Raw genomic sequence first — 72,089 nt, 5'->3', positions numbered from 1 at the left:
ACACGAGGACAGCTGTTCACTACAATATACACCGGGACAGCTGTTCACGACAATATACACAGGATAGCTGTTCACTACAGCATACACCGGGACAGCTGTTCACTACAATATACACCTGGACAGCTGTTCACGACAATATACACCGGGACAGCTGTTCACTACAATATACACCAGGACAGCTGTTCACTACAATATACACCGGGTCAGCTGTTCACTACAATATACACCGGGACAGCTGTTCACTACAATATACACCAGGACAGCTGTTCTCTACAATATACACCGGGATAGCTGTTCACTACAATATACACCGGGACAGCTGTTCACTACAATGTACACCAGGACAGCTGTTCTCTACAATATACACCAGGATAGCTGTTCTCTACAATATACACCAGGACAGCTGTTCTCTACAATATACACCAGGATAGCTGTTCACTTCAATATACACCGGGACAGCTGTTCACTACAATATACACCGGGACAGCTGTTCTCTACAATATACACCAGGATAGCTGTTCACAACAATATACACCGGGACAGCTGTTCTCTACAATATACACCAGGACAGCTGTTCACTACAATATCCACCAGGACAGCTGTTCACTACAATATACACCGGGACAGGTGTTCTCCACAATATACATTGGGACAGCTGTTCACTACAGTATACACTGGGACAGCTGTTCTCTGCAATATACACCAGGACAGCTGTTCGCTACAATATACACTGGGACAGCAGTTCCTTACAATATACACCAGGACAGCTGTTCGCTACAATATACACCGGGACAGCTGTTCACTACAATATACACCAGGACAGCTGTTCTCTAAAATATACGCCAGGACAGCTGTTCACTACAATATACACCGGGACAGCTGTTCACTACAACATACACCGGGACAGCTGTTCTCTACAATATACACCAGGACAGCTGTTCACTACCATATACACCGGGACAGCTGTTCACTACAATATACACCAGGACAGCTGTTCACTACAATATACACCAGGACAGCTGTTCTCTAAAATATCCGCCAGGACAGCTGTTCACTACGATATACACCGGGACAGCTGTTCACTACAACATACACCGGGACAGCTGTTCTCTACAATGTACACCAGGACAGCTGTTCTCTACAATGTACACCAGGATAGCTGTTCACTACAATATACACCGGGACAGCTGTTCTCTACAATATACACCGGGACAGCTGTTCACTACAATATACACTGGGACAGCTGTTCACTACAATATACACTGGGACAGCTGTTCTCTACAATATAGACCAGGACAGCTGTTCTTTAAAATATACACCAGGACAACTGTTCACTACAACATACACCGGGACAGCTGTTCACTACAATATACACCGGGACAGCTGTTCACTACAATATACACGAGGACAGCTGTTCTCTACAATATACACGAGGACATCTGTTCTCTACAATATACACCAGGACAGCTGTTCACTATGATATACACCGGGACAGCTGTTCTCTACAATATATACCAGGACAGCTGTTCTCTAAAGTATACACCAGGACAGCTGTTCGCTACAATACACACCAGGACAGCTGTTCACTGCGATATACACCAGGACAGCTGTTCTTTACAATATACACCAGGACAGCTGTTCGCTACAATATACACCAGGACACCTGTTCACTACCATATACACCGGGACAGCTGTTCACTACAATATACACCAGGACAGCTGATCTCTAAAATATACATCAGGACAGCTGTTCACTATGATATACACCGGGACAGCTGTTCTCTACAATATATACCAGGACAGCTGTTCTCTAAAGTATACACCAGGACAGCTGTTCGCTAACAATATACACCAGGACAGCTGTTCACTGCGATATACACCAGGACAGCTGTTCTTTACAATATACACCAGGACAGCTGTTCTCTACAATATACACCAGGACAGCTGTTCACTACCATATACACCGGGACAGCTGTTCACTACAATATACACCAGGACAGCTGTTCTCTAAAATATCCGCCAGGACAGCTGTTCACTACGATATACACCGGGACAGCTGTTCACTACAACATACACCGGGACAGCTGTTCTCTACAATATACACCAGGGCAGCTGTTCTCTACAATATACACCAGGACAGCTGTTCACTACAATATACACGAGGACAGCTGTTCACTACAATATACACCGGGACAGCTGTTCACGACAATATACACAGGATAGCTGTTCACTACAGCATACACCGGGACAGCTGTTCACTACAATATACACCTGGACAGCTGTTCACGACAATATACACCGGGACAGCTGTTCACTACAATATACACCAGGACAGCTGTTCACTACAATATACACCGGGTCAGCTGTTCACTACAATATACACCGGGACAGCTGTTCACTACAATATACACCAGGACAGCTGTTCTCTACAATATACACCGGGATAGCTGTTCACTACAATATACACCGGGACAGCTGTTCACTACAATGTACACCAGGACAGCTGTTCTCTACAATATACACCAGGATAGCTGTTCTCTACAATATACACCAGGACAGCTGTTCTCTACAATATACACCAGGATAGCTGTTCACTTCAATATACACCGGGACAGCTGTTCACTACAATATACACCGGGACAGCTGTTCTCTACAATATACACCAGGATAGCTGTTCACAACAATATACACCGGGACAGCTGTTCTCTACAATATACACCAGGACAGCTGTTCACTACAATATCCACCAGGACAGCTGTTCACTACAATATACACCGGGACAGGTGTTCTCCACAATATACATTGGGACAGCTGTTCACTACAGTATACACTGGGACAGCTGTTCTCTGCAATATACACCAGGACAGCTGTTCGCTACAATATACACTGGGACAGCAGTTCCTTACAATATACACCAGGACAGCTGTTCGCTACAATATACACCGGGACAGCTGTTCACTACAATATACACCAGGACAGCTGTTCTCTAAAATATACGCCAGGACAGCTGTTCACTACAATATACACCGGGACAGCTGTTCACTACAACATACACCGGGACAGCTGTTCTCTACAATATACACCAGGACAGCTGTTCACTACCATATACACCGGGACAGCTGTTCACTACAAAATACACCAGGACAGCTGTTCACTACAATATACACCAGGACAGCTGTTCTCTAAAATATCCGCCAGGACAGCTGTTCACTACGATATACACCGGGACAGCTGTTCACTACAACATACACCGGGACAGCTGTTCTCTACAATGTACACCAGGACAGCTGTTCTCTACAATGTACACCAGGATAGCTGTTCACTACAATATACACCGGGACAGCTGTTCTCTACAATATACACCAGGACAGCTGTTCACTACAATATACACCAGGACAGCTGTTCTCTAAAATATCCGCCAGGACAGCTGTTCACTACGATATACACCGGGACAGCTGTTCACTACAACATACACCGGGACAGCTGTTCTCTACAATGTACACCAGGACAGCTGTTCTCTACAATGTACACCAGGATAGCTGTTCACTACAATATACACCGGGACAGCTGTTCACTACAATATACACCAGGACAGCTGTTCACTACAATATACACCAGGACAGCTGTTCTCTAAAATATCCGCCAGGACAGCTGTTCACTACGATATACACCGGGACAGCTGTTCACTACAACATACACCCGGACAGCTGTTCTCTACAATGTACACCAGGACAGCTGTTCTCTACAATATACACCAGGATAGCTGTTCACTACAATATACACCGGGACAGCTGTTCTCTACAATATACACCAGGATAGCTGTTCACTACAATATACACCAGGATAGCTGTTCACTACAATATACACCGGGACAGCTGTTCACTACAATATACACCGGGACAGCTGTTCACTACAATATACACCAGGACAGCTGTTCACTACAATATACACCGGGACTGGTGTTCTCCACAATATACATTGGGACAGCTGTTCTCTACAATATACACCGGGACAGCTGTTCTCTACAATATACACCAGGACAGCTGTTCACTACAATATACACCGGGACAGCTGTTCACTACGATATACACCAGGACAGCTGTTCACTACAATATACACCAGGACAGCTGTTCACTACAATATACACCGGGACTGGTGTTCTCCACAATATACATTGGGACAGCTGTTCTCTACAATATACACCGGGACAGCTGTTCTCTACAATATACACCAGGACAGCTGTTCACTACAATATACACCAGGACAGCTGTTCTCTAAAATATCCGCCAGGACAGCTGTTCACTACGATATACACCGGGACAGCTGTTCACTACAACATACACCCGGACAGCTGTTCTCTACAATGTACACCAGGACAGCTGTTCTCTACAATATACACCAGGATAGCTGTTCACTACAATATACACCGGGACAGCTGTTCTCTACAATATACACCAGGATAGATGTTCACTACAATATACACCAGGATAGCTGTTCACTACAATATACACCGGGACAGCTGTTCACTACAATATACACCAGGATAGCTGTTCACTTCAATATACACCGGGACAGCTGTTCACTACAATATACACCGGGACAGCTGTTCTCTACAATATACACCAGGATAGCTGTTCACTACAATATACACCGGGACAGCTGTTCTCTACAATATACACCAGGACAGCTGTTCACTACAATATACACCGGGACAGCTGTTCACTACGATATACACCAGGACAGCTGTTCACTACAATATACACCAGGACAGCTGTTCACTACAATATACACCGGGACTGGTGTTCTCCACAATATACATTGGGACAGCTGTTCTCTACAATATATATTGGGACAGCTGTTCTCTACAATATACACCGGGACAGCTGTTCACTACAATATACACCAGGACAGCTGTTCACTACAATATACACTGGGACAGCTGTTCTCTACAATATACACCAGGACAGCTGTTCACTACAATATACACCGGGACAGCTGTTCACTACAATATACACCTGGACAGCTGTTCACTACAATATACACCTGGACAGCTGTTCTCCAAAATATGCACCAGGACAGCTGTTCACTACAATATACACCAGGATAGCTGTTCATTACAATATACACCAGGACAGCTGTTCGCTACAATAGACACTGGGACAGCTGTTCTCGATAATATACACCAGGACAGCTGTTCACTACAATATACACCTGGACAGCTGTTCACTACAATATACACCGGGACAGCTGTTCACTACGATATACACCAGGACAGCTGTTCACTACAATATACACCAGGACAGCTGTTCACTACAATATACACCGGGACTGGTGTTCTCCACAATATACATTGGGACAGCTGTTCTCTACAATATACATTGGAACAGCTGTTCACTACAATATACACCGGGACAGCTGTTCACTACAATATACACCAGGACAGCTGTTCACTACAATATACACCAGGACAGCTGTTCACTACAATATACACGAGGACAGCTGTTCACTACAATATACATTGGGACAGCTGTTCTCTACAATATACACCGGGACAGCTGTTCACTACAATATACACCAGGACAGCTGTTCACTACAATATACACTGGGACAGCTGTTCTCTACAATATACACCAGGACAGCTGTTCACTACAATATACACCGGGACAGCTGTTCACTACAATATACACCTGGACAGCTGTTCACTACAATATACACTGGGACAGCTGTTCTCCAAAATATGCACCAGGACAGCTGTTCACTACAATATACACCAGGATAGCTGTTCATTACAATATACACCAGGACAGCTGTTCGCTACAATAGACACTGGGACAGCTGTTCTCGATAATATACACCAGGACAGCTGTTCACTACAATATACACCTGGACAGCTGTTCACTACAATATACACCGGGACAGCTGTTCACTACGATATACACCAGGACAGCTGTTCACTACAATATACACCAGGACAGCTGTTCACTACAATATACACCGGGACTGGTGTTCTCCACAATATACATTGGGACAGCTGTTCTCTACAATATACATTGGAACAGCTGTTCTCTACAATATACACCGGGACAGCTGCTCTCTAAAATATACACCAGGATTGATTGCGTTGATTCGGCTGTCCAGACTTCTTTCTCAACTGCAGCTTCCACTGGCCCTTTGATCCGAGTGTAGTGAGTCCAGCCTATCCCTACCATCCTTATTCCCTATCGGTCGTCAAAAGAGCCTGGTAAGGCCCTTCCCAGTCCGGCTGCAATTTAGTCTCTGTCCATGATTTCACTAAGACCCAATCTCCCGGCCGGATGGGATGAACGGTGAATTCAAGGGGTGGAGTCTGTGCCAATAAACCCTGTTCCCTGAGGAAAGACAAAGAGGAGGACAAGCCTAGTATATACTTCTTTAAGAACAAGTCTTTAGTTTCAGGAATTGGCAATTCCCCATTCGTTCCCAGATAAGGTAATCCAAATAAGATTTCATAGGGGGATAGTCCCAAATCTTTCCTCCGCCAAGGGACAAGCCCAAAAGGCATCCTTTAAATCTATCACACTAAACCATTTGTGGTCATGGGGGAACTTACTTAATCTCTAATCAGTCCCTCAATTACTGGCTGCAGTCCTTGTGTACCTTCTATTGTCGCTCACAGACAATGTCCTCTTTCCTTTTTAAATTTACTTTAAGGGGAGGGATCTGTAGTCCTCCACGATTCCCTTCTCTAGCCCATACAATAGGGTCTATCTCTCTCTCCATATCCTCTGTCAACATTTGTACAACTAATTCTTTTCCCTGAATGCCAATCTCCAGTCCTAAGAGGATAATTAAGTCTCTCCCTAGTAAGTTACTTCCTATATCAGGGAGAAACAGCAGTTGCCCTGTGACCCTATCCTCAGGACCTTCTATCATCATAGGTTCAAATACTGGAACAGTAAATCCTTCCCCTTTTATCCCAGAAACAGTAATTGACCGTGTTGACATTTCTACTTTCTTTGGTTTAAAATTCAGCGATGACCGTGCTGCCCCCATATCTACGAGGAAGACTACCTCTTCCCTACAGGGTTCCACCTTCAAGTTTATCAAGGGTTCCTGGTGGGCCCCCGGGGGCAGGAACCCCTGACACCCCTATTCTTCATCAAAATTCATAATCTGAATTGCCCTCTCTTCCCTTTTCAGAGCCGGACACTCCCACTTAAAGTACCCTATCTTTCCGCAATAATAGCATCCTTTCTGTGGAGACCTCCATCTCTGCCCCTGTCACTCGAACCCTCTATCAAATGCTCCCCCTTGTCCTCTCCCTCTCCCTCTCTGTCCGACATGCTGCCACCCACCGCTCCGATTGCTCAATATTGGTTCCATTCTTTTCTTAACTACCTCGTCGACCGTAGCTACCATCATTTTCACCTTCTGTTTCTGTCTCTCATCCTCTCTCTTTACAAACACTTTCTATGCCTCTCTAAACAATTCATCTCATGGTTTTTCACTCCACCCTTCTATCTTCTGTATCTTTCTCTGTATGTCTGGCCATGCTTTTGACACAAAATGTACTTTCAAAAGACCCTGTGCCACTGGGTCCTCAGGGTTCATTCCAGAATATTTCCACATTGAGTCTCTTAATCTCTGCAAAAAAAAGCTGAAGGAGTCTCATCTTTCTCCTGTCTAACTTCAAAGACTTTAGTCAAATTCTGTGACTTCAGAACTGCCTCTCTTATACCTTTTAGAACCAGGTCTTTCAATTCCCTCATTTCTTCTCTATGCTCCGGATTTTGGTTTTCCCTCTGGCGGTCTCTGAGGGGAAACTTCACCTCTCCCTGTCCAGCATCCCCATCTCCAATCGGGTGTTCCCTGTCCCATATTTTATTGGCTGCTCCCCACATAAGTCCCCTTTCTTCCCCAGTAAATAGTATATTCTAAATAGACATTAACTCAGCCCAGGTACACAGACTGGGCCCCAAAAATTGATCAGTTTGTTCAGACAACCCTACCGGATCCTCAACCAGGACCTTCATTTCCTTTTTTTAAAATGTTCTGACCTCCCCACTGCTGAGGGGGACACTTACAAACCCAATCTTTTTGTCCCCTATTGGTACCTCCCGAAGGGGATAAGTCATTACGTTCTTCCCCTTTTTCTTTTTTTAAAGAAATATTGCAATATTTCTAGCTCCCCATAACTTCAAACACCAATTCATCAATTCATGCTTGACTAACTTTAAAGCCTGTTCCAAACTTGTAAATATATTTATATATTTACATTCATTTATTCAGTATTTAATATTCAAAATGTATACAGTTCTCAATTTTGAAATCCACTGTAATCACCCAGTTTTAGTCCCTTAATTTAAATCCAAAATTAGTTTTCTTAAGTAGTGCTGACCAATCATTGCTCAATTACAATACTATAGGTCTTGAAATAATCAGAGCTGCCTTAAAATTATTTGTCTATTCAAGTTTAAAAAAAAACTTCTAATGCATGAACAATGGCCGAATCCAAGGTCACAGATATTAACCATAGGATCTTGTTTTTACTACAATCTAATGTTGAACTGAAACTTCAACTGTCCTCCATAAATCGCTTTTATGTAAAGATAAAAGAGAGTAGTTAGAAACTGATAGTAAGGCAGTCATGACCTATAAGAAGAACAGGAGTTATCATTCTTTTTTCATAATCTCTATAGAATCCTTAACCTTAAAAGAAATCATGTTAAGTTTCCATAATAAAAATCAGATTCAAAACAGTCCCGGAACTCAAGATCCAGGGAATAAAACACAAACATTCAATCACCAACAAACAAATGTGTATTCAAACCAAATCACAAAGGGTGAAACTTTCTACCAGCTGTACAGCTCTTTTCATTCTCTCTCTCTCTCTCTCTCTCTCTCTCTCTCTCACTCATTGACAAATAAATTCAGATATTTACAAACCCAGTCTTTGTCCGACCTGAATTTTGGCCAAAGAGGCGGGACGAAGAATGGATTCCTTAGTCCATATGAAGCAACAATATTTAATCATCTTTTTCCCCTGTACAAGTATTATTTTGCCAATTCCACAACATCCTCCCCAAAGGACTTTCTGGAGGTATGTTGTAAGGGACCCCGCCTCCAATTCCATTGCTTTTTCCTTCTTTTGTTTTCCCGGAGGCTTTTTCCTTACCCACGGCACAACCCATATTGAGTTCCTTCGTTAGTCCCTTATTAACTACTAAAACTCAATCCCGGCCACCAAGGTAATACTTAAAAGTCAGGTTTCTTTCCTTGGTCTGTGCACAGAGTTGCCTGGCCCCTTTTCGCCGTATTTTCTATCGAGCTCCTATCACCGTCTGATTCAGATGTCTCTCTTGTGGGATTCGTACCAGTCGCCCAAGGGAGCGGACCAAACCAGGACACGAGACCACTCCTCAATGGGGAACGGGACGCGTCTTCCCAGTGTCCAAGGCCAGCCACTCACCCCGGTGATGGAAGAAAATCCCGGACAGCCCCCAATTCTGAGAAACAAAGCTCACACACTTCAATAATTTCAGTCCGAGACAAGATCTGAATCAGTAGTGCCATTTATTTTACACTTGCAAGTGGGTGTGATGTCCAGTGCCTATAAGGCAGAGGACATACACACACCAAGTTCAATTCATACATAACATTTATATGATTTGATGTCTATTGTTTTACACTGCTCCCACCCGTTTACATCCTCCACTTCCCTAAGACCGGCCCCCATTACCCCTGTTTATCTCTTGCCTTATCCAGCCTTGTCTGTGATAAAATGCTTATTCCTGGCCTCACAAGGCTGTTTGACCTCATCCTGCTGTAGGTCATTGTTAGGCATATTCTTTCTTCATCATTATCTACCCCCTTCATCTGTGCCTTTCCCGAGGCCGTTCTGATCCCTATGACCCTTTTAATTGGGGTTTATTCCTGTGTTTTTGTAAAAGTGGGAAGCAGATGTTTATACCTACTGTTTGTACAGGCGTATCTAGCTTAACTTCATCCCCTCACAACATCTTATCTACTTGCCCATAATGTCTACCTTCTGACATACAGTTTTAGCTAATACAAAAACAATTATGTATTTCCTCCACATTGTTTCCATTCTTGTTGACTCAGCTCGTGGCTAAAACAATTACACACTGGCGTGAGTTCATTTATTTGGTAAAATGGAATTGCAGAATTGCAGAAGTAACATTAATTTACCTATATCCCACGCTTGCATGGGATTTTGTACACTACATTAGTTTTGCTCATGTTGGGTATCAGGTCCTTCGTCCTGGTGAGTTGTTGTCTGAGCGTGGCTGTTGGTTTGTGTGCTGTTATGAGTCCTAGTGGTCGCAGTAGTCTGGCTGTCAGTTCAGAAATGCTCCTGATGTATGGTAGTGTGGCTAGTCCTTTGGGTTGCAGCATGTCCTCATTCCGTTGTCTAGTCTAGAGGTTTACTAGTCTATAGTTCTGATGATCTTTGTGCCCAGAAATTAGTCATGTTCTTTTTATATTCCGCCAAGAAATTAGAGAAAACATTGATGCCATTTGCCTATTCTCCCATATCCCCAGGTTTGGAGGGAGGCTGTTGAATGGGGGAGGTCTCTGGGTCAATAAACCCCGCCCCTCCCCCAGACTATTTATAGGAGCGCGCCCCCAAATCCAGCCGCACCACGTCACCGCGGCTCGGGGGGAATCCCACGCGCGCATATTCGAACTCCCCGCCGTTGGCCACCAACCGCCGCCCGTCGCGTGTGAGCCCGTCAGAACTACAATTCCCATTAGCCCCCGTGGGCCAATCCTCCACGACACCAAGCTCACCAGCCCTTACTACGCAGGCGCTCTCTCCCAGGGCAGCATGGGTAATGTAGTCCACCAATGTGTGCTGCGGGAACTGAGTTGCTGAGGGACGTTGGGTGGAGAGATAAACAGGTAATGTCGAGAGTCTGATCTAACTCTTGTTCAGAACTGGAAGGAACTGCTGGAAAATGCTGGGGTTTGGATTGCAGAACGAGGGGAACAGATGGTGAGAGTGCCCAGAGCTAAAGATTTGGAGATGCTGGTGTGGACTGGGATGTACAAAGTTAAAGATCACACAACACCAGGTTATCGTCCAACAGATTTAATTGGAAGCACATTAGGTTTCGGAGTGTGCTTCCAATTAAACATGTTGGACTATAACCTGGTGTTGTGTGATTTTTAACAGAGCTAAAGAATGTGCCTTTTTGTTGAATATTTGAGCCCGTTCCTTGCCATGTTTGTACCTGATCAGTTGCAGCCAGACATTTCACTGTTTCCCTGTTTATCTCGGGCAGTGCTCACTCTCAGATTCAACTCATGGCACTCTGCTTCTGGTCCCCAGTTATTGTTTGTCCTTTATGGGGATCACTTTAAAACTTCATCATCGCTCTGAATTCCATTTTATTCCTCCCTGCTGTATTCCCATTCTGCAAAATGAGTACTCCAGAATATTTATGTCCCACCTTTTGTTCACATTAATCAAATCTCACTGGTGATCAGATCAAAGTCATTCACTCATGTCCAGCTGTCTTATTGCAGATACTTTGCACATTCAAGTAGAAAAAGTATAATTTTCACTCTTCTCAAAAGTTAAACTTGTCCTTCCTGTTCCTTTCTGCTTAGCTTCAGCCACATGATCATGTTATTCCTATGTTTCAACCTTTCTCTTTGTTTTCGGAAATATCCACTGACCTGACACCCTGCTCCTGTGTCACCTCTGTCAGTGTACACCGCTATCCATAATCGTATTCATATGATTGACCAGGGCACTGATCCCAGCACTGTTCTCGTGGAATCCATCACAATGGGATATCTCGCTTTTCCTGAATACTGATGCCAGTCCCCCCAATGAATCAAAACCACTTCATCTGACAGTGTTGTTGCTTCCGAAATTTCCTTGAAGCTTTTGGGATCACTCAGTAACTCTGCATGTGGTATTCATCACTGTGTGGGTGTAACTGCTGCGTATTGCAGGTGCTGGAGATAAGAGTCAAGATTAGCGTGGTGCTGGAAAAGTACAGGTCAGGCAGCATCCGAGGAGCAGAAAAATCGACATTTCGGGCACTTGCTCCTGCTCCTCGGATGCTGCCTGACCTGCTGTGCTTTTCCAGCACCACTCTAATTGTAGCTGCTGCCTCAGTCTGCCACTTTCTGTTGCAGCTGCTCTGAGATCCTGGGCCCACAGAATTTTCCACTCTCGAGAGAAGAGCAGAAAGATGATGCAGCACAGGCCAGGAATGGGGATAGGGATTTTCCAGATCTCCAAGAGACTCAGTACCATTCCATCAGTGTAATCCTCACAATGTTAGTTTAATTTCTGAATCTATTTCTGCATCTACTCAGAATTTCTGACTTAGCAGAATTTCCAACTCCTGTCTCATCCAACACCACATTAAAGGTAATCAACCTGCCAGAAAGATGGAGAGTGAGATCTGCAGCCTTTAATAAATCCTACAGGTAACTTCACTTGTGTTGGATAGAGTGGAGATGAATTAGAGGGCTCAAAGCTGTAGGCCCACAAATGTGACACTGCTAGAGGGCTAAAGTGAGAGCACAAAGGCTCCACTGTCATCCTGTCAAGAGCGGCCTGCTTTCACCACTGCTTTACTGAGTTGACCTAAGAAAGCACATGGCACAATTGATGACTGGGATGTTCACAGGCTGTTTTAATGAAGCTCCGTTCAACAGGTGAAAGCAGGCCTCTAACGAGAGGCTGGTAATAAAGTTTGATATCTTTTTATTCTACTCCGTTCTCTGTCTTCGACACAGTATTTATGTCACGTCTTATAATCCTGTGTGTTTCATCTTTCAGACTTTTATAACAGCCCCAATCTCTGTCACCTCCTCCAGTCCCAACTACTCTCCCTATCTCTGTACCTTGCACCAGTCTCTAAAACATGCCCTATCTCAGCAATCCCATCCTCCAGTCACTGCAATCGTAACTATCTTTCCCATCTCCTTCAGTCTCTGCAACTTCCTACCAACCTCCTCATCTGTGCACCCTCCTCCAGTCTCTGCAACACTCCTTCCTCCCATCTTACAGCAACTCACTACTTCTGTAATCTCCTACCATTAATACAAATCTCCTGAACTGCTTAAAGTTCTTCAAACAATATCCTTCCCTCCATGTGTAACTTGCTCCAATCTCTACTAAACTCACTATTCATGTGATCTCCTGAAGCCACTTTGACCCTCCCCATGCCTGTCACCTCATTCAGTCACTACAATCTTCTCTATCTCTAACTTCTGACCGCTGCTCTCGTGTTCCCTATCTCTAGTTCCTCCAGTCATGACTAGCCTTCCTCACACTGTAATCTCCTGCAGCCTCAAAAACTATCCATGTTCCTGTAACTTGCTGTAATCACCTGGAGTCCCTACAGTTGTCTTTTGTCACCTCCTTCAGTCCTCCATTGTCTACAGACCTCCATGTCACGAACCTCATCCAGTCTTGACAACCATCTCTATCTCTGTAATCACCTGCAACCTTCCTATTGTTGTAACCTTCTTCCATCCTTCCAATAAACACTAATTTATTAACCTCTTTCTATGCTACATACTATGTCTACTTCTTCCTCCTGTTCCTGCAACCTTTGTGAACTCTGTAACCTTATCCAATTTGTACCTTTGTGTCTTATTGTCAAACTGCATAGAACTTCAACCCATGATGTATCTGCAGACAATCAGCAGCAAACTACACTAACCTCATTTCCCTGCACTTGGTCCATAAACTGCTTAATTCTGGCATTTTAATTACACATCCAGATGCTTTTTTAATGCTGTGAGATTGTTTCATCTATTTACCATCCTCTGAGAAGAAAAAAAGTACTTCTCAAAACTCCTCCAACTCACCTGCTCCTCACTTTAATCTTATGCCTTGTGTTATGCCTTGTGTATGACAGTATGCAATGGCGAAGAGATTCTCGTGATCTACTCATAGGTTTGGAAACATCAATCAAATTCCTCGCTCAGCCTCCTCTGCTTCAGCGAAAAAATCTCAGCCTATCAGTCACGCCTCATAACTGAAACCTTTCATCCAAGGCAACATCCTGATGAATCTCTTTTTCACTCTCACCAATGCAATCATGATTTTCTGACTGTGAGGCAAACAGATCTGGGCACAGTACTCCAGATGTTGTCTCACCAATGTTTGTAGAAAGCTTCGTTACTCATTCATTCCTGATGAAGAGCTCATGCTCGAAACGTCGACTCTCCTGCTCCTCGGATGCTGTCTGACCTGCTGTGCTTTTCCAGCACCACACACTCGACACTTGATAATGAAGACAAGTATCCCAGATGCCAGATTTGTCAAACTGACTACCTGCACTGACCCCTTCATGGATCTATAGACTTGGACGCCACTGAGTATGTCCTTAATTTCCATTTGCCAGTGCCCTGCCCAATTTACCAGCTGATCAGTATCCTCCTCACTATCAACAGCACCACCGATTTTTGTGTCTTCTGCAAACTTGTCAATTCCACCATCTGCATTCACACAGAGTCAGAGAGTAATACAGCATGGAAACATGCCCCTCAGTCTAAACTAGGCCATGCTGACTATGATGCCCACAAAGCTTATTCCAAGTGCCCACAATTCTTCTATATCCCTCTCATGTCTTCCCATTCCATGCACCTATAAAAGTGTGTTTTTTTATTATTGCTATGGTACCCACCTCAACCATTTCCTCTGGCAGCCCAGCCCATGTACACACCACTCTCTGCGTGACAAAGTTACCCCTCAGGTTCGTCTAAAACCTTTCCCCTCCCACCTTAAGCCAATGCCCTCTAGTTTTTCAGTTCTCCATCCCTGGGAAAATAACTATATGCATTCATCCTATCTGTGCCCCTCGTGATTTTATACACCTCAGTAGGGCCACCTCTCATTCTCTGACATTCCAAGGAATAAAATCCTATACTGGCCAATCTCTCCCTATACCTCAGGCCTACTTGTCCTGGCAACATCCTCAGACCTTCTTTGCACTCTTAGCAGTCTTCCATGTCATTAATTTAAATAACAAGCAGCAAGCATCCCAGCGCTGAACAATGTGGCACACTGCTGGTCAGAGACTGCATTACTAAGACAACATCCTTTGTCTCATATTTGTAAGCCAAGTTTGAATCCAGTTTGCCAACTTGTTTTGGATCCTTGTGCCCTTTCGTTTTGTGCCAGCTTTTCTAGTGGGACCTTGTCAAATGTCTTACTTAAGTTCATGTCAACCACATCAACTGCATTATCCTAATCAATATATTGAGTTTTCAAAAAACTCAAACTTAAATTAATCTTCCTCCAGTCCTATCATCCCTCTTTTTCACTTTGCCTCATTCGTACTACCCTCCCTGCCTCAGTAAATTGTATTATTCATAAAATACTTCTCGTCGCTATGAACTTCTGTTCTTGCAATGCTCCATATGACTGTAAACTCTTACCATCCCGAGAAACCTTTATGACTTTGTCATTCAATACAGTATTCCCCATTCCCTGTTAACTGCACCAGCCTCTAAAACTGTCCTGTCTCTCTAAGCGCATATAGCTTGTACAAATCTCCCTTTGGCTGCAACCTTCCCCTCAGTCCCTACAAAATTCTCTATCTGAATAATGTTGTCATGTCTCGACAACCCTCTTGATCACTGTAAACTCTTCCCATCTCTCCAAACTTTGCTCTATCTGTAACCTCCTCTAGTCCATACACACATCCTATCCCTGGAAGCTTCTTCAGTCTCTCAAATATTCTGTTTCAGAATAACTTTATCGAGTCAATACAATCATTCCTACCTCTGTAAACACCTCTGCCAAGACTAACTTCCCTATCCGTGTATTCACCTTCAGTCCCTACAAACTTCCCAGGAAGTTCTTGCCACAAGAATCTGTATTGGGACCACAGCTGTTTGCCTGCATCCAAGTCATTTATAAAATTGACAAAGGTGGATGGGTTAGTAAGTTTGCAGATGACACTAAAGTCGGTGGAATGGTGGACAGTGTGGAAGAATATTGCAGGTTCCAGGGGGACTTGGATAAACTGCAGACATAGGCTTAGGAGTTGGAAATGCAGTTCAATGCAGATAATTCCGAGATAGTTCAATGTCGGGGTGGTGAGGGAGGAGAGAGCGAGGGGGAAAGGTGGGAGAGAGTTAGACAGACAGCGAGCAAGAGAGAGAAACAGCGAAAGAGAGCAGACAGCGATAGAGAGAGACAGTGTGTGTGAGACAGAGAGAGGAACAGCAATAGAGGGAGAGAGAAATGAAAGAAAGAGAAAGACTCAGACAGAGAAAGATAGAAAGAGTGAGAATCAATGAGTGAGAGAGAGAGAAAGTGTGACAGAGAAAGACAGAAACAGAAAGAATGGCAATAGCAGAGACACGGAGAGAGACAGTGGTAGAGGGAGATACAATGGGAGAGGGAGGGACAATGAAAGAGAAAGGTGGGGAGTTGAGAGAGTGAAAGAAATACAGATAGTGAGATATAGATGGAAAGAGGTAGTCAGAGAGAATGAGAGTGAAAGAAAGAAAGAAAGGGAGATACATAGAGAGTGTGATAGTGAAAGAGAGAGAGAGACACTGAGACAGAGTCAGAGCAGGTTTATAAAAAAGCAGAAGGAGGGAGTGATGAAGTAAGAGAGAGAGACTGGCAGAGTCAGTTAGAGAGAGAGAGAAAGACAGTTTGAGAGAGACAGAACTAGGAGAGAAAGACAGTGAAAGACAACAAGATAGAGAAAGATACAGTGAGTGAGAGAGTGTGAAAGTGAGAGAGAAAAATCACAGAGAACAAGGCAGACAGAGAGACAGACAGAGCGATAATGACAGACAGTGAGTGATATAAAGAGTGAAAGAACAAGAGAGTCAGAGAGTGAGAGCGAGATAGTGAGAGTGGTAGAGCAACACAGAAAGAGAGAGAAGGGGTGAGAGAGATTGTATCAAATGTAGACAGGCAGAGAGAGAGAGAGAGAGAGAGACAGAAAAGTTTCACCAACCTGAACCACCACTTCTCTGAATTAATTAACGACTCTGCCCTTGAGCCCTCAATTGATGTCACTGTCCCTGTTGGCCCATTCATTCATTTGATTTGGCCAGATACTTCCATATTGCAAAACAACCATCTTGGCCAGATGAACCGTGAACATCCAGCCATCTCTTGCGTCAATAGGGATCGACGCCAAGTGCAAAAGATAATTTAGATTGCAGTTGTATATTCCTTTCCTTCTGACCCATTTGATTCCTATAACCTGATACCTGGTTCCAGACTGTCCTAAAGCAATATATTTGTTCATTGTTCAAACATTCAATGGAAATAAGATGCCTCTGTATAAGAACTTGTCAGAAGGTAATACTTCATCTGAAGAAATACTTTTATGTTGATCTCTCCACTGGAAGCATAACTTCCCTCATAAGATCAGCGATACTGTGCATTTTACTCAAAGGCACAACCCAGCTGACATCTGGTTAGCTTCCAGTTAAATCGAAAATTTTAAAGATTTCATCACTTGTAACAAATTTGAGTTCCAATCATGAGCAAAAGCCTGAAAGAGATCCAATCGTGGAATACATCGCGGATAAAGAGTGTTGTTAATGAAAGGAAGAGTTGTGCACAGCTGATGTTGGGTTGTGGGAGGCGTTTTCTGGTGCAGTGGTAATGTGCTAAATGTATAATATATATATAAAGCTGACGTTAAACACCAGGCCTGGGGACGTGAACATTTTCTAATCCTGTAAAGCAGGGAGTAACAAAATAATGCATGGAATTAAACTGGTGAGTTCAAACATGTGTTTGAAACCATTTTCTATAGATAAAGCAAAATGTGCTCAGAAAAGACAAATATGTGCACTTGATTGGCAGCAGACGAAAACCTGCAATTGGGATAAAGTGAATAACAGAGAAATAAAGCTGTTATTTTGGGCCTGTCTTTTTTTTAGATTAGATTACTTACAGTGTGGAAACAGGCCCTTCGGCCCAACAAGTCCACACCGCCCCGCCGAAGCGCAACCCACCCATACCCCTACAGTTACCCCTTTACCTAACACTACGGGCAATTTAGCACGGCCAATTCACCTGACCTGCACATCTTTGGACTGTGGGAGGAAACCCACGGCGAGGACGTGCAAACTCCACACAGTTAGTCGCCTGAGGCGGGAATTGAACCCGGGTCTCTGTCGCTGTGGAGGCAGCAGTGCTAACACTGTGCCACTGCGCTGCCCACAGAGGTGAAAATTTGCTAAGTTTCTCAACAGTACAATAGAAGCAATACCCTCGTCAAAATCAGGAGATAAACGAGTTGGTCATGAGCAAACAGAAGTAGTACTGGAGAAAATAATCCTGGAATCTGAAAACCAACGTCTCATTATCGATTGCAGTCATCGTGCATAATCGTACATATGTTGCTGGTTATCTTTCCAAATTCTGTGATGTTAGGTATGGCATCAATCCCAGTGAAATATAAGAATGCATTGTAAACGATGATGTAAGTGGACACTTAAAAATAAAATGGTCTGATTGGATGGAGTCAATGCAAATCTATGAAGATAGACATTATTTCACAAACTCTGTTGAGGTTCCTCCTTGGAAGAATTAACTGGCAGAATGCTTACAATGTAAATAGGGAGGGTTTGGTATCCAATATGACAGAGGGCATGTAACTGTGGGTAACAAACTGGTTAGCATTCAGCATTGTTTAATGGGCAGCAAACAAATAATAGGAATACATATGCCATCCTCGGGTTATTTGTTGTGACCAGAATGCTCCCAAAAGGACCAGCCTTTTCACACCAACCAGTCCCAATCAGTATGCATAGTTTAAATTTCACCATAAAACCATAGGATATCAGAGTGGGAGTTAGGCTATTCAGCCCATCGAGTCCACTCCGCCATTCAATCATGGCTGATGGGCATTTCAACGCCACTTACCCGCACTCTCCCCATCTCCCTTAATTCCTTGCGAAATTAAGAATTTACCAATCTCTGCCTTAAAGACATGTACCGTCCCAGCCTCCACTGAGCTCCATGGCAGTGAAATACACAGGCCCACCGCTCTTTCCATTCTAAATTGACCCCCTCTAACTCTAAGGCTGTGCCCATGAGTCCTACTATCCCTGTTTGATGGAAATAATTTCCTACTGTCCACCCTTTCTAAGCCATTATCTTGAGGTTTCTATTAGATCTCCCCTCAACCTTCTGAACTCTAACAAATACAATGCCAGGATCCTCAGCCGTTCATCGCATGTTAGGCCTTCCATTCCAGGGATCATCCGTGTGAATCTCCGCTGCACACGCTGCAGCGCTAGTATGTCCTTCCTGAGGTGTGGGGCCCAAAACTGGACATAGTATTCTAAATGGGGCCTAAGCAGAGGTTTATAAAGTCTTAGTAGCGCCTCACTGCTTTTAAATTCCAACTCTCTTGAAATAAATGACAACATTACATTTGCTTTCTTAACTATGGACTCAACTTGCAAGTCAATCTTTTGAGAATCCTGTACCAGTACTCCCAGATCCCGGAGTACATTGTCAGACAGTCAATCCTCAATCCATGACAGTAGCTCACCTCGAACACCACGGGCCCTCACCTTACTTAGTAGCCTCTCGTGAGGCACCTTATCAAAGGCATTTTGGAAGTCTCCGTAAATAACATCTATTGGGTTTCCCTGGTCTAAACTACTTGTTACCTCTTCAAAGAATTCTAACAGGTTTGTCAGGCATGACCTCCCCTTACTAAATCCATGCTGACTAGTTCTAATTCGACCCTGCACTTCCAAGAATTTTGAAATCTCATCCTTAACGATGGATTCTAGAATTTTACCTACAATCGAGGTTAGGCTAATCGGCCTTAATTTTCCATCTTTTGTCTTGAACCTTTCTTGAACAAGGGGGTAACAACAGTGATTTTCCAATCATCTGGGACTTTCCCTGACTCCAGTGATTTTTGAAAGATTACAACCAACATCTCCACTATTTCTTGAGCTACCTCCTTCAGAACCCTACGATGTAGCCCATCCAGGCCAGGAGATTTATCAATTTTTAGATCTTTTGGCTTATCAAGTACAGAGGAACCTCAATTATCCAAATGCCAATTATCCAAAAATTAGCCTGCTCCCTTGTGGGATCTATCACAAGCTGTTCCAAATGCCATCCTGTAAGCATTCCATGAATTCCCTTTCTTTGGATCTACTGGCAACATAATTCACCCAGACCATTTGCACATTGAAGCCCTATGATCACCATGACCTTGCCTTTCTGACATGCCCTATCTATTTTCTGGTACATCTTGCACCCCTGGTCCTGACCACTGCTGGGAGGTCTGTACATAAATCCCATTGTTTTTTTTTGCCTTTGTGGTTACTCAACTCCATCCAGACAGACTCCACATCATCTCACCCTAAGTCATTCAGTGCCATAGATTTAATTTCATTCTTAACGAACAAGGAACCCCGCCCCCTCCGCCCACCTCACTGTCTTTTCGATAAGTTGTAAATCCTTGGATGTTTAACTGCCATGTTTAAACGGAAGCTAGGGAACTTGGGGAAATAAATAGTGATGTCTTGAAAGCTGTCCATATTACAGAGGAAGAGATGCGAGAGACCTTAACATCAATAAAGGTAGATATTTCCCCAGGACCTGATCAGGTAATTCCAGAACTTTTTAAGAAGCCAGAGAAGAGATTGCTGGACACCTTCCTGAGATAGAGGATGGCAATAGAGGGTTATTTTCCTGAGATAGAGGATGGTGACAGAGGGTTACTTTCCTGAGATAGAGAGCGGCACGGTGGCACAGTGGTTAGCACTGCTGCCTCACAGCGCCAGAGACCCAGGTTCAATTCTCACCTCAGGCGACTGACTGTGTGGAGTTTGTACGTTCTCCCCGTGTCTGTGTGGGTTTCCTCCGGGTGCTCCGGTTTCCTCCCACAGTCCAAAGATGTGCAGGTCAGGTGAATTGGCCATGCTAAATTGCCCGTAGTGTTAGGTAAGGGGTAAATGTAGGAGTATGGGTGGGTTGCGCTTCGGCGGGTCGGTGTGGACTTGTTGGGCCAAAGGGCCTGTTTCCACACTGTAAGTTCTCTAATCTAATCTAAGAATGGTGATAGAGGGTTATTTTCCAGACTGGAGGCCTGTGACCAGGTTCAGTGCAGGTTCCACTGCTTTATGTCATTTATAAAAATGGTTTGGATGTGAATATAGGTTTGTAAGTTTGCAGATAGCAGCAAAATTGGTGGTGTGTTGGACAGTGAAGAAGTTTGTTTGACAGTACGACAGGACAATAGGCTGAGGAGTGGCAGACGGACTTTAATTGTGATGAATGTGACATGTTATATTCTGCTTAGGCAAACCATGCCCCTCCCCTCACAGCATGTTGCCGCCACGACTCAGTCCCTCTTCCTCCTTGCAGCTTGTCACGGCTGTGTCGCCGACTCGGCCGAACCTCCACTTCGCGGTGTCAGCGGACCTGAAACATTAATTCAGATGTTTCTTCACAGATGCTGCCAGATCTGCTGAGCTTTTCCAGCAATTTTTGTTTTAGTCTCTCACTGAGGCTAGCCTGATCTCCACACTTCCCAATAACTATACACGAATTATGAAGAGTATCGGAGTGACCCTGGCCTGCTCTCCACACCTCCCAGTAACTACACACTGACTGTAAGCAGTCTCACAGTGATTCTGGCCTGCTCTCCACACCTCCCAGTAACTACACACTGACTGTAAGGAGTCTCACAGTGATTCTGGCCTGCTCTCCACACCTCCCAGTAACAACACACTGACTGTAAGGAGTCTCACAGTGATTCTGGCCTGCTCTCCACATCTCCCAGTAACTACACACTGACTGTAAGGAGTCTCACAGTGATTCTGGCCTGCTCTCCACACCTCCCAGTAACTACACACTGACTGTAAGGAGTCTCACAGTGACTCTGGCCTGCTCTCCACATCTCCCAGTAACTACACACTGACTGTAAGGAGTCTCACAGTGATTCTGGCCTGCTCTCCACACCTCCCAGTAACGACACACTGACTGTAAGGAGTCTCACAGTGATTCTGGCCTGCTCTCCACACCTCCCAGTAACTACACACTGACTGTAAGGAGCCTCACAGTGATTCTGGCCTGCTCTCCACACCTCCCAGTAACAACACACTGACTGTAAGGAGTCTCACAGTGATTCTGGCCTGCTCTCCACACCTCCCAGTAACAACACACTGACTGTAAGGAGTCTCACAGTGATTCTGGCCTGCTCTCCACACCTCCCAGTAACTACACACTGACTGTAAGGAGTCTCACAGTGATTCTGGCCTGCTCTCCACACCTCCCAGTAACAACACACTGACTGTAAGGAGTCTCACAGTGATTCTGGCCTGCTCTCCACATCTCCCAGTAACTACACACTGACTGTAAGGAGTCTCACAGTGATTCTGGCCTGCTCTCCACATCTCCCAGTAACAACACACTGACTGTAAGGAGTCTCACAGTGATTCTGGCCTGCTCTCCACATCTCCCAGTAACTACACACTGACTGTAAGGAGTCTCACAGTGATTCTGGCCTGCTCTCCACACCTCCCAGTAACTACACACTGACTGTAAGGAGTCTCACAGTGACTCTGGCCTGCTCTCCACATCTCCCAGTAACAACACACTGACTGTAAGGAGTCTCACAGTGATTCTGGCCTGCTCTCCACACCTCCCAGTAACAACACACTGACTGTAAGGAGTCTCACAGTGACTCTGGCCTGCTCTCCACACCTCCCAGTAACTACACACTGACTGTAAGGAGTCTCACAGTGATTCTGGCCTGCTCTCCACACCTCCCAGTAACTACACACTGACTGTAAGGAGCCTCACAGTGATTCTGGCCTGCTCTCCACACCTCCCAGTAACAACACACTGACTGTAAGGAGTCTCACAGTGATTCTGGCCTGCTCTCCACACCTCCCAGTAACAACACACTGACTGTAAGGAGTCTCACAGTGATTCTGGCCTGCTCTCCACACCTCCCAGTAACTACACACTGACTGTAAGGAGTCTCACAGTGATTCTGGCCTGCTCTCCACACCTCCCAGTAACTACACACTGACTGTAAGGAGTCTCACAGTGATTCTGGCCTGCTCTCCACACCTCCCAGTAACTACACACTGACTGTAAGGAGTCTCACAGTGATTCTGGCCTGCTCTCCACACCTCCCAGTAACTACACACTGACTGTAAGGAGTCTCACAGTGATTCTGGCCTGCTCTCCACATCTCCCAGTAACTACACACTGAATGTAAAGGGTCTCACAGTGAGCCTGCCCTCATCTACATACCTCTGTGTAACTGTACAGTGTCTGTAAACAGTCTCACACTGAGTGTGGCCTCATTTACACACCTCCAAGTCAGTATAAAGTCATTGTAAAACAGTCTCTCAGTGAACCTAGCCTCATTGACGCACCACCCAGTTACAATATGGTGAGTATAAACAGTCTCATTGAGAGTCTGGCCTCATCTGCATGCCACCCAGTTACTACATGGTGATTGTGAACAATCTAATGCTGAGCTTGGATTTTTCTTTTTAAATTTCAAAATTATATTTGATTCATCCAAAATATCTTTCTATATATACATAGTCACAAATGCAGTTTGGTCCTTTACAGTTGCATATCACATGACAATAAAGGATATTACAACAAAGAATAATCTATTCAAGTAAACAAACATTGGACTTTGGACGAACCAAAAACCCAAAAAAGGTCTCTTACACATACATCATTATATATCTGGGAGACACTGGGAAGGTCCGATAACTGAATGGACCCCCATTTCCCTTCAGCAGGAAGACCTTAGACAGTGGTCTTACCCCCCACTGCACCTTGGCAGCAGTTGCCCCAAGCTTTAGTCCATCCCTCAGCATGTAATCCTGGACATTAGGATGTGTCAGTCTGCAACATTCAGTCAGGGTCAACTCCTCGCTCTGGAAGACCAACAAGTTCCGGGCAGACCAAAGAGCATCACTTACTGAGTTGATGATCCTCCAGGCTCAGTCAACATTTGTCCCAGTAACTATTTGGTGACTGGAAACAGTCTCACAGTGAGCCTGTATTGTTCACCCTTCTACCAGTGTCTGTTGCCTGTTTCACAGTCAGCCTAGCCTCATCCTTACTTCCTGTGAGTCAATCCTTTGTGTCCTCTTCCATTTAGCCCCTGCCTTTGGGAATGCAGCCAGAGATCTCTCCAACCGCATTTCATTCTCCTCACTGTCTTAGTGTTCCCACTTACACCACTTGTCTTTCCCTCTCCCTCCTGACTAGATTTTGTGAACCCCAACCCTCTTCCCTGACCCCCACCATCCAGCTGCAATGTTCGAGAATCCCCACCATGGACGCTGCCATTACTTCTCCAGCTCATTCATATTTCTTCACAAAACAGAAACATAACTCATTGACAGGAATAAGTGGCAGGTGAATGAGATAAATCATTCTGTTTTCAGATTGCTGTTCAATGGTGAGATTAACTTTATTTTATGTGTATAAATCAAAAGCAAAAAAATCACGTGTAGTTCTGCATGCAAATCATTTCATTGAATACAACTGTGCAAAGAAATGATATCTCTCTGTTCAAACCATTCCAACAGTACAACATTGGAGAGAGAACATTTGGAAATGATGCAGAAACTGCAGATCAATTAAGGGGAAACTGAAGGCATGCTCTGCACCGAAACTCTTAATCCATTTCACAAAGGAAATACTTTGTTCAGGCGATTAAATCTGTTTTTACTGGTCTCCTTCCCATTCAATTTTCATCCACTTTCTGGGTCGCCTCAAATGTGTGACTCCCTTTCCTTTCCAGTATGGCCTTACCCCTTCCTTTTCCCCGGGTATGTAACTGATTCTCTTTAGTGTGTGCTTTATTTCCAGGGGAAATATGAATTCCAGTGGTTGTGACCAGGACAGCCAGCTGGACCTCATAGAATATGAGTTCCCTGATTGGAGCTGTTAATCTGGACCAAGCGGGGAGCCCTGGCTGACAGATGAGAAGGGTCAATGTCAGAGATGCGGTCTCTGAATGAGGTCGTGATAAAGTCAAGGACAGTTCATGTGTAAATAGAAGGGGACTTGGAGAAGGCCACAAGCCTCAGTGCAGATTTCTTCACATCCATCTCCAGCACTGGGTTTAAACATTACTGCATACTCTTCCTTTTAGAGTCACAGGCATAGAGTCAAGAGATATCCAGCACGGAAACTGACCCTTCTGTCCAACACAACCATTCCAACCACATATCCTATATAAATCTAGTCCCATTTCCAGCATTTAGCTCATATCCCTCTTAGTCACATACTCATTCAGATGCCTTTAAAGAGCGGTGGTTATGATCTACATGAACGTCAATGAGGTGTTCGACAAGGTTCCTCTACTGCTCACCCGTAGACTGCTGAGCAAGGTTAGATCACATTGAACACAGGGTAAAAACAAGGACTGCAGATGCTGGAAACCAGAGTCTAGATTAGAGTGGTGCTGGAAAAGCACAGCACGTCCTTGGATGCTGCCTGAACTGTGTTTTTCTAGCACTACTCTAATCTAGACTCATAGTGAACAGTCTATTCAGTCTCTCCCTATAGCTCAAACCCTGTAACCCTGGCAGCATCCTTGGAAATCTTTTCTGAATCTTTTCAAGTACAGTAGCGCCTCGACATACGAACGACCCCGTTCACGAACAAATCGGTTTACGAATAAGTACGTAAAACTTTGCTTCAACAAATGTACAAAATTCAAGGTGCGAACGCAAAAAGCCCGTGTGCGACCACGTGGTTTCATTGTTCTGCTTTGCTACGCACTTGTTGAACACAAAAGCTCTCGGGCCCCGCATGATCTCATTCAGTTCGTGTTTGGCGCGTGCACTGTGAACAACCGTCCAAGCATTCTTACGCTATCCAAGCAATGGGAAAAATTGATTCAGTTCGCGAACTGGGTCCCAGAACGGATTAAGTTCGTAAGTCGAGGTGCTACTGTACTGTTGTCCAACATCTCAGTTTCAGTAAAGCGTTTGATAAGATTATCTACGGTAGGCTATCCCAGAAAATACGGAGGCATGGGATCGAGAGTGATCTAGTGGTTTGAATCATTAATTGGCTGGCTGTAAGAAGACAAAGGGTGGTGGTTGATGGGAATTGTTTCATCCTGGAGTTCAGTTACTCGTGGTGTACTGCAAGGATCTGCTTTGGTGCCACTACTGTTTATCAGTTTTATAAATCACCTGCATGATGGCATAGAATGATGGGTTAGTACATTTGCCATTAACGTTGGTGAAGTTGTGCCAAAGTATGTTATAGATTACAGTGAGACATAGATAGGCTGAAAAGCTGGGATGAGAGGTGGCAAATGGAGTTTAATGCAGAAAAATGTGACATGATCCACTTTGGATTGAATAACAGGAACACAGAGTACTGAGCTAATGGTAAGATACTTGGTAATGTGGGTGAGCAGGTAGATCTCAGTGTCCATGTTAGAGCCCTGAAAATTTCCACCCAGGTTAAAGGGTTGTTAAGATGGCATATGATGTGTTAGGTTTTATTAGTAGAGGGATTGAGTTTTGGAGCCATGAAGTCATGTTGCAGCTGTACGAAACTCTGGTGTGGCCACACTTGGAGTTATTGTGCACAGTCCTGATCACCGCATTATAAGAAGGATGTGGAAGCTTTGGAAACGATGTAAAGGAGATTTACCAGGATGTTGCCTGGTGCGGAGGGTAGGTCTGATGAAGAAAGCTGAGGGACTTAATGCTGTATTCCGTAGAGAAAAAAAGGTTAAAAAGTGACTTGACAGAGGCACACAAGATGATCAGAGGAATAGATAGGGCAGACAGTGAGAGCCTTTTTCCTCGGATGGTGATTGCTAGCACAAAGGGGGCATAGTTTAAACTGAGGGGTGATACATATAGGACAGATATCAGAGATAGATTCTTTATTCAGAGAGTAGAATGGGCATGCAATGCCCTGCCTAGATCAGTAGAGGACTCGCTAACTTTAAGGGCATTTAAATGATCACTGGATAAACATATGGATGATAATGGAAAAGTGTCAGTTAGATGGGCTTCAGATTGATTTCACAGGTCGGCAAAAAATCGAGGGCCTAAGAGCCCTGTACTGCGCTGTAATGTTCTACGTTCTAACACACCCTATCCCTGTAAGCTTGTTCAGTCTCTCAAACATTCTGTATCTATGTTCTATCTCTGTCTGCAGTGAGCAGCAGGGTTAGAATAAAACTGATACTGAGAATGTGGGACCAGTATTGGGTTGCATTTGCAGATGTGTTGATGGACAGGAAAAAGAGGTTGTGAATGGAATTGATTTTGACTGTGATGGATTCTTGAATTTATTGAGTTGATAATTGACTTTTATTCTCCGATGACATCTCATTTGATTCATTGAATGTTAAGCAGAAAGGATATGTTGGTAAATTTAAATTTTTATATTGTTTTGAAATGTGATTGATGTATTTGAATAGGCACTGCACCCATTTTCAGAAATTCCCAGATCCCTTAGTATGTTAAATCAATTATTGGAGTCTGTTCGATGCTGTATTCTGGAGTGGAGCATTCTTTACACCCGATTGGGTATTCCATAGCACACCTTCTGACATGAAACCCGGTATTCTCCACTGGAGCCAGCTTTTCCCGGATTTCCTGATGTCACCTCTGATCTGCATCATGTGCAAATATTTTACTGAAGCCAAAATGCTTGTGAATGTCTGGTTCAGTCCATATGTCCCGAAATGGGGATTTTTGCAAGGCAGGGATGATCTGACAATTCCCCGTGTTACTGAAACAGTGATCTAGACATGGGCTGTAGGTGGTGTAGAGAATGATACAGCCCACTGGCTGGTTATTGTGCTGGAGTCTGTTATTCAGCAGAGTTTGGAAAAGCTGAGACGCGGTGCGGTTCCTGTTGATCTGGACGGGGTTCAGCAATTTACTTTCTGGGCAACGACTGCTGCTGTTCGGGAAGACAGCGAGGTAATTTCTACCTGGGTAGTTTTGGAAAAAGTTCACATCGGAGGTAATGAAAGGATGTATTGATATGCTGGGGTTCAAGTCTATATATCTATTGGAGTTTCCGCACTGGGAAGCAGGTAAAGCCACCAGGAAGGCGAAGTGTTCTCTCCCATAATCAGACGCCCGGTGTCCAGCACCAAGCGGAAACTGAAAGGGGTAAAGTCAGGGTGTGAGTCTAGGGACAGACTTCAGGTGAAACATTCTCTGTGCAGTGTTAGTGGGCCCTGTTTGAGATGTGTTACTTGGAACAATGCCCATCATATTAAAGAAAAGGTGAAACCCTGCAATTCGCATTTCAAATTATTGCATGGGAAGGTCAATGTTGCTTCAGTTTGTATCCCTATCTCAGTGTTGTAGTAAATTCTGGGATCAGTGTCAGGTTTAAAGACAGAACCAGGGTGATGCGACAGAGCACAGAACATTGTTACTTATTTTTGTACAAATCCTCCTGCAATGAATCACAGAATGCCACAAGCCTTCTTGATAACTCACTGTACCTTCACCATAAGGTCCTTTGACTGATGCACTACTCGATGCTCCATGCCAGACATATTGATTAGAAACAGAGAGAGAAAGAGAGAGACAATGAAGGCTACAGGAGCAGTGAACTCGAACTGGAGGTAGAGAGAATCCTGGAAGAATTGGAAAATAGAAAAAGTTTGGGGCATAAGGACAAGGTGTGGAGCAACGAGAAAGCAAGGGAACAGAAGAAAGGGACAGAGAGAAAACAAAGACTTGCAGACTGACAGGAAATGGGAATAATAGTGAAGGAGACAGAGGGAGACAAAGGGAAACTGAGAGGTGGGTGAGGCGATTCAGTAAACAGTAAAATGTTGCCTGTGAGTGGGATTTGGGCATTTTCTCCAAAAATCACTCCGATGTATTTCACTGTCTCCTTTATTTCAGGGTCAGCGGATGCTATCGATTTCACTCTTAGTGATGTACAGCACCTCCCCCCCCTCCTCTGCTTACAGAGCTTTTTTTTTAGATTACTTACAGTGTGGAAACAGGCCCTTCGGCCCAACAAGTCCACACCGACCCGCCACCCACCCAGACCCCCACATTTGCCCCTTCACCTCACACTATGGGCAATTTAGCATGGCCAATTCACCCGGAGGGGAGAATATGCAAACTCCAGTCAGTCGCCTGAGGCGGGAATTGAACCCAGGTCTCTAGCACTGTGAGGCAGCAGTGCTAACTGCTGTACTACTGTACTACCGTGCCGCCCTGATCAGGTAAGAGCTGTTTCACTGACACTTACCTTTTAAAAATGCCAGTCACGGCATGGTTATCCAGTGCAGCCGCATCTGACATGGGGATTGTGAGCAGCACCAACACGAATAGGCAGAGTGTCCGCATTTTTCAGATTTGTCAGCACCCTTTAACCGTACGATAGGAAACACACAGACAAAACTGGAAAAGATGAAAGAAAAACTTGTTCAATTCAAAACCACATTGGCAAGAGCATGAAAGATATGCAGGGACACAGATGTTGGCAAACATAAACGTCCTGGGTGGTGTTTGCCATTAATTAAGCAGAAGGTCTGGTTACCTCCCATGAGTACAATTTGCAGGTGAAGGTTAGAGTTTCTTCCAGGAGTTATGGGGTATAGCCAACCTTTCAGAATAGGTGCAACAGGCCCACAGCTCTCTTGGAAGGGGTCGGTGGAGGAGATGTGTTCTCAGACTCCAAATACAACAGGACCTTGAAAATGTCCAAAACAATGTGCACTTACATAGAACCTTTAAAGGATTGAAACATCCCACAGGATATTGCACAGGTTCCCAGTATCATTCACTGATCACAAACTGACTCTGGTGCAGGTCCAGTTAATCACAATACATATCACCAATTTGGATGGGTGAATCAAGTATAAAATATCTAGATTTGATGACAATTCAAACTTGTGCATCATTGTGACTGATGTACAGGAGGTAAGAAGGCTTCAGAATAATATGAATAATTTCAGTAAATTGGGAAACACATGGAAGGTGCAAATGGGAAATTGTCCACGTCAGTAGGAAATAAGATACATATTTGTAGAGTATTATTCAAATAGTGATCGAATGGAGCAATATTGGCATCCATAAGGAGAGGAGGGATAGGCTGGGACATTAATTCACTGGAATGTAGGAAGTTGAGGGGTGACCTTAGAGAGGTTGAAAAATCATGAGGGTCGTAGATGAGGTGATTAGCAACGGTCTTTTTCTAAAGATAGGGGAGTTCATAACCGGAGGGCACAGTGTTTAGGTGAGAGAAGAGAGATTTAAAAGGGACCTGAGGGGCAACATTGTTACACAGAGGATGGTTCGTGTGTGGATTGAACTGCCAGAGGAAGAGGGAGATGCATGTACAGTTACAACATTTAAAAGACAATTGGACAGATACATGGATAGGAAATGTTCAGAGAGATATGGGCCAAATGCAGCACAATGGAACTAGGTTAGTTTGGGAAACCTGATGAGTGTGGACACATTGCACTGAAGGGTCTGTTTCCATGCTGTAGGAATCTATGGATGGCCTTTTCCAGAGGTCACTGAAATTCAAAAGGAAGGTGCAGCTGGATAAAGCAACATGTTAGAAAGACAAACCGCCTGTTGGCCTTCATTGGCTGTGGATTTCAGTACAGCTTGAAAGCTTATACAGTTGGTGAGACCACAGCTGGAGTATTTTGTACATTCTTGATTCAAGTACCAATGGAAATTGATACCTACTGCGAGGAGACAGCAGTAAGGGTTTATCAGAATAATTGTTGCTGTGCCAGGTTGGTCCTATGAGGAGTGTTGGGGTTGGGTGGGCCGGCATTCACTGGAAGGTGAAGTGTCTCACTGATGTGTATAGGATTCTGACAGGGCTCAGGATGCAATGTTTCCCGGGCCTGGGAATCCAGAGAAAGGGGCCAGGGTCTCAGCATACACACGGGACACCATTTCTGACTGAGATGCTGAGAAATGCCTTCACTCAGACAGTGGTGACCATCTGGAGACCTCAACCACAAATGACTCTGGAGGCAAAGTCACTGGGTTTTTTTTAAAGAAAGAAACATATTGATTTCCAGGAGCTAAAAGTGTCAGTGGGTCTGAGAAAACAACAGGTATGTGACTGCGTGATAAAGGATCAGCCAGGATCATATCGGAAGATGGAGCAGGGCTGATGGGAAGGTCACCCTTTGTTTCATTGTCCATTCTCTCCTATTCTTAGCATCTATTATCACATATTCAACTTTTCTTCTATCCTGGCTTGCTCTCCATTATCTCCTTGTTTTCCCAGCCCTTTCATATTTTATGGAACAGACTAAATGCCCTGAAGACTATCAAGGAGATAGCCTGGACTGTAACCATTATCTTATTTTGAGGCGAGTTTAAGGTGCTGCATTCCAGATGTGATTTGATTGGTCAATCTCATCGGATTTAAGCAAAAGCCACTTCGTTCTTACCCCACAGTTAGAAAATATGCAAAACAAAAAAATGGCTAATTTTAATTCTGTCGACATACTTAACAAAATAGTGTATTATTTAACTAATACTCATCAACGTCCTAGTATAGCAACATCACATAAATGCAGCCTTGGCCAAGGCAAAATCCAGCAGATTCTAGTCCAGGAGAAGGAACACTAACAGCAGGAATCTGGCAGCAGGGAGAGAGAGAGAGAGACCTGTATCTGGCAGCTTCAATTCCAAAACCCCCAACTTCAACAACTGAAAGCAACCCCTAAAACCCTGGGTCTGTGTGTGAGGCTCACTGCACCCATTCATGCTTCTGTCCTTTCCTTTAAACTGTGACACTGCTCTCACTTTCACAAGGTTGTTTTGTCCCTGGGTTTTTTTTTAAGAGACATCTTAAAGGCAGAGGTGCTGATGGGTCTGGAAAGAACTGAGTTTAACAACGGCGGAGAAGTGGCCAGTTCTCCCAGTTCAGGGTTTTTTTTTCAAGTTTTGTTTAGCCCGCAGTCTGAACATGATGGATTCCAGGGAAGATTGAAAACTTCAGCAGATGATTCCTCATTGCCTTTCTCTCTGAAATCGCTTTGGAAGTTATCCCCGCCTCTCTGTAAGAAGCTGTGTTGCAATTTACCTTTTTGCCAAGGGGTGTGTTGACGAGGTGTTGCTGTACTGGACCAGTGACCTAGTAGGAGTTACTGGACTGTGTCGGTTAATGCTTTTCATAGTTCGGTTATTTTAAATTCCGTTTTGTTTAGTTTGTGTTTCAACTGTAGGGTTTAAATAAATTCTGTTTTGCTTAAAGCTCAGTTATTTGAGCAGTTGCTTTTCACCGGGAATATCCACTTCACATCTGCCTTTAAAACAGGATGAAGTTAGGGTCTCGGCTACCTTCTTAAAACATTTTGAGGGGTTCTGGCCTGGTCTGTAACAAAATAAAAGCTACTTACTCTGCTTTCCATGGAGCAGACATCCCAGCATCTCTTGAAAAGAAACAGAACAGAACCAATCTCTCTTAAATGCGCATGTTATCACACACATCTCTCTCTCTCTGTCTCTCTGGGCTTCATCTCCATCTATCCACTCAGATCTCCCTTTCCCCCCACAGCACACCCAACCCAGTCTTCACTATAAATACCCCTTATTCCCTGCTGCTATCTGTTCTGATGAAGGGTCAACAGACTCGAAGCATTAACTCTGGTTTCTTCCCACAGATGCTGCCATAAATTCGCGGTCCACCGTATTCATTACAAAGATGGATGGATGGATAATAAGGGTTGATTTAGCCAGTGAATACACCAAAGTGCAAAAGCTGAGGTTTTTCCGCTGCTACCTCAGAGGTTCGAAAACTGCACTTCCCTCCAGACACCGTACTATCTCTGAGCACAGATACTTCCAAAGTGCAAATCCAAGCAGATGCTTCTGCCTCCTGGTACACAATGTCCAGATAATCACCCCCTCAATGAGACATCAGAATGATCGAAGTTCAGACTCCATTACATTAGCACTGAGCTGATGTTCCTTGACCTGCAGGCATTTGCTCTGAGAGTTGTTGGTATCGATCACACTGGTGTGCACCACTCTACCCACAGTACAGCTGGAAAATATCATTTACCATCTATCCAAATATTGGGCTTGAAGAATTAGAATTCAATGGTTCAAACAGGACCTTTTCCACACTTCTCTTACATTACCTTGTGATACCCAGTAATTATAAATATAATGTTATGACTTCAGCAACCTGCTTCAGATAGAGAGAGACAAATGGGGTGGGGGGGGGGAGGGGGAGAGAGAGGCGGGCTGACAGACTGAGTGAGAGAGAAAACCAGACAGACGTGGAGAAACAGTGAGAGAAAGAGATACAGATACAGACAATGAGAGAAACAGTTTGTGAGAGAGACACAGACAGACAGACAACCAAAGATGCAGAGTGGGAAAGAAGGACCGAGAGGAGGTGAGACAGAGACAGTGGCAGAGAGAAAAAGACAGAGTGTGAGAGGCAGAGAAGGAAAGAGTGAGAAAGAGAGTGAGAGGCAGACAGGGAGTGAGAGACAGATAGAGACAAAGAATATGTGTGTGTGAGAGAGGGAGTTAGTGAGTGACTAAGTGGCAGAAAGAGAGAAAGACAGTGAGAGTGCAAGAGGAAGAGAGAGGCAGAAAAAAGAATGAGAGAGACATAAATGGTGAAAGAACAAGAAATACGGACAGAGACAGCGACAGCAAGAGATCAAAAATGAGAGAAAGAGAGTGTGAGAGAGAGGTGATGTGAAGGACAGAGAGAGTGAGATAGAGTGAGTCAGAGACAGAGTAGAAACAGAGAGATACAGGAGAGAAAGATAGAGAGACATGAGAGAGAGGGGGCTGAAGGAAGAATAAGGAACTGAAAGAGTCAGTGAGAGAGAGACAGAGAAAGACATGAGAGAGAGGGGGAAGTAAGAATGAGGAATAGAGTCAGTGAGAGAGGGAGAGAGAGACAGCATGTGTGTCAAAGAGAGATACCCTGAGGGAGAAAGCAAGACAGTGTGAGGGTGGGGGAGTGACAGAGACAGTGAGAGACTCAGAAAGAGAGAGTGGGAGACTGTGACAGAGAGAGAGTCACTGAGATAGAAAGACAGTGGGAGAGATACAGTGAGGGAGATAGAGGGAGACAGAGAATGAGGAAGTTAGAGTCAGTTAGACAGAGAGAGGGAGAGTTACTGCGGCTGAAAGAGCGAGAGATAGAGACAGAAAGCACGAGAGAGACACAGGAAGAATGAGAAAGAGGGACAGAGTGAGATCAATAGTGTGAGAGAGAGACAGTTTAAGACAGAGAGTTTAAAAGAGAGAGAGAGACAAGAGACATACTGAAGGACAGAGAGAGAGAGGAATTCAGAAGCAGAGTACACCGAGACATATGAGAGAGAGCGGGGGAACGAGCAAGAAAAAGGAACAGAGAGAGAGATTCATTGAGGGAGCCAACAAGACAGTGAGAGAGAAGAGTGACAGAGACAGTGAGAGCGAGAGAGAGAGACATTGAGAGAGAAAGATACAGTGGGAGAGGAAGAGAAACAGCATAAGAGATAGACAGACTGAGTGCGAGAGAGGGAGAATCAGTGAAAGAGAATGAGACCGACGGAGAGAGGCACTGAGACAGAAAGAGCAAGAGAGGGAGAGGGACAATGATAGCGAGAGAGATGCAGAGTGGGAGACAGTGAGAGAGAAAAAGAGAGAGAGCCAAGTGAAGAGAAACAGACAGAGAGGCATAAAAACTTTTCACCAACCTGAACCACCTCTCCTCTGAACCAGTTAATGACTCTGCCCTTCAGCCCTCAATTTATGTCACTGTCCCTGTTGGGCCACTCCTTCTTTTGAGTCGGCCAGACATTTACATCTTGCAAAACAATCCTGTTGACCAAATGAACCACAGCACATCCACCCACCTCTTATCTCAACAGGGAGAGAATGCAAAGTGTAAAAACAATTTGATTCCATTTGCATGTTCCTTTGCTTCAAACCAATTTAATGCTAATACTCTGGTGGCTGGTTCCAAATTCTCCTCAAGGTGAGACATTGATTCAACAACCATTACTTTGGGTGGTCTGGTGGCTCAGTGGTGAGCACTGCTGCCTTCCAGTGCCAGGGACCTGGGTTCGATCCCAGCCTCAGGTAACTGTATGTGTGCAGTTTGCACATTCATCCCACGTCTGTGTGTGTTTCCTCCCATAGTCCAAAGATGTGCAGATTAGGGTGGATTGGCCATGCCTACAGCATCCAGGGATGTGGAAGCTAGGTGAGTTAGCTAGGAGAATGGACTGGGTGTAGGTCAGGCACTGTTTGGTGTGTCAGTGTGGGCCGAATGGCCTGCTTCCCCACTGTAGGGATTCAATGAAGCTGATCAAGTTTACAAATGTCAGTATTTCTGACAACTTTTAGAGTGGGTACGGTGGCTCAGTGGTTAGCACTGCTGCTTCACAGTGCCAGGGACTCGGGTTCAATCCCAGCCTCAGGCAATTGTCTGTGTGGAGTTTGTACGTTCTCCCTGTGTCTGTGTGGGCTTCTTCCGTGTGCTCTGGTTTTTTCCCACAACCCAAAGACGTGCATGCCAGGTGAATTGGCCATAGTGTATATTACCCATAGTGTCAAGGGTAAATGTAGGGGAATTGGACTGGGTGGATTGCTCTTTGGTGGGTTGGTATGAACTTATTGGGCCGAAGGGCCTGTTTCCTTACCAAGGGGGATCTGATCTAATCTAATCAACCAACAATTCAATGTGTGTGTTTAATTAAATAAACTCTACTTTTTTTTTAATGAGGTAAATACTTACTGTCAGAAGCAAGTACTTCATTTGAAGAAATATTTTCTTATTGATCTCTCCACTGGCAGCATACCCTTCCCTCATAAGATCAGCGATAATGTACACTTTATTCAAAGACACAACCCAGCTGACATCTGGCAAGTGGACAACCTGAGAGTGAAGCATTACCTCCCCACTGCTCCTGATAATGTGACAGTCTGTATACTCTGCAGTCTGGTTCGCTTGCAGTTAAATCAAAGATTTAATTGTTTCATCATTTGTAACAAATTTAAATTCCAATCATGAGCAAAAGCTCAACAAGATCTCCTCATGGAATACAGGGAAAGGTAAAGATTGTTGTTAATTAAAGGAAGGGGTGTATAATGATGATGTTGGGGAAAGGGTGACATTTTGTGATGCAGCGGGAATGAACAAGGTGCTTTAAAAAAATGGGGATTCAGAATATCTTTTTACATTCAGTACAGTCGGACTAAAAAAATGCATTGAGAGAAAACAACATCAAATTCAACCAGTGACAGAGATGAAAATGTTTGAAAAAGCTTTCTATAGGTGAAGCAAAACATGATCAGAACACACAAATATGTACCGGAGTGGCAGTGAAAGATCATGATCACTGCAACCAATATTCTGAGGATTTTGAATGTTGATCTTTAGATTCTGGAATTATATTAATTTCCCAGTACGACTTCTGTTCACTCATGACCAATTCAGCAATCTGCTCATTTTCACTAGGACATTGCTTGTATTGTATTATTGAGAAGTGGAGTGAATGTTCCTCTCTGAAGACAGACCCAAAATATCATCTTTATTTCTCTGTTATTCACACCGTCCCAATTGCAGGTTTTCCTTCCTCTGCCAGTTGTCTTTTCTGATCACCTTTTGCTTTATCTTGAGAAAGCTATTTCAAACACATGTTCTTGACTCTCACTAGTTTAATTTCATGTTGTTTTCTCTCTCAATGCATTATTTTGTTAATCCTGCTTTACTGAATTCGAAAGTGTTTTGAATCCACAGGCACAGGCTTAAACGTCAGCTTTTTATGTAGAATTTTTTTAAAAAATAACCTTTTCAGAATCAACCTGTTCAGAGATGTTAACACACACACCTCTGGAGCATGGGTAGGGACACCACCACTGTATCACAAGACACCCCTCCCACCCAACATCAGGTTTATACCCGTCTTCCTTTAATTAACAACAACCTTTACCTTCCCCTGGATTCCATGATCAGATATTGTTGAGCTGGTTTCTCATGTTTGGAACTTAAATTTGTCATAAATGATGCAACAGTTAAAATCTTTGATTTAATTGCTAGCTAGGCAGACTGCAGAGTATACAGACTGTCACATTATCAGGAGCAGTGGGGAGGTAATGCTTCACTCTCAGGTTGTCCACTTGCCAGATGTCAGCTGGGTTGTGGCTTTGAGTAAAGTGTACATTATCGCTGATCAGATGAAGTATTCACTTCAGACTGTAGCCTTGCACACAAAACCCTTTTACACTCATTTTTTTAAAAAGTAGTTTATTTAGTTAAACACACACATTGAATTGTTGGATAGTGAATAAATGTCTTGCCTCGAGGAGAGTCTGGAACCAGCCATGGGAATGTCATCATCAAATGGGTCCGAAGCAAGGGAACATGCAAATCGGATTGGATTGTATTTGCATTTTACATTCTATCCCCGTTGACTTAAGAGATGGTTTAAATGTGCTGTGACTCGTTTGGCCAAGAGATTGTTTTGCCAGTTGCACTAAATTGGAAGAAGGCAAATTTTGATGGTGTTTGGCAAGAACATTCAATAGTTGATTGGTAGCAGATACTCGCAGGTGAAGGAACAGCTAAACAAAAAGGAAGCCATCAAAACTGAGATAATCAGAGTAGAGACACAAGGTGAAATACAGGGCTGGTAGGTGTAAGGTGGAGTAAACATTCCCATTAGATTCCCTGGACAAAAACCATCTGAACTTGGGACATGAGTTTGTGGAATTCACATTTAAACTGAGAGTCGCTGGGACAGCCTCGAGGAGAGTCTGGAACCAGCCATGGGAATGTCATCATCAAATGGGTCCGAAGCAAGGGAACATGCAAATCGAATTGGATTGTATTTGCATTTTACATTCTATCCCCGTTGACTTAAGAGATGGTTTAAATGTGCTGTGACTCGTTTGGCCAAGAGATTGTTTTGCCAGTTGCACTAAATTGGAAGAAGGCAAATTTTGATAGTGTTTGGCAAGAACATTCAATAGTTGATTGGTAGCAGATACTCGCAGGTGAAGGAACAGCTAAACAAAAAGGAAGCCATCAAAACTGAGATAATCAGAGTAGAGACACAAGGTGAAATACAGGGCTGGTAGGTGTAAGGTGGAGTAAACATTCCCATTAGATTCCCTGGACAAATCTGAACTTGGGACATGAGTTTGTGGAATTCACATTTAAACTGAGAGTCGCTGGGACAGACGAGGCAATATGCAAGCTCAGGGGCAGCAGTCTGGAACGGGGTAAGATAAAGGAAGGCCCCCACAAATGCATCAGCTCAAAGACAATAAAGGAGAAAGTGAGGACTGCCGATCAGAGTCGAAAAGTGTGGCACTGGAAAAACATAGCGGTCAGGCAGTACCTGGATTTGGCAGTGGAGGGGTCCCAGCACCTGCATGTCCTTGGCAGCGTGGGAGGGGGGAGTTGAACTGTTCAGCCACAGGGCAGTGGGGTTTGTTTGTGCGTGTGTCCCAGAAATGTTCCCTGAAATGATCGAGTGCAACAGACACCGCAGATGAGGTGTTTGGATGTGCAGGAAAATCTCTGCTGGATGTGGAAGGATCCTTTGGGGCCTTTGTTGGAGGTGTGGATGCAGGCTTTACACAGTGACAAGTGGAGGGGAGGATGGGTTAGTGGGAAGTGTGGACCTAACCAGGGAGTCACGGAGGGAAAAGTCTCTGTGGACCGCTTCCATATTCACTCCGTGACTCCCTGGTGAGGTCCATGCCACCCACTAACCCGCTCCTCCACTCCCGGCACCTTGCCCTGCCACAGCACGAAGTGTAAAACCTGCACTCACACCTCCCTGCTCACTCTGTCCAAGGCCCCAAAGGATCCTTCCACATCCTGCAGAGATTTTCCTGCACATCCAACCACCTCATCTACTGTGTCTGTTGTTCTTGATGGTGTCTCCTCTACAATGGGGAGACAGGATGCCAACTTGAGGAACGTTTCAGGAAAAATCACTGGGACACATGCACCAAATAACCCCACCGTCCTGTGGCTGACCACTTCAACACACGGCATTAACGTCGACTTCACCAGTTTCCTCATCTCCCCTCCACTCCACCTCTTGCCAGTACCAACCCTCCAACTCAGCACCACCCTCTTGAACTGTCCTACCTGTGCATCTTCCTCCCCACCTATCCACTCCACCCTCTGCTCCGACCTATCACCATCATCCCCTCACCTTCACCCACCTATCACCTTCCCCAAGCCCCACTCCCACCGTCATATTCATCACTCAGCCCCCGTCCCCCAGCCACATATTCCCGATAAAGTGATTTTGCCTGAAACATCGACTCTCTTGCTCCTCGGATGCTGCTTGACCTGCTGTGCTTTTCTAGCACCACACTCTAAAAGACAATGAGCACCAGCCTGCAGAGCAAACAACAAAGACATTCTGCAGCTTGCAACATTACACGACCATTCAACTTGTAATCATTTGCTCGGACGCAGAGATCCTGAACACTCTACACCTTTGTACGAACATTTCACACCTTTGTTTGTCTTGAATGGGAAGGCCATCACACCATCAGCAACACCTTAACCTGCATCCCTCGAAGAGAAATAATGGACATTTAAAACTATTGTACACCCACTGACTTTAATTGGAAAACCATTCACACTCATCGAATACTCAGGAAACTCATTCAGCCCCGAGAGGAGGACCAACAGCTCTGTGATCCAATCCAGATTTGGCAGGAAACATGGGGAACCTCCAGCCGGTATAACTGGGGAACCCTAATCTCTGGGGTTTGTTCAGTTAGAGGTCCGGCCATCATCAAGGGAATCAGTTACAGCCAGTCACAGACTCAGGAAAAGAAGGAGAGCGAGCAATCTTCTTATCCACAACCCTCCAACTACTGATGAGATGTGAGTGGAGAGCCAAGAGACTGACTAGGGCAGTGCCAGCGACACCCACCACTCTCCAAACCAGCACAAGCCACTCTGGGGGCGAGCAGAAGGTCATCGAGACCCTCTGTCCCAGCTCAGTAAGAGAGGGGAGAAAGGGTGGGCTACAGGGCTGACAGTGCAGGGCAGTCCCCAGGGGAGGGAAGTATGAGAGGATCCCGGGATTCGTGTTTACTCTCTGTCACTCTCTCTCTCTATCCTTTCCCCTGTCAGTCAGTAATTAACAGCTCTCTGTAATTCAAACCGCACTGTACCAAGTCAAGACTGCAAGGGTTAACTGGGGAGTTAACAACAGTCAGATAAGTCTCATTTCACTCGATGCATCGCACTGTTTTTTTTCAAAATATTCATTTACCTGTCAATGTTTTAATAAAATCGGAATTTTCTTTGCCTCTGAAGCACCTCCATACCGTGTTTTTCACCACACCATGTCTCATCACATAAGCCCATTGTCAGAACCAGGGAGCTGTTGGATAATAAACTGACCCTCACTCCTTACATAGGGGCAGGAGTGCAGAGGGACTGGAGAAGGTAAAGTTTTAGTCACAAAAAAGAAGGCAGCATACGTCAGGAATAGACAGCAGGGATTGAGTGAATCCCTTGAAGAGTATAAAGGCAGTGCAAGTATATTTAAGAGGGAATTTAGGAGGGCAAAAAGGGAACATGGGATAGCTTTGGCAATCGGGTTAAGAAGAATCCAAAGGGATTTTTACACATACATTGAGAACAAAGAAGTAACGAGGGAGAAAATAGGGCCCCTGTAAGATCAGCCTATGTGTGGAATTGCAGGAGATGGGGGAGATACTAAATGAATACTTTGCTTCCGTGTTCACTTTGGAAAAAGATATGAAAACCAGAGAATTGGTGAAATAAATGACGCCATCTTGAACAATGTCCACATTACAGAGGGAGGAGGAGCTGGATGTCTTAAATCACAGAAAGGATGATGAACACGTGGAACCTGATCAGGTTTACCTGAGAACTCTGTAGGAAGCTAGGGAAGTAATTTCTGGGCCACTTGCTGAGATACACGTTTCATCGATAACCACAGGTGAGGTGCCGGAAGACTGGAGGTTGACTAACGTGGATGGGAAAGATGGGAAGGAAAATCCAGGGAATTATAGACTGGTGAGCCTGAAATCAGTGGTGGGAAGGTTGTTGGAGGGAATTCTGAGGGACAGCACTTACATGAATTTGGAAAGGCAAGGACTGATTCGGGAAAGACAATATGGCTTTGTCATGGGAATTCATGTCTCACTGACCTGATCTTTTGAAGAATTGTCGAAGAGGATTGATGAAAGCAGAGTGGTGGTCTTTAGATTAGATTAGATTACTTACAGTGTGGAAACAGGCCCTTTGGCCCAACAAGTCCACACTGCCCCGCCAAAGCGCAACCCACCCATACCCCTACATCTACCCCTTACCTTACACTATGGGCAATTTAGCATGGCCAATTCACCTGATCTGCACATCTTTGGTCTTAATCTATATGGACTTCAGTAAGGCACTTGACAAGGTTCCTCATGGTAGCCTGTTTAGCGGGGTTAGATCATGTGGAATAGAGGGAGAACTAGCCATTTTGATGTGGAATTGGCTCAAAGGGAGGAGACAGAGGGTGTTGGTTATTTTTCAGTCAGGAGGCCTATGACTAGTGGTGTCCCACTGGGTTCTGTCAGTTACATAAATGACTTGGTTGTGAACATAAGAGGCAGAGTTCCTAAATTGCAGATGATACTAAAGTTGGAGGTGCAGTGGACAGGGAAGAAGCTTTCCCTCACAGTACAATGGGATCTCGATCAGATGGGCCAGCGGGCTGAGCAGTGGCAGATGGAGTTTAATTTAGATAAATGTGAGGTGCTGTATTTTGGGAAGGTAAATCAGGCAGGACCCACACAGTTAATGGTAAGGTCCTGGGGAGTGTTGCTCAACAAAGAGACCTTGGAGTGCAGGTTCATAGTTCTTTGATAGTGGAGTTGCAGATAGATAGGATAGTGAAGAATGCGTTTGGTATGCTTTCCTGTATTGGTCAGAGCATTGAGTATAGGAGTTGGAGGGTCATGTTGTGGCTGTATAGGACATTGGTTCGGCCATGTTTGGAATACTGTGTTCACTTCCGATCTTCCTGCTTATGCTGTGAAATTTGAACAGGCTCAGAAACGATTTATGAAGATGTTGCCAGGGTTGGAGGGTTTGAGCTATAGGGAGAGGCTGAATAGACTGGGGCTATTTTCCCTGGAGCACCGGAGGCTCAGGGGTGACCTTACAGAAGTTTATAAAATTGTGACGGGCATGGACAGGGTGAAGAGCTAAAGACTTTTCCCCGGTGTTGGGGGACTTCAGAACTGGAGCGCGTAGGTTTAAGGAGAGGGGAAAGATAGAAGGGGCAACTTTTTCACGCAGATGTGGTGCATGTATGGAATGAGCTGCCAGAGGAAGTGGTGGATGTAAATACAGTTACATTGAAAAGGCACCTGGATGGGTATGTTAATAGGAAGAGCTTGGAGGGATATGAGTGAAATACGAGCAAATGGGGCAGGAGTAATTGAGGATATTTGGTCTTAATGGACGAGTTGGACAGCTCCATGACTCTGTGACTCCAATTGGAGCGTTACACAGCAACGAGGCCAGTCCCATCGTTCCCAACACCGGGGACAGGTAGAACCTCAGTACATGGTGACAATTGGTGTCTATGTACCAAGGGTCTACACACAGCTTGATGCAGCCGCACACAAAGGGGGCAATCAGGGTGAGGGTGATGTTGGGTATGTTCGCATACTACACTCGCATGGCACCTGCCCCATCCATTGTGCATTCGCCATGTTGTGGCCCCTTCTGAAAACCCTAAACTTGATTCTTCACCAATTCACACGTGGCCCCCTCACGCACTCCTGACCACATTCCCCAATTCGAAACCACCCCCCCCACTCCACCACCCACCCACCCAGAGGACTACCGTTGGGATGAAAGAGCAACTGGGTGATAATAAGAGCACATCTGCAGTTAGAATCCAGAGGCTCTCGAGATTGAGACGCTGTTACGGCCACCTTTGTTTGGCATTGTCTCTGTCTCTCTCCTCCTGTCTCTATTTCTGTCTCCCACTATGTGCTATCTCTGCTTCGCACTGTCTCTCTCTCTCTCTCTCTCTCTGTCCCTCTTTCTTTCTCTCTGTGTCAATGTCTCCCTTTCTATTTCCTCTTCAGTTTGCTGAGTAAAACACTCACTGCCTGCATCAATGGCATTGCCCATGCAATGGTTGCACAGCACGATCCCAGCCCAGCGCCACAGTAGCAGCCGGCCTGAGAATCTGATTACTTTCTCCTCTGTGATGCTGTTTCAGTGTTAACTGTTGATCCAGAAACCAACTAATCTCAAACGTCTCTCTCTATACACACACATATCATAAAAGTGATGAGCTTAGAGCATGGATCCGTACCTGGTGATAAGATGTTGTGGCCATAACAGAGACATGGGTTTCTCAGGGGCAGGAATGGTTGCTGGATGTTCCAGGGTTTAGAACATTTAAAAAGAATAGGGAGGGGGGGGAAAAAGAGGACGGGGTATAGCACTGCTAATCAGAGAGGGTATCACAGGTACAGAAGTTACCATTGTCGAGGAGGGTTTGCCTAAAGAGTCAGTATGGGTGGAAAATAGGAACAGTAAGGGAGCAGTCACCTCATTAGGGGTTTACTACAGGCCCCCCTAATAGCAGCAGGGAGATTAAAGAAAGCATAGGTTGGCAGATTTTGGAAAAGTGTAAATGTAGTAGGGTTGTTGTAATGGGTGACTTTACCTTTCCCAATATTGATTGGAACCTCCTTCGAGCAGATGGTTTGGAAGGAGCTGTTTTTGTAAGGTGTGTTCAGGAGGGTTTCATAACTCAGTACATTGACAGGCCGACAAGGGGAGAGGCCATTTTGGATTTGGTGCTCGGCAATGAGCCGGGGCAGGTGTCAGATCTTGCGGTGGGAGAGCATTTTGGTGATAGTGACCACAACTGCCTCACATTCTACATAGCGATGGAGAAGGAGAGAAGCAGCCACAATGGGAAGATATTTAATTGGGGAAAAGGAAACTATGATACTATCAGACGTGCGTTGGGAAGCATGGACTGGGAGCAATTGTTCCATGGAAAAGGCACTACAGACATGTGGAGACTGTTTAAGGAACAGTTGTTGCGAGTGATGCAGAAATGTGTTCCTCTGAAACAGGCAAGAAAGGGTAAGATAAAGGAACCTTGGATGACGAGAGCGGAGAAGCTTCTCGTCAAAAGAAAGAAGGCAGCTCACATAAGGTGGAGGAAACAAGGGTCTTGCTCTGCTCTAGAGGATTACAGGCAGGCGAGGAAGGAGCTCAAAAATGGTCTGAGGAGAGCCAGGAGGGGGCACGAAAAAGACTTGGCAGGAAGGATTAGGGAGAATCCAAAGGCATTTTACACTTATGTGTGGAATAAGAGAATGATCAAAGAAAGAGTAGGGCCGATCAGGGATAGCATAGGGAACTTGTATATAGAGTCTGAGGAGGTAGGGGAAGCCCTAAGTGAGTTTTTTGCTTCTGTCTTTACTAAAGAAAAGGACCTTGTAGTGAATGAAACCATTGAGGAGCAGGTAAGCATTCTGGAACAGGTAGAGATTGAGGAAACTGATGTGTTTAAAATTTTGACAAACATTAAGATTGACAAGTCGCCAGGGCCAGACCAGATTTGTCCTCGGCTGCTTTGGGAAGTGAGAAATGTGATTGCTTCGCCGCTTGCCAAGATCTTTGCATCCTCGCTCTCCACTGGAGTCGTACCTGAGGACTGGAGGGAGGCAAATGTAATTCCTCTCTTCAAGAAAGGAAATAGGGAAATCCCCGGCAATTACAGACCAGTCAGTCTCACGTCTGTCGTCTGCAAGGTGTTAGAAAGGATTCTGAGGGGTAGGATTTATGACCATCTGGAAGAGCATGACTTGATTAAAGGCAGTCAGCACGGCTTTGTGAGGGGCAGGTCATGCCTGACAAATCTTATAGAGTTCTTTGAGGATGTTACTGGACAGGTTAATGAGGGTCGAATGGTGGACTTCAGTAAGGCATTTGATAAGGTTCCCCATGGTAGGCTCGTTCAGAAGGTCAGGAGGAATGGGATACAGGGAAATTTAGCTGTCTGGATACAGAATTGGCTGGCGACGGAAGACAGCGAGTGTCGTAGAAGGAAAATACTCTGCCTGGAAGTCAGTGGTGAGTGGTGTTCCACAGGGCCTCTACTCTTTATAGTTTTTATTAATGACTTGGATGAGGAGATTGAACGATGGGTTAGCAAGTTTGCAGATAACACTAAGGTTGGAGGTGTCTTTGACAGTATAAGAGGACTGTTGTAGGCTGCAGCGTGACATTGACTGGACGCAGAGATGGGCTGAGACGTGGCAGGTGGAGTTCAACCTGGACAAGGGACGGCTGAAAAATGGGAAGCCTTCAGAAATGAGATAACAAGGATCCAGAGAAAGTATATTCCTGTCAGGGTGAAAGGGAAGGCTGGTAGGTATAGGGAATGCTGGATGACTAAAGAAATTGAGGGTTTGGTTAAGGAAAAAAAGGAAGCATATATCAGGTATAGACAGGATAGATCGAGTGAATCCTTAGAAGAGTATGAAGAAAGTAGGAGTACACTTAAGAGGGAAATCAGGAGGGCAAAACAGCGAAATGAGATAGCTTTGGCAAATAGAATTAAGGAGAATCCAAAGGGGTTTCACAAATATATTAAGGACAAAAGGGTAACTAGGGAGAGAATAGGGCCCCTCAAAGATCAACAAGGCGACCTTTATGTGGAGCCACAGAAAGTGGGGGAGATACTAAATGAATATTTTGCATCAGTATTTACTGTGGAAAAGGATATGGAAGATATAGACTGTAGGGAAATAGATCTTGCAAAACATCCAGATTACAGAGGAGGACGTGCTGGATGCCTTGAAACAGTTAAAGGTGGATGAATCCCAAGGACCTGATCAGGTGTACCTGAGAACCCTGTGGAAAGCTAGAGAAGTGATTGCTGGGCCTCTTGCTGAGATATTTGTACCATCGATAGTCACAGGTGAGGTGCCGGAAGACTGGAAATTGGCAAACGTGGTGCCACTGTTTAAGAAGGGTGATAAAGACAAGCCAGGGAACTATAGACCGGTGAGCCTGACCTCGGTGGTGGGCAAGTTGTTGGAGGGAATCCTGAGGGACAGGATGTACATGTATTTGGAAAGGCAAGGATCGTCAACATGGCTTTGTGCGTGGGAAATCATGTCTCACAAAGTTGATTGAGTTTTTTGAAGAAGTAACAAAGAAGATTGATGAGGGCAAAGCAGTAGATGTGATCTATATGGACCTCAGTAAGGTGTTCGACAAAGTTCCCCATGGGAGACTGATTAGCAAGGTTAGATCTCATGGAATTCAGGGAGAATTACCATTTGGATACAGAACTGGCTCAAAGGTCGAAGACAGAGGGTGGTGGTGGAGGGTTGTTTTTCAGACTGGAGGCCTGTGACCAGTGGAGTGCCACAAGGATCGGTGCTGGGCCCTCTACTTTTTGTCAATTACATAAATGATTTGGATGCGAGCATAAGAGGTACAGTTAGTAAGTTTGCAGATGACACCAAAATTGGAGGTGTAGTGGACAGCGAAGAGGGTTACCTCAGATTACAACAGGATCTGGACCAGATGGGGCAATAGGCTGAGGAGTTGCAGATGGAGTTTAATTCAGATAAATGCGAGGTGCTGCATTTTGGGAAAGCAAATCTTAGCAGGACTTATACACTTAATGGCAAAGTCCTAGGGAGTGTTGCTGAACAAAGAGACCTTGGAGTACAGGTTCATAGCTCCTTGAAAGTGGAGTCACAGGTAGATAGGATAGTGAAGAAGGCGTTTGGTATGCTTTCCTTTATTCGTCAGAGTGTTGAGCACAGGAGTTGGGAGGTCATGTTGCAGCTGTATAGGACATTGGTTAGGCCACTGTTGGAATATTGTGTGAATTTCTGGTCTCCTTCCTATCGGAAAGATGTTGTGAAACTTGAAAGGGTTCAGAAAAGATTTACAAGGATGTTGCTAGGTTTGGAGGATCTAAGCTATAGGGAGAGGCTGAACAGGTTGGAGCTGTTTTCCCTGGAGTGTCGGAGGCTGAGGGGTGACCTTATAGAGGTGTATAAAATTATGAGGGGCATAGATAGGATAAATAGACAAAGTCTTTTCCCTGGGGTCGTGTTGTCCAGAACTAGAGGGTTTAGGGTGAGAAGGGAAAGATATAAAAGAGACCTAAGAGGCAACTTTTTCACGCAGAGGGTGGTACGTGTATGGAATGAGCTGCCAGAGGATGTGGTGGAGGCTGGTACAATTGCAACATTTAAGAGGCATTTGGTTGGGTATATGAATAGGAAGGGTTTGGAGGGATATGGGCCGGGAACTGGCAGGTGGGACTAGATTGGGTTGGTTGGCGTGGACGGGTTGGACCGAAGGGTCTGTTTCCATGCTGTACATCTCTATGACTCTAAATGTGAAGTGATGCATTTTGGAAGGTCGAACTTGAAAGTTGAATACAGGATTAAAGACAGGATTCTTGGCAGTGTGGAGGAACAGAGGGATCTTGATGTGCAGGTTCATAGATCCCTTAAAATTGCCACCCAGGTGGACAGGGTTGTTAAGAAAGCAAATGGTGTTTTGGCTTTCATTAACAGGGGGATTGAGTTTAAGAGTCGTGAGATCTTGTTGCAGGTCTATAAAACTTTGGTTAGACCGCACTTGGAATACTGTGTCCAGTTCTAGTCGCCATATTATAGGAAAGATATGGATGCTTTGGAGAGGTTTCAGAGTAGGTTTACCAGGATGCTGCCTGGAATGGAGGGCTTATCTTACGAAGAGAGGTTGACTGAGCTCGGATTTTTTTCATTGGAAAATAGAAGGAAGGGAGGGGAGCTAATTGAGGTGTACAAGAAAATAAGTGGCATAGATAGAGTTGATAGCCAGAAACTTTTTGTCAGTGCAGAAATTGTTAACACGAGGGGTCGTAGCTTTAAGCTGTTTGGTAGAAAGTGTAGAGGGGATGTCAGAGGCGGGTTCTTTACGCAGAGAGTTGTGAGAGCATGGAATGCGTTGCCAGCAGCAGTTGTGGAAGCGAGGTCATTGGGGATATTTACGAGACTGCTGGACATGCATATGGTCGCAGAAATTTGAGAGTTCGTACATTAGGTTTACTTCACATGAGGATCAAGAGTCGGCACAACATCGTGAGCTGAAGGGCCTGTCCTGTGCTGTACTGTTCTATGTTCTATCACTCTGTGTATTACTCTCTATCTCTCTCTTTCTCTCTCCCCACACAGACAATCTCAACCAGAGAGAGCTGCTCTCTCTCACACGACAGAGAGAGAAATAATGAGTTGAGAATTAATTTGAACATTCTTCTGCAGATTTATTCTCCCTGAGGGGTTCACTGTCTCCATCCCAGTGTGTCGACACATTGCAATGTCTCTCAGTCCCCTCCCAGAGAGCTGCCTGTACCATTGAGATGTTAATGTCAGGACTTGAACTTTGTTGGATCTCCCTGAACATTGTCATGTTAATTCTAGCACAGGAAAGCTTGACCATTCCTTGTTTCCTTTTAAGTTTTTTCGCCATTTTTATGCTTTCTAATGTATATCAGTGCAGTTTGAAAACATTAAACATTGACCCCTCAGTAGCCTTGAAGATTGTCTGTCCCTAAATCTACCATCAAACACAGAACTGGCCAGACCGTGGAAATACTTGCTGAAGTTTCTTCGGGGTTTTCCTGCTGTCAGTGTGACTCCCAGCTATAGCTCTCTCTCTCTCTCTCTCTCTCTCTGTCTTTATCCGTGTCTCTTCCATCCTCCCCCACACATCACACATTACTCTGACATTATACCAAGTCTTTAAGGAGAGTTTCACATTCAGGGTTTTAATTTCCTCTGTGGGGAGTCCTGTGTGTCAGACACTTAAAATGTTTGTGTCAAATCCCAAGGCCCTGGTTATTTTAACCCCAGGCTTCAAACTTACTTTAAAATGACAGAGCCACAGTTAACCAGAGTTAACCAGAGACCCTTAAAAATCCAGGGTGTCCCAGAGGAAATCAAACCTTGGGGTAACAAACAGACACAACTCACATGGGCCCCATGGGATGTGGCCTGTCGAATAGGCCTCAGGCCGATGTCCGCCCCTCCCCTCTGGAGGAAACTTCTGTCCAAGGGAAGGATTTCTTGTCCTGTCGTAGTTTCAAAATAGCAATTCCTGCAAGGGGTGGGTGGAGAGAGTGGGAGGGAAAAAGATTATTGGAACTGGAAAGCGGGGGAGATTTTCAAACAAATTACACAGCAAGAGCTCATTCCTTCACACACAACATCCCTTAGCAAAACCAAGTATGATCAAATTGAGAAAATAGTTTGGGGATTTCAATCCCAGGTCCATTGGTCAGCCTTAAAACTATGGGTTCATCGAAACAGTTGTTGCATCGAGTGCATTACCGCAGGCTGTCAGAGCACAGCAGGATCTCACAACAGCAACATGTCAGCAGCAAGATCTGATCAATTTTTCTGATGGAGGCTGCTTAAATGTTCAATATTTGTTACAACTACACGCACGGACATAACTGCTATTTCACAATTTCAAATGCCTCTCCCTCCTTCCCTCTCTCTCTTTCTCTTGTCTCTCTCCCATTTACAAGTCTCGCTCTCACACCCAAAGTCAATTTTAACATCCACACATTATTACTCTGACATTATCACAAGTCTTCAAGAGACATTTTAACATTTAGGGTTTTCATTTTCTATTTGGGAAGTCCTGTCCCTCAGACACTTGCTGTGGGTGGGGATGTGGAGGTTAACAAAATTGGGTGTCAAATCCGAAGACCTTGGTTACTTTAACCCTAGGCTTCAAACCTGTTTTAAAATGACAAGGCCACAATCTGACAGGACCCAGTTAACCAGAGGCCTGTTAAAAAAAAGGGTCCAACAGAAGCACCCACTCTTTGGGGGAATAAAGGAACACAACTGAGGTGGGGCCCCATGGAGTGCGGCCTGTGGAACAGGCCTCAGGACGGTGTGCCCTCTTGGAGGATGCTCTTGTTCAAAATTCACCTTGTCCCAAACTCTCTTTGGATCTTCTAAGTGACTATAATTCCCTGGGAAAAAAAGAGACGGGATCAATTAAAAGACGGAGCAAGAAAACGCTAAGAGAGATGGCACAGCAAGATTCCAGGGATTTGTCTATTGTCTATTTCCTCTCTCAGTAACATCCAAACATTAAACATGTCAGCTGAAAGTTGAATTTTCAGGCCAGACCCTTTTGAAAACTTTACACAATGAGGTTTTAGCTGATGAGAATACTCACAGCCTGCAAAGATAGTGTGATGGCAATTGATGCACAACAAGATCCCAGATGGAACAATGTTGCAGCAGCCAGATCATCCGGTTCCTTTCTCCTCTGTAATGCTAGTCAAGTATTGATTATTTGCTCCAATGCCAGAAACTAACGTTACTGCTGTTTCACAATCTCAAATAGCTCTCCCTCTCTCTCCTCCTGGAAGTGGGTATTGACACTCACTCTGTGGAATGGTATGGAACAAACTCCTGGAGCTGCAGCTTGCTCAGGCCTTGGATCCTCCAAAAGAACACAGAACAACACAGCAATAGGAACAGGCCCTTCAACCCTCCAAGCCTGTGCCAACTCATTTTGTCCTTACTTTCGAAAACTGTCTTGGAAAACTGTCATTTTTTTCCTCCAGACGTCGGGTGGCTTGGATTTGGCAGTGGAGGAGGTCCAGGACTTGCATGTCCTTGTCAGACTAGGAGGGGGAATTGAAGTGCTCAGCCACAGGGCGGTGGGGTTGTTTGGTGTGTGTGTGTGTCCCAGAGATGTTCCCTGAAACATTCCTCAAGTTGGCATCCTGTGTCCTCAATGTGGAGGAGACACCATCAAGAGCAACAGACAGTAGATGAGGTGGTTGGATGTGCAGGAAAATCTCTGCCGGATGCGAAAGGATCCTTTTGGGGCCTTGGACAGAGGTGAGCAGGGAGGTGTGGGTGCAGGTTTTACACTTCATTCGGTGGCACGGCAAGGTGCAGGGAGTGGAGGAGGGGGTTAGTGGGGGGCATGGACCTCACCAGGGAGTCACGGAGTGAACGTGGAAGCGGTCTGCAGATACTGTTCCCTCCATGACTTCCTGGTTAGGCCCACACTCCCCACCAACCCACACTCCATTCCCGGCACCTTCCCTTATCACGGCAAGAGGTGTAAAACCTGTACCCACATCTCCCCCCTTACCCCCGATCAAGGCCCCAAAGGATCCTTCCACATCTGGCAGAGATTTTTCTGTGCATCCAAACACCTCATCTATTGTGTCTGTTGCACCCGATGTGGTCTCTTCTACATTCGGAGACAGGACACCACTATGCGGATCGTTTCAGGGAACATCTCTGGGACACACGCACCAAACAAACCCCACTGCCCTGTGACTGAACACTTCAACTCCCTCGCTGACTCCACCAAGGACCAAGGACGTCCTCCACTGGGAATCCTCCACTGCCAAGTCCAAGCCACCCGACGCCTGGAGGAGGAACACCTCAGCACAGTTACTGCCTTTGCTGTTTGAATTCATGTATCGCTGGACATCGGGGTGCATCTGGGAAAATTAACAAGCAGTGAAATTCACAACTAATCTTGGAGGAACTGTTGGGCGAAGTTCACAGCACAGAATCAGATCAGTTAATTGTTGTTTTAAGTCTGTCCAAGAGAGAGGCTGCAGTAGTGGGTACAGTGGATTCTTTCTTGATTATATGTTTTTGGAGATAAGGCTCTTGATTAAACTTAAAATATAAGCCAGAGCTATTCATTTAACCTAGGGCAGTGTTTGTAGAGGAATAAGACTGTGTATTTTCTGGGTCTGTAGATTGTGAAGGAGCAAAAATGGCCTTTTGCAGTGATATGTACTTCATGTCAGATGTGGGAGTTTAAAGAGAGTTTAAGGGTTACTGCAGATTATATCTGCCATAAATGCTGTTGGATGCGAATGTTATCAGATCGAGTGGATCGGTTGGAGAGACAGATAGAAGCAATGAGGAATTTGCAACAGCAACAGTATGTGATGGATGACAGATATAGGAAGGGAGAAAGTCTCAGATACAGTCACATAGATGGGTTAACTCCAGGAAGGGTAGGAGAGGTAGGCAGCTAGTGCAGGAGTCTTTTGTGGATATACCCATTTCAAACACGTATGCTGTTTTGGAAAATGTAGGGGGTGATGGATTCTCAGGGGAATGTAGCACGAACAGCCAAGTTTCTGGTATTGAGACTGGCTCTAATGCAACGAGGGGTAGGTCAGCTTCCAAGAGATCAATAGTGTTAGGGGATTCTGTAGTCAGAGGTAGAGACAGACGTTTCTGTGGCCAGCAGAGAAAAAGCAGAATGGTGTGTTGTTTCCCTGGTGCCAGGATCAAGGATGTCTCAGAGAGGGTGCAGAATGTTCTCACGGGGGAGAGGGTTCAGCAGGAGGTCATTGTCCACATTGGAACCAACAACATTGGAAGGGAAAAGGTTGAGACTCTGAAGGGAGATTACAGAGAGTTAGGCAGAAATTTAAAAAGGAGGTCCTCAAGGGTAGTAATATCTAGATTACTCCCAGTGCTATGAGCTAGTGAGGGTAGGAATAGGAGGATAGAGCAGATGAATGCATGGCTGAGGAGCTGGTGTATGGGAGAAGGATTCACATTTTTGGATCATTGGAATCTCTTTTGGGGTAGAAGTGACCTGTACAAGAAGGATGGATTGCACCTAAATTGGAAGGGGACTAATATACTGGCAGGGAAATTTGCTAGAATTGCTCGGGAGGATTTAAACTAGTAAGGTGGGGGGTGGGACCCAGGGAGATACTGAGGAAAGCGATCAATCTGAGATGGGTACAGCTGAGAACAGAAGTGAGTCAAACAATCAGGGCAGGCAGGGACAAGGTAGGACTAATAAATTAAACGGCATTTATTTCAATGCAAGGGGCCAAACAGGGAAGGCAGATGAACTCAGGGCATGGTTAGGAATATGGGACTGGGATACCATAGCAATTACGGAAACATGGCTCAGGGATGGGCAGGACTGGCAGCTTAATGTTCCAGGATACAAATGCTTCAGGAAGGATACAAAGGGAGGCAAGAGAGGAGAGGAAATGGCATTTTTGATAAGGGATAGCATGACAGCTGTGCTGAGGGAGGATATTCCCGGAAATACATCCAGGAAAGGTATTTGGGTGGAACTGAGAAATGAGAAAGGGATGATCACCTTATTGGGATTGTATTATCGATCCCCCAATAGTCAGAGGGAAATTGAGAAACAAACTTGTAAGGAGATCTCAGCTATCTGGAAGAATAATAGGGGATTTTAACTTTCCAAATATCGACTGGGACTGCCATAATGTTAAAGGTTTAGATGGAGATGAATTTCTTAAGTGTGTACAAGACAGTTTTATGATTCACTATGTGGATGTACGTACTAGAGAAGGTGCAAAACCTGACCTACTCCTGGGAAATAAGGCAGGGCAGGTGACTGAGGTGCCAGTGGGGGAGCACTTTGGGGCCTGCGACTATAATTCTATTCGTTTTAAAATAGTGATGTAAAAGGATAGACCAGATCTAAAAATTGATATTCTAAATTGGAAAATGGCCAATTTTGACGCTATTGGCAAGAACTTTCAAAAGATGATTGGAGGCAGATGTTTGCAGGTCCAGGGACGGCTGGAAAATGGAAACCCTTCAGAAATGAGATAACAAGAATCCAGAGAAAGTATATTCCTGTCAGGGTGAAAGGGAAGGCTGGTGGGTAGAGAGAATGCTGGATGACTAAAGAAATTGAGGGTTTGGTTAAGAAAAAGAAGGAAGCATATGTCAGGTACAGACAGGATAGATCAAGTGAATCCTTAGAAGAGTATAAAGAAAATAGGAGTACACTTAAGAGGGAAATCAGGAGGGCAAAACAGGGACATGAGATAGCTTTGGCAAATAGAATTAAGGAGAATCCAAAGGGGTTTCACAAATATATTAAGGACAAAAGGGTAACTAGGGAGAGAATAGGGCCCCTCAAAGATCAGCAAGGCAGTCTTTGTGTGGAGCCACGGAAAGTGGGGGAATTATAAAATGAATATTTTGCATTAGTATTTACTGTGGAAAAGAATATGGAAGATAGGGAAATCGATGGTGACATCTTGCAAAATGTCCAGATTACAGAGGAGGAAGTGCTGGATGTCTTCAAACGGTTAAAGGTGGATAAATCCCCAGGACTTGATCAGGTGTACCCGAGAACTCTGTGGGAAGCTGGAGAAGTGATTGCTGGGCCTCTTGCTGAGATATTTGTATCATCGATAGTCACAGGTGAGATGCTGGAAGACTGAGTTTGGCAAACGTGGTGCCACTGTTTAAGAAGGGTGGTAAAGAGAAGCCAGGGAACTATAGACCGGTCAGCCTGACCTCGGCGGTGGCCAAGTTGTTAGAGGGAATCCTGAGGGACAGAATGTACATGTATTTGGAAAGGCAAGGACTGATTAGGGATAGTCAACATGGCTTTGTGCGTGGGAAATCATGTCTCACAAACTTGATTGAGTTTTTTGAAGAAGTAACAAAGAAGATTGATGAGGGCAGAGCAGTAGATGTGATCCATATGGACTTCAGTAAGGCGTTCGACAAGGTTCCCCATGGGAGACTGATTAACAAGGTTAGATCTCATGGAATACAGGGAGAATTAGGCATTTGGATACAGAACTGGCTCAAAGGTGGGTGGGCAGAGGGTGGTGGTGGAGGGTTGTTTTTCAGACTGGAGGCCTGTGACCAGTGGAGTGCTGGTCACAGGGATCAGTGCTGGGCCCTCTACTTTTTGTCATTTACATAAATGATTTCTATGCGAGCATAAGAGGTACAGTTAGTCAGTTTGCAGATGACACCAAAATTGGAGGTGTAGTGGACAACGATGAGGGTTACCTCAGATTACAACAGGATCTGGACCAGATGGGCCAATGGGCTGAGAAATGGCAGATGGTGTTTAATTCAGACAAATGTGAGGTGCTGCATTTTGGGAAAGCAAATCTTAGCAGGACTTATACACTTAATGGTAAGGTCCTAGGGAGTGTTGCTGAACAAAGAGACCTTGGAGTGCAGGTTCATAGCTCCTTGAAAGTGGAGTCGCAGATAGATAGGATAGTGAAGAAGGCGTTTGGTATGCTTTCCTGTATTGGTCAGAGTACTGAGTACAGGAGTTGGGATGTCATGTTGCGGCTGTACAGGACATTGGTGTATTGCGTGCAATTCTGGTCTCCTTCCTATCGGAAAGATGTTGTGAAACTTGAAAGGGTTCAGAAAAGATTTACAAGAATGTTGCCAGGGTTGGAGGATCTGAGCTATAGGGAGAGGTTGTTTTCCCTGGAGTGTCGGAGGCTGAGGGGTGACATTATAGAGGTTTACAAAATTATGAGGGTTATAGATAGGATTAATAGACAAAGTCTTTTCCCTGGGGTCGCAGAGTCCAGAACTAGAGGGCATAGGTTTAGGGTGAGAGGGGAAAGATATAAAAGAGACCTAAGGGGCAACTTTTTCACGTAGAGGGTGGTACGTGTATGGAATGAGCTGCCAGAGGATGTGGTGGAGGCTTGTACAATTGCAATATTTAAGAGGCATTTGGATGGGTATATGAATAGGAAGGGTTTGGAGGGATATGGGCCGGGCGCTGGCAGGTGGGACTAGATTGGGTATGGGATATCTGGTCGACATGGACAGGTTGGACCGAAGGGTCTGTTTCCATGCTGTACATCTCTATGACTCTATCTTCCACCTTGGGACCCTCCGACCACGCAACATTACCATCGACCTCACCAGTTTCCTCATCTCCCCTCCCCCACCTCATCCCAAAACCAACTCTCCAACCCAGAACCCCATCTTGACGTGTCCTATCTGTCCATCTTCCTTCCCACCTATCCACTCTACCCTCCCCTCCAATCTATGAACCCCCCCTCCCCCCCCCCCCCCCCCCACCACCACCTGCATCTACCTATCACCTTCCCAGCTACCTTCACCCCAGCCCCACTGCCAACCCCTGTTTATGTTTCAGGCCCCTTCCTCCCGTCCCACATTGCTGATGATGGGCTTATGGCTGAAACGTCGACTCTTCTGTTCCTTGGATGCTGCCTGCCCTGCTGTGCTTTTTCAGTGCCACACTGTTTGACTCTGATCGCCAGCATCTGCAGCCCTCACTTTCTCTTTTGAGCTGAGGCATTTGTGGGGGCCTTCCTTTATCTTACCCCTGTTCCAGACTGCTGCCCCTGGGCTTGCATATTGCCTCGTCTGTCCCAGCTCAGAGAGCTCAGTGACTCTTAGTTTAAATGTGAATTCCACAAACTCATGTCCCAAGTTCAGAGGGTTTTTGTCCAGCGTATCGAATGGGAATGCTTCCTTCACCTTATACCTACCAGCCCTGTATTTCACCTTGGTTCTGTACTCTGATATCTCTTTAATCCCAGGTAAAGGAACAGCTTCCCATTTTTTAGCTGTTCCTTTATCTGTGACTATCTGCTCGCAATCAACTATTGAATGTTCTTGCCAAATACCGTCAAAATTTGCCTTCCTCCAATTTAGTATAACTTGCAAATCAAGCTCTTGGCCAAACGAACCACAGCACATTCAACCATCTCTTAAGTCAACTGGGGTAAATGCTGAGTGCAAATACAATGTGATTGTATTTGCACGTCCCTTTGCTTTGGACCCATTTGATGACTACATTCTCGTGGCTGGTTCCAGACTCTCCTCCAGGTCGAATATTTATTCAGCATCCAACAATTCAGTGTGCGTGTGTTTTCTTAAATAAACTCTCCTCTTTTTTAAATGAGGAAATAGGGTTTTGTGTGTGATGTTACTGTCAGAAGTGAGCACTTCTGAAGAAATACTTTTATATTGATCTCTCCACTGGAAGCATATCCTTCCCTCATACGATCAGCGATAATGTGCACTTTACTCAAAGACACAACCCAGCTGACATCAATCCCAGCCCAGCACAGCAGCAGCCGGCCCAAGAATCTGATTTTCTTCTCCTCTCTGATGCTGTTTCAACGTTAACTGTTGCTCCAGATACCAACTAATCTCAAACATCTATCCCTCTCTCTCTCTACACACACACATCATTCTGTCAAACCCTCTCTCTCTCCCCCCCACCCCTTCACCACACAGACAGAGAGAGCTGCTCTCTCTCGACAGACAGAAAAATAACATGAGAATTAATTTGACATATTCTTCTGCAGATTTATTCTCCTTGAGGGATTTGCTGTCTCCAACCCAGTGTGTCGGACACATTGCAATGTCTCTCAGTCCCCTCCCAGAGAGCTGCCTGTCCCATTCAGATTTTGGATTAGTGGTGCTGGAAGAGCACAGCAGTTCAGGCAGCATCTGAGGAGCAGCAAAATCAACGTTTCAGGCAAAAGCCTGGTTTTTGCCCGAATAGTCGATTTGGCTGCTCCTCAGATGCTGCCTGAACTGCTGTGCTCTTCCGGCACCACTAATCCAAAATCTGGTTTCCAGCATCTGCAGTCATTGTTTTTACCCTGTCCCATTGAGATGCTAATGTCAGGACTTGGACTTCATTAGATCTCCCTGAACATTGTCATGTTAATTCTAGCACAGGAAAGCTTGATCATTCCTTGTTTCCTTTTAAGCTTTTTACGCCTTTTTTCAGCTTTGTAAAGTATATAGTGCAGTTTGAAAACATTAAACATTGACTCCTCAGTTGCCTCGAAGATCCTCTGTCCCTAAATCTACCCCCAAACACAGAACTGGCCGGACTGTGAAGATTTTTGCGGAGGTTCTCTCTTGGGATTTTCCTTCTGTCAGTGTGACTGCCAGCTATAACTCTCTCTCTCTCCCCGTCTTTATCCGTGTCTCTTCCATCTTGCCCCACACATTACACATTACTCTGACATTGTACCAAGTCTTTAAGGAGAGTTTCACATTTAGGGTTTTAATTTCCTCTGTGGGGAGTCCTGTGTGTCAGACACTTAACATGTTTGTGTCAAATCCCAAGGTCCTGGTTACTTTAACTCCAGGCTTCAAATTTGCTTTCAAATGACAGAGCCACAGTTAACCAGAGTTAACCAGAGACCCTTAAAAATCCAGGGTGTCCCAGAGGAAATCAAACCTTGGGGTAACAAACAGACACAACTCACACGGGCCCCATGGGATGTGGCCTGTCGAATAGGCCTCAGGCTGATGTCCGCCCCTCCCCTCTGGAAGAAACTTCTGTCCAAGGGAAGGATTTCTTGTCCTGTCGTAGTTTCAAAATAGCAATTCCTGCAAGGGGTGGGTGGAGAGAGTGGGAGGGAAAAAGATTATTGGAACTGGAAAGCGGGGGAGATTTTCAAACAAATTACACAGCAAGAGCTCATTCCTTCACACACAACATCCCTTAGCAAACCCATGTGCGATCAAATTGGTAAAAAAGTTCAGGGATTTCAATCCCAGACCCATCGGGTCCTGTCGGTTTATCGAAACAGTCCTTGTTTCGATCGCATTGCCACAGGCTGTCAGAGCACAGCAGGATCTCACAGGCAGCAACATATCAGCAGCAAGATCAGCTCGATATTTCTGATGGGAGCTGCTTAAATGTTCAATATTTGTTGCAACTACAGACACTGACATAACTGTTATTTCACAATCTCAAATGCCTTTCCCTCCCTCCCTCTCTTTCTCCTGCCTCTCTCACATTTACAAGTCTCTTTCTCACTCCCAATGTCAATTTTAACACTCACACATCATTACTCTGACATTATAAAAAGTCTTCAAGAGACAGTTTGACATTTAGGGTTTAATTTCCTCTTTGGAAAGTCCTGTCTCTCAGACACTCGCTGCATGTGGGGAACGTGGGGGTTAACAAGTTTGTGTCAAATTCAAAGACCTTGGTTACTTTAACCCCAGGCTTGAGACCTGTTTAAAAATGACAGGGCCACAATCTGACATGACCCAGTTAACCAGAGGCCTGTTAAAAAAACGAGGGGCAACCACTCTTTGGGGAAATAAAGGAACACAACTGAGGTGGGGCCCCACGGAGTGCGACCTGTGGAATAGGCCTCAGGACGGTGTGCCCTCTTGGAGGATGCTCTTGTTCAAAGTTTAGCTTGCCCCAAACTCACTCTCTTTTTGGATCTTTCAAGTGAATAATAATTCCCTGGGATAAAAGAAACAGAATCAATTAAAAGACAGAGCTAGAAACTTTAGAGCAATGGCACAGCAAGATCCCAGAAATTTTCTCTCTCAGCAACATCTAAACATTAAACAAGTCAGCTGGAAGTTGATTTTTCAGGCCAGACCTTTTTGAAACCTTTACAAAATGAGGAGTTAGCTGATGAGAAGACTCACTGCCCGCAAAGGTGGCATGATGGCAATTGATGCACAGCAAGATCCCATCTGGAACAATGCAGCAGCAACCAGATCATCTGATTCCTTTCTTCTCTGCAATTCTGGTCAATTGTTAATTAGATTAGATTAATTACAATGTGGAAACAGGCCCTTCGGCCCAACAAGTCCACACCGACCCTCCGAAGAGCAACCCACCCAGACCCATTCCCCTGTATTTGCCCCTTCACCGAACACTACGGGCAATTTAGCATGGCCAATTCACCTAGCCTGTACATTATTTGCTCTAATGCCAGAAACTAACATTACTGCTGTTCCACAATCTCAAATAGCTCTCCTCTCTCTCCTCCTGTGGAAGGGGTATTGACACTCACTCTGTGGAACGGGTATGGAACAAACTCTTGGAGCTGCAGCTTGCTTAGGTCTTGGATGCTAGAACACAGAGAAGAGGAGAACACAGAACAGCACAGCACATGAACAGGTCCTTTGACCCTCCAAGCTTGCGCCAACTCATTTTCTCCTTTCTTTCTAAAACTGTCTTCACTTACAGGATCCGTATCCCTCTATTCCCTTCCTAATCATGTATTTGTCCAGGTGTTCCTGAAAGCTGCTGTCGTGTCTACTTCCACTACTTCCTCTGGCAGCACATTGCAGGTACTCACCAACCTTTGTGTGAAAAACTTATCTCTCGAATGTATTTTAAACTGCTCCCCTCCCCCGTCCCTCACACCTTGAACCTGTGACCCCCAGTAACTGTCCCCTTCAACCCTGGGAAAAAGCCTCATACTGTCCACTCTATCCATGTCATTAACAATCTGAGAAACCTTGATCAGGTCCCCCCTCAACCTCTTGCATTCCATTGAAAACAAGCGCAGTCTATCCAACCTTTCTTCACAGCTCAACTCCTCCATACCAGGCAACATCCAGGTAATCTTTTTCTGTACCCTCTCCAAAGCATCCACATCCTTCTGGTCATGTGGTGACCAGAACTGCACACAGTATCCCAAGCGTGGCCTCACTAAAGTTCTATAAAGCTGCAGCATAACTTGTCAATCCTTATCCTCAATGCCCCTTCCAATGAAGGCAAGCATGTCATCGGCCTTTTTTCACTACCTTGTCTATCTGAGCTTACATCTTCAGTGATCTGTGAACCTGCACACCCAGTTCGCTCTGCATGTCAATGCAACTCTTCAGGGTTTTGCCATTCACTATTCAATCTCCATCTGTACTTGACCTTTCAAAATGGATCACTCCCATTTGCCCGGACTAAACTCCGAGATTTCTGCCCATGCCGCCAAGTGAACTATATCCTGCTGTATCCTCTGACAATCTTCCTCAATATCTCCAATTCCACTAATCTTTGTATCATACACAAACTTACTAAATAACCAGTTCTATATCCATCTTGCCAGCCCATCCCGATACCAAGTGACTTCACCTTTTGTATGAGACTGTCATGGGGGAGATTGAAGTACATGTAGACTTTTTTCTCACGAATCATGGAGTCTTAGAGATGTACAGCATGGAAACAGACCCTTCGGTCCAACCCGTCCATGCTGACCAGATATCCCAACCCAGTCTAATCCCACCTGCCAGCACCTGGCCCATATCCCTCCAAACCCTTCCTATTCGTATACTCATCCAAATGCCTCTTAAATGTTGCAATTGTACCAGCCTCCACCACTTCCTCTGGCAGCTCATTCCATTCACTTTCTACCCATTGCGTGAAAAAGTTGCCCCTTAGGTCTCTTTTATATCTTCCCCCTCTCACCTTAAACCTATGTTCTCCAGTGCTGGAATCCCCCACCCCAGAGTTTTCTGAACCCTTTCAAGTTGCACAACATCTTCCTATCTTTCCGATAGGAAGGAGACCAGAATTGTACACATTATTCAAAAGTGGCCTAAACAATGACCTATACAGCTGCAACATAACCTCCCAACTTCTGCACTCAATACTCTGATCGATAAAGGAAAGCATACCAAACGCTTTTTCACTATCCTATCAACCTGTGAGCTATTTCAAGGAGCTATGAACGTGCACTCCAAGGACTCTTTGTTCACCAACAGTGTCTAGGATCTTACCATTAAGTGTGTAAGTCCTGCTAAGATTTGCTTTCCCAAAATGCAGCACCTCGCATTTAGATTAGATTAGATTACTTACAGTGTGGACAACAGGCCCTTCGGCCCAACAAGTCCACACCGACCCACCAAAGCGCAACCCACCCATACCCATTCTCCTACATTTACCCCTTCGCCTAACACTACGGGCAATTTAGCATGGCCAATTCACCTGACCTGCACATTTTTGGACTGTGGGAGGAAACCGGAGCACCCGGAGGAAACCCACACAGACCCGGGGAGAATGTGCAAACTCCACACAGTCAGTCGCCTGAGGCGGGAATTGAACCCGGGTCTCTGGTGCTGTGAGGCAGCAGTGCTAACCACTGTGCCACCGTGCTGCCCACAATTTGTCTAAATTCAACTCCATCTGCCACTTCTCATCCCATTGGCCCCTCTGAGCAAGACCCCATTGTACTCAGTGGTAACCTTCTTTACTGTCCACTGCACCTCCAATTTTGGGGTCACCTGCAAACTTACTAACTTATTCTTATGCTCACTTTCAAATCATTGATATAAATATATTTTCATATATAAATGATAACATATATTTTCGTCATGTCCTCAATAAACTCAATTCATTAACTGACGCATGGTGTGCCCCACACAGAGCCATGCTGTCTATCAAGCTGTATTCAGCTCGGTGGGATTTGACTGCCCAGGACCTGCTGGAGGTGTATGACAGTTTGCTGCTGGCAGGTACCAGAAGGGACTCCATGAGGAAAATCATTCTCACCCTCATCTACAAGCAGAATGGGGGGAGGAAGGAAATTAGAAATTGGGGCCAATATGAATGAAGACTACAAAATACTGTCTAAGGTCATTACCAATTGGGTCAGATCTGCTCTGAGAACAGTGATCCACCCCAACCAAACCTGTGCTGTACTGGGTGGGACCATATCATTGAGAGCCTTATGGTCCTCAGGGATACGATCACCTACATACAGGACAGGGGGGTGGACGCCTTCCTCATCAGCCTGAACAAGGAGAAGACCTTTCACAGGGTATCACACAAACCTACACGTGGGACCTACTCTCCAAAATGAACTTCGGGGAGGGAGTCTGCAATTAGATCCGACTGCTCTACACCAACAATGTTAGCGCAGTCTCAATCAACAGGTAGGAATCTGAAAGCTTCCTGATCAGATCCGGAGTCAGGTAGGGCTGCCCACTCTCTCCAGCCTTGTTTATGTGTTGTATACAACCCTTTGATGAGTCCATCAGGAAGGATGTGACCGCGAGAAGGGTGACTATTCCAGGCAGAGAAGGCCAGCAGGTCAAAGCCTCCCTGTACATGGATGACGTCACCGTTTTCTGCTGCGACCCCCTGTCAGTGCACAGACTCATGAGCATCTTGGAAGAGTTCCAACTGGCCTCGGGAGCCAAGGAAAATCCAGGCAAGATGGAGGCCATGTTCTCTGGGAACTGGGCTGACTGATTCTCCATTCCCTTCACAGTCAGGACACATTACCTGAAGGTGCTGGGGTGTGCATAAAATTTACAGAGGAGTGCAGTGAAGCAGACACACTCCCTCCCCCTTGTGGGTCTGACGCATTGCCCAAAACTACACTGTTTCAGTCACCCGAGGCATCTTCCACTTCATCAGGCAGCCTAAGATAGACCGTGTCTGCAGGGACTCCATGTACAAAACTCTGGGTAAGGTAGGGGATGGACATACCTACATCGCCCTCATCCTGATGGCCCCCTTTGTGTGCGGCTGCATCAAGCTGTGTGTAGACCCTCAGTACACAAACACCAAGTGTAACTACGTACTGAGGTTCTACCTGCCCCTGGTGTTGGGAAGGATGGGACTGGCCTCGTTGCTGTGCAATGCTCCAACAGAGTCACAGAGTCATGGAGCTGTTCCGTACGAAAACAGACTCTTCCATCCCACTGGTCCATTCAGACCAAATATCCTCAATTAATCCAGTCCCATTTACTCGCATTTCGCTAAACTCTTCCTATTCATGTATCCATCCAGGTGCCTTTTAAATGTAACTGTACAAGCATCCACCACTTCCTCTGGCAGCTCATTCCATAGACACACCACTATCTGCATGAAAAAGTTGCTCCTCAGACATCGTTCAAATCTTTCCCCTCTCCTTAAACCTACACCCCCAGTTCTGGAAACCCCCACACCAGGGAAAAGTCTTTAGCTCTTCACCCTATCCATGCCCCTCATAATTTTATAAACTTCTGTAAGGTCACCCCTCAACTTCTGATGCTCCAGGAAAAATAGCCGCAGTCTATTCAGCCTCTCCCTATAGCTCAAAACGTTCCAACCCTGGAAACCTCTTTGTAAATCTTTTCTGAACCCTTTCAAGTTTCACAGCATCCTTGCTACAGCAGGAAGACCAGAAGTGAACACAGTATTCCAAACATGGCCTAACCAATGTCCTGTACAGCCACAACATGACCTCCCAACTCCTATACTCAATGCTCTGACCAATAAAGGAAAGCATACCAAATGCCTTCTTCACTATCCTATCAACCTGCAACTCCACTATCAAGGAACTATGAACCTGCACTCCAAAGTCTCTTTGTTCAGTAACACTCCCCGGACCATTCCGTTTAGTGTATAACTCCTACCCTGATTTGCCTTCCCAAGATGCAGCACCTCACATTTATCTAAATTAAATTCCATCTGCCACTCCTCAGCCCATTGACCCATCTGTTCGAGATCCTGTTGTACTCTGACGTAAGCTTCTTCGCTATCCACTGCACCTCCAACTTTAGTATCACCCGCAACTTAGGAACTATGCCTCTTATGTTCACTTCCAAGTCATTTATGTAATTGAACCCAGCACCGATCCTTGTGGGACACTGCTTATTGATAGGCCTCCAGACTATCCACCCACACCCTCTGTCTCCTCCCTTTGAGCCAATTCTGCACCGAAATGGCTAGTTCTCCCTCTATTCCACATCATCTAACCTTGCTGACCGTCTACCATGAGGAACCTTCTCAAGTGCCTTACTGAAGTCCATATAGATCATGACCACCACTCTGCTTTCATCAATGTATTACTTTAATGGATGACTACATAAATTGATGACTGTCTTAATAGTCAAAATGTGAATTGATTTTTCTTTCTAAAATAAACACGTCACATAAGCTAAATTGTTGTGGCTCTTTTGAGACAACTATTTGAACAGTAAGCAACTAAAGATTCTCTGTAGTTTTCTTCTTGGCCTCCATAATTCACTTGTTGTTACTCCCCTTAGGTACCAGTCCCTCTTCCCTTTTAAGGAGAAAGGTGATACCGAGTTTTATGATTTGTGGCTCAGGTTGAGGTTCTGGATGTAGGTTTCCTCACTGAGATGGAAGGTTTGGTTTCAGACGTTTAGTCACCACATTAGGTAACATCATCAGTGAGCCTCCGGATGAAGCACTAGTGGTGTGGCCTGCTTTTTATTTATTTGGCTTTCCTTGGGTTGGTGGTGATGTTTCTTGTTCTCTTTCTCAGGATGGTGGATGGGGTCCAGATCCATGTGTTTGTTGATGGAGTTCCGGTTGGAGTGCTATGCTTCTGGAAATTCTCAGTGCCAGTCTCTGTTTGGCTTGTCTTGGCATGGATATGTTGTCCCAATCGAAGTGATGTCCATCTTTATCTGTGTGTGGGGATACTAGTGAGAGTGGGTCATGTCTTTTTGTGGAGAGTTGACGTTCATGTATCCTGGTGGCTCACTCTCACTGGTGTCTTCTCATGTAGATGGGGAGGAGCGCCACTTTTACTGAAACAGCACGTCCATTCTGGGACAGGGCAGGCGGAGATATGTGTGGGGATTCCTGGAGGCATGACATTCCAATCAGAGCTCTGTTGGGTGCGTCAACTTGGATTCCATTTGCCGTCCCGAGGGGGGAGCGGGCGGTCGCCGGCCCACAATAGCCTAAACGCACAAGTGGAGAGCGGGCTGTGCCACTGGTGCTTCATCTGGAGGCTGTGTTACCTAGTATGGAGGGGAGAAAATTGAGTTAATGTTTTGGTCTAGTGACCTTTCTTCAGGTTCTGAATGCTCAACCTCTTGTATCCCTGTCTGCCAAAAAAAGTTGCTACTCAGCCTAACCTCACTTTCCTGCTCCTGGCCTACAATGGAAATGTGCTGGAAAAGCACAGTAAATCAGACAGCATTTAAGCAGGCAAGTCGATATTCCAGGCAAAAGCCCTTCATCGGGAATGTGGAGGGAATGGGGGTGCAGGAAAGTAGGTGGGAAGGCGATAGGTAGATGCAGGTGGGATGCAGTAATGTTGGGTGGGGAGGGTGGACTGGATAGATGGGAAAGAAAATAGACAGGTAGGGCAGGTCAAGAGGGCAGTGTTGAGTTTGAAGGATGGATCTGTCAGGGGGGAGGAGAGAGATTTTGGAAAGCTGTAGATTACAGTATTCCCAAGTACAATTCTAACATTCTTTTAAAATTTGAGTTTTTAGCACCACTGCTTTCTCATACCAGAGCTGCACCACTTGGAGATGGGAAAAAAACACATGAATTCTTCCCTCCCTTAATCCTATTATGAGTGACCTCAGATCTAAGCAAACCAGTTACTTCCTGTTTTAATCAAAAAGTTTGTATCTATCCTATACCAAGTGCTCAATTTTATATAATCTTAAATTTACCCCCAGCTTTCATTGTTTTAAAGAAATCACCCAACAGTCTGAACTTCTCATAGCTAACTTTCAAGTCTGAATAATGTCCTTCTACCACCTCAGATCTGCAATTGCATCCTATGTATCACTGGACGTTGGAGTGCATCTGGGAAAATTAACAAGCAGTGAAATTCACAACTAATCTTGGAGGAACTGTTGGGCGAAGTTCACAGCACAGAATGAGATAAGTTAATTGTTGTTTTAAGTCTGTCCAAGAGAAAGGCTGCAGTAGTGGGTACATTGGATAATTTCTTGATTATATGTTTTTGGAGATAAGTCTCTTGATTAAACTCAAAATATAACCTAGGGCAGTGTTTGTAGAGGAATAAGACGGTGTTATTTTCTGGGTCTGTAGATTGTGAAGGAGCAAAAATGGCCTTTTGCAGTGATATGTACTTCTTGTCAGATGTGGGAGTTTAAAGAGAGTTTAAAGGTTACTGCGGATTATATCTGCCATAAATGCTGTTGGATGTGAATCTTATCAGATCAAATGAATCGGTTGGAGAGACAGATAGAAGCGATGAGGAATTTGCAAAAGCAACAGTATGTGATGGATGGCAGTTATAGAAAGGGGGGAATGTCTCAGATACAGTCACATAGATGGGTTAACTCCAGGAAGGGTAAGAGAGGTAGGCAGCTAGTGCAGGAGTCTTTTGTGGATATACCCATTTCAAACAGGTATGCTGTTTTGGAAAATGTAGGGGGTGATGGATTCTCAGGGGAATGTAGCACGAACAGCCAAGTTTCTGGTATTGAGACTGGCTCTAATGCAACGAGGGGTATGTTGGCTTCCAAGAGATCAATTGTGTTCGGGGATTCTGTAGTCAGAGGTAGAGACAGACGTTTCTGTGGCCAGCAGAGAAAAAGCAGAATGGTGTGCTGTTTCCCTGGTGCCAGGATCAAGAATGTCTCAGAGAGGGTGCAGAATGTTCTCATGGGGGAGAGGGCCAGCAGGAGGTCATTGTCCACATTGGAAGGGAAAAGGTTGAGACTCTGAAGGGAGATTACAAAGAGTTAGGCAGGAATTTAAAAAGGAGGTCCTCAAGGGTAGTAATATCTAGATTACTCCCAGTGCTATGAGCTAGTGAGGGCAGGAATAGGAGGCTAGAGCAGATGAATGCATGGCTGAGGAGCTGGTGTATGGGAGAAGGATTCACGTGTTTGGATCATTGGAATCTCTTCTGGGGTAGAAGTGACCTGTTCAGGAAGGACAGATTACACTTAAATTGGAAGGGGACTAATATACTGGCAGGGAAAGTTGCTGGAACTGCTTGGGGGGATTTAAACTACTGAGGTGGGGGGGGGGGGGATGGGGGCGAGGGGGGGGGGGGGTGATGGGGGCGAGGGGGGTGGGACCCAGGGAGATAGTGAGCAAAGAGATCGATCTGAGATGGGTACAGCTGAGAACAGAAGAGAGTCAAACAGTAGGGCAGGCAGTGACAAGGTTGGACTAATAAATTAAACTGCATTTATTTCAATGCAAGGGGCCTAACAGGGAAGGCAGATGAACTCAGGGCATGGTTAGGAACATGGGACTAGGATATCATAGCAATTACAGAAACATGGCTCAGGGATGGGCAGGACTGGCAGCTTAATGTTCCAGGATACAAATGCTTCAGGAAGGATAGAAAGGGAGGCAAGTGAGGAGGGGGAGTGGCATTTTTGATAAGGGATAGCATTTCAGCTGTGCTGAGGGAGGATATTCCCGGAAATACATCCAGGGAAGTTATTTGGGTCAAACTGAGAAATACGAAAGGGATGATCACATTATTGGGATGTGTGGGAAGCTAGAGAAGTGATTGCTGGGCCTTTTGCTGAGATATTTATATCATCGATAGTCACAGGTGAGATGCCAGAAGACTGGAGTATGGCAAACGTGGTGCCACTGTATAAGAAGGGGGGTAAAGACAAGCCAGGGAACTATAGACCAGTGAGCCTGACCTCGGTGGTGGGCAAGTTGTTGGAGGGAATCCTGAGGGACAGAATGTACATGTATTTGGAAAGGCAAGGACTGATTAGGGATAGTCAACATGGCTTTGTGCGTGGGAAATCATGTCTCACAAACTTGATTGAGTTTTTTGAAGAAGTAATAAAGAAGATTGATGAGGGCAGAGCAGTAGATGTGATCTATATGGACCTCAGTAAGGCGTTCGACAAGGTACCCCATGGGAGACTGATTAGCAAGGTTAGATCTCTTGGAATACAGGGAGAATTAGCCATTTGGATGCAGAACTGACTCAAAGGTAGAAGACAGAGGGTGGTGGTGGAGGGTTGTTTTTCAGACTGGAGGCCAGTGACCAGTGGAGTGCCATAAGGATCGATGCTGGGCCCTCTACTTTTTGTCATTTACTTAAATGATTTGGATGCGAGCAAAAGAGGTACAGTTAGTAACTTTGCAGATGACACCAAAATTGGAGGTGTAGTGGACAGCGAAGAGGGTTACCTCAGATTACAACAGGATCTGGACCAGATGGGCCAAAGGGCTGAGAAGTGGCAGATGGAGTTTAATTCAGATAAATGAGAGGTGCTGCATTTTGGGAAAGCACATCTTAGCAGGACTTATACACTTAATGGTAAAGTCCTAGGGAGTTTTGCTGAACAAAGAGACCTTGGAGTGCAGGTTCATGCGTCCTTGAAAGTGGAGTCGCAGGTAGATAGGATAATGAAGAAGGCGTTTGGTATGCTTTCCTTTATTGGTCAGAGTATTGAGTACAGGAGTTGGGAGGTCATGTTGCAGCTGTACAGGACATTGGTTAGGCCACTGTTGGAATATTGTGTGTAATTCTGGTCTCCTTCCTATCGGAAAGATGTTGTGAAACTTGAAAGGGTTCAGAAAAGATTTACAAGGATGTTGCCAGGGTTGGAGGATCTGAGCTATAGGGAGAGGCTGAACAGGCTGGGGCTGTTTTCCCTGGAGCGGAGGCTGAGGGGTGACCTTATAGAGGTTTACAAAATTATGAGGTGCATGGATAGGATAAATTGAGAAAGTCTTTTCCCTGGTTTTGAGGAGTCCAGGACTAGAGGGCATATGTTTAGGGTGAGAGGGGAAAGATATCAATGAGACTTAAGGGGCAACTTTATCACGCAGAGGGTGGTACGTGTATGGAATGAGCTGCTTGAGGATGTGGTGGAGGCTCATACAATTGCAATATTTAAGAGGCATTTAGATGGGTAAATGAATAGGAAGGGTTTGGAGGGATATGGGCCGGGTGCTGGCAGGTGGGACTAGATTGGGTTGGGATATCTGGTTCGGCATGGACGGGTTGGACTGAAGGGTCTGTTTCCATGCTGTACATCTCTATGACTCTAACTGTCTTCAACAATTCCTCAAAAAAATCAAGTCAGTGAGACAGGAATTCCCATGCACAAAGCCATATCCCGAACCAGTCCTTGCTTTTCCCAAACATGCAAGCTCTGTCTCTCTGGATTCCCTCTAACAACCTTCCCACTACTGATGTCAGACTCACCAGTCTATAGTTTAGATTAGATTAGATTACATTACAGTGTGGAAACAGGCCCTTCGGCCCAACAAGTCCACACCAACCCGCCAAAGCGCAACCCACCCATACCCCTACATCTACCCCTTACCTAACACTACGGGCAAGTTAGCATGGCCAATTCACCTGACCTGCACATCTTTGGAGTGTGGGAGGAAACCGGAGCACCCGGAGGAAACCCACGCAGACACGGGGAGAACGTGCAAACTCCACACAGTCAGTTGCCTGAGGCGGGAATTGAACCCGGGTCTCTGGCGCTGTGAGGCAGCAGTGCTAACCACTGTGCCACCGTCTCTGGATTTTCCTTCCCGTCTACATTAGCCAACCTCTGGCTCCTCACCTTTGGCTAACGATGATCCGAATATCTCAGCAAGTGGCCCAGAAATTACTTCCCTAGCTTCCCACAGAGTTCTCAGGTACACCTGATCACGTCCTGGGTGTTCATCATCCTTTTCATGATTTAAGACATCCAGCTCCTCCTCCCTCTGTAAGGTGGACATTGTTCAAGATGGCGTCATTTATTTCTCCAATTCTCTGGTTTTCATATCTTTTTCCAAAGTGAATACTGAAGCAAAATGTTAATTTATAATCTCCCCATCTCCTGAATTCCCTCTTAAATATACTTGCACTGCCTTTATACTCTTCAAGGGATTCACTCAATCCCTGTTGTCTATCCCTGACATATGCTGCCTTCTTTTTCGTGACTAAACCCTGACCTTCTCCAGTCCCCCAGCACCTAAGTTGGGAGTGCGGGTCAATTTATTAACCAGCTCCCTGGTTCTGACACTGGGCTCATGTTGTGAAAAACACAGGAGGGAGATACTTCAGAGACAAAGGAAACTCCGATTTTATTAAAACATTGACAAGTAAATGAATATTTAGAAAAAAACAGTGCAATGCATCAAGTGAAATGTGACTTGTTGTTAACTCCCCAGTTAACCCTTGCAGTCCTGACTTGGTACGTGGGGTATGAATTACAGAGAGCTGTTAATTACTGAGTGAGAGGGGAAAAGAGAGACAAAGAGTAAACACGAATCCCGGGATCCTCTCATACTTCCCTCCCCTGGGGACTGCCCTGCACTGTCAGCCCTGTAGCCCACCCTTTCTCCCCTCTCTTACTGAGCTGGGACAGAGGGTCTCGATGACCTTCTGCTCGCCCCCAGAGTGGCTTGTGCTGGTTTGGAGAGTGGTGGGTGTCGCTGGCACTGCCCTAGTCAGTCTCTTGGCTCTCCACTCACATCTCATCAGTAGTTGGAGGGTTGTGGATAAGAAGATTGCTCGCTCTCCTTTTCCTGAGTCTGTGACTGGCTGTAACTGATTCCCTTGATGATGGCCGGACCTCTAACTGAACAAACCCCAGAGATTAGGGTTCCCCAGTTATACCGGCTGGAGGTTCCCCATGTTTCCTGCCAAATCTGGATTGGATCACAGAGCTGTTGGTCCTCCTCTCGGGGCTGAATGAGTTTCCTGAGTATTCGATGAGTGTGAATGGTTTTCCAATTAAAGTCAGTGGGTGTACAATAGTTTTAAATGTCCATTATTTCTCTTCGAGGGATGCAGGTTAAGGTGTTGCTGATGGTGTGATGGCCTTCCCATTCAAGACAAACAAAGGTGTGAAATGTTCGTACAAAGGTGTAGAGTGTTCAGGATCTCTGCGTCCGAGCAAATTTTTTTTTTTATATTTCAAAAATATACTTTATTCATAAATGATTTGATGGTCTGTACATTGGATCATGCCATACATATGTCCACATTTACAAACACAGATTCGACTTTATTCTTGTCCTTTACAATCCTGTGCATTTTTTCAATCTTGTATATATACATATATTTGGCTGAGGCATCAGCAGAGCCCAAAAAAAACGTCTGTATGGGCCCCCTGTTCTTCTTTAGGCAGGCCGATCTTACACGGTGGTCTTTCCCCACCGCGCCTTGGCGGCAGCTGCCCCAAGCTTCAGCGCGTCCCTCAACACGTAGTCTTGGACCTTGGAATGTGCCAGTCTGCAACACTCGGTCGGGGTCAACTCCTTCAGCTGGAAGATCAACAGGTTTCGGACCGCCCAGAGAGCGTCCTTCACCGAGTTGATGATCCTCCAGGCGCAGTTAATGTTCGTCTCGGTGTGAGTCCCGGGGAACAGGCCGTAGAGCACGGAGTCCCGCGTCACGGCGCTGCTCGGGACGAACCTCGACAAGCACCACTGCATTCCTCTCCAGACTTCCTCTGCATAGGCACATTCCAGAAGGAGGTGTGTGACAGTCTCGTCCCCCTTGCAGCCACTTCGAGGGCAGCGTGCGGTGCGGCAGAGAGTCCGGGCATGCATAAAGGATCTCACAGGCAGAGCCCTTCTCACCACCAGCCAAGCCACGTCTTGGTGCTTGTTGGAAAGTTCTGGCGATGAGGCATTCTGCCAAATGGTTTTGACAGTCTGCTCAGGGAACCGCTCGACAGGATCCGCCCTCTCCTTTTCCCGAAGGGTCTCAAGGACGCTACGTGCTGACCACTTCCTGATGGACTTGTGGTCAAAGGTGTTTTTCCTCAAGAATTTCTCCACGAAGGACAGGTGA

The 72,089-nt window shown here is 45.2% G+C and overlaps 1 long non-coding RNA gene across 1 annotated transcript; it reads right to left on the bottom strand.

The window, feature by feature from the left end:
- Positions 1–21,232: 21,232 nt before the first annotated feature.
- On the bottom strand, positions 21,233–58,310 carry LOC140484550 (uncharacterized). The gene is made up of 4 exons (XR_011962289.1): positions 58,080–58,310; positions 49,009–49,132; positions 29,237–29,388; positions 21,233–21,412 (listed from the first exon to the last, which is right to left on the bottom strand). It is a non-coding gene; the product is annotated as an uncharacterized lncRNA (long non-coding RNA).
- Positions 58,311–72,089: the final 13,779 nt, after the last annotated feature.

Source organism: Chiloscyllium punctatum, chromosome 13, assembly GCF_047496795.1.
Source record: "Chiloscyllium punctatum isolate Juve2018m chromosome 13, sChiPun1.3, whole genome shotgun sequence".
In the NCBI taxonomy this organism is placed as follows: domain Eukaryota; kingdom Metazoa; phylum Chordata; class Chondrichthyes; order Orectolobiformes; family Hemiscylliidae; genus Chiloscyllium; species Chiloscyllium punctatum.
The sequence above is the reverse complement of the archived record's forward strand: the minus strand, read 5'-3'. Positions and strand labels throughout refer to the sequence as shown.